The following is a 72,089-nucleotide window of genomic DNA, read 5'->3' on the forward strand; positions in this document are numbered from 1 at the left end:
ACATCCCAAGGAAGGTTGTCAGACAGGAGGTCTGCACCCAGGAGTTCCCCTTAGAGGCTCAGATTTAGAAACAGTGACTGAACGCTTCCCAGACCCTGCTGGTTTGAAGGCATTTGGGATCCAAAGGTTAGCTCCAATAACAATAGACTGGTGACCTTCCCCTAGTGGGACTCAGTCTGTAATAAGGTTCTTCTCTAATAAAGAAATGTAGGATACAACAATTTTCAGTATTGTGAATTCATAAGAACTTATTCAATTCTGCAGTAAGACACTAATAAAATCTAAACACCACTTAAAAAGTCAGTGCTGTTTGTCATATCACATGAAACCGAGGAACCCATTATATACGTGTTAGATGGTACAATACCATGCCTTGAAGTACCAATAGCAGTACATCATCTAAAAAGGTACAAACTGAAGAAATAAAAAAGTTCAAGTATAACAGTCACATTCTGGCAACCCATTAAATAATATAATGCTATAGACTGGTCTGGCAGACAAGTGGACAGGTCTCCCATTTCCTAGATCACTAGGAACTGGAAATCTTGTGGAGGCAGCATGCTTGGTCCGGGGGGTTGGTGAAAGGCAAAAGAAAGAAATAGTGACCTAATTTTTAAAGTGCTCTAATATCTACTGATGAAAAGCACTATATTTGACTAGATATTACATTATTATTTTGCTTTACATAGCACACATGAGATTGGATCTGATGGGATTCCAAAAGATCTGAATCGAACTTTCCTACAATTTTGGCAGTTGGCTTGACGTCAGGCTTTAAGTGAAGGGAGAAATTAAGGGGAAATGGAAGATCACGTAGAATTCTCATGGATCCTGATGTGTTCCCTCCCAAAATTCAAAGATATGACATCTATCATGAATTTTCCCTGCATTATCTTTCCCACTATTGCTGGTTATGAAAGCATTTATGCAGAAAGAGAATATTTTAGCCTTCTCCTCCTGTTATCCCATTCAGGGAGACCACAGTCTAGTGTTAGTGACTATCGTGCTGGCAGACCAAGTGCCAGCTCATGCCAAGGCCCTGGGCCTCACTGAACACTTATGAATGCATAGCTGGAAACCAGATGTAAGAATGTGTATAGACCTTATGAATGGCTTGTAGGATGCTGCATGTATTAGTCTCACTTATCTGTTCACTAACTCACCAAACGGAAAAGAAGCATCAATTAAAGTAAAGAGTTGGTCCTGCACAAAGTAGGCCCACTGAGAGCAAATGAGCCATTGTGAAGCAAGACAAGGACAGAGACCTTGTTCATTGCATTCCTCAACCCCTACAGAGACTGGCGCATGACTTCATCCCATCAGCTCGGACTCTGGGGTGAAGGGATAAAAATCCCTGACAAGGAGAAACTCAGTTTTGTTTTGCTGCTTGTACTTTAAAGGAGCAAGAATCACTAAGCATAAGCTAAAGTCCCCCATGTGTTTTGCCTGGGTTAGCCCCAAAGGAAGTGTAGTGTCTGTGTGTGAAAGAAGTTTCTATTATCTTTTGAAACTCAAGACCAATACTCATTTGTGTGTGTATGTTTACCTTCTTTAATCTTGTATATGACTTATTTCTTTTTTTCTAGTTAATAAACTAGTTTGTTACAGGATTGTCTACAACCATTGTCTTTGGTTATAGATCTGAGTACAATTTGACCTGGGGTAAGTAATTGGTCCTTTGGGACGGGGAGTAACCTGAATATTGTTGTGATTTTTGGTGTTAAGTGACCATCTGTCACGAAGTCAAGCTTGCCGGGGTGGCAAGATGAACTGGAGTGCCCAAGGGGACTGTTTGTGACTCCATGTCAAGACTTCTGTAGTGCTTCAGAAGTTCACACTTGATAGTTGGTTGATGAAATGTAAATATAGAACATACAACCAGTTTGGAGATTTTTTGCCCTGGTTCTTGACAGTCTACCCTAAGGTTGGCACTATGGCTTGTGAGCCACTCCAGACACTGTGACAGTGACATCAAAATCAATTCCATGGTAATAAACTTGAAGTCATAAACTACAAACAGCCGTAACTGAATGGACTGAGCAAAGAATCTTGCCCAATTCATTCAGTCATCTTGAAAGGAGGAGGGAGAAAAACTGTTTTTCTTAACCTCTGAGGATAGGACAAGAAGCAATGGGCTTAAATTGCAGCAATGGAGGTTTGGGTTGAACATTAGGAAAAACTTCCTGTCGGGTGCTAAGCACTGGAACAAATTACCTGGGGAGGTTGTGGGAATCTCTATCATTGGAGATTTTTAAGACAGGTTAGACAAACATCTATCAAGGATCATCTAGATAATACTCAGTCCTGCCTTGAGTGCAGGGGATTGGACTAGAAGACCTCTCAAGGTCCCTTCTAGTCATATGATTCTATAATGAGTTCTCTTTCTCTATGCAATGCCAAGCACACTCATGCTGCTAAACAAGTAAAACAAGCTGGTTAGAACAGAGTTCTCTTCAGACACTTAAGGAATCACCAGCAATGATGGGAAAGGTAGTACAGAAAAAAAACCTGTTCTTTAAATGAGTGTTAAGCAAAATATTTTAGGTTTTAAGCTTACTTGGCATGCTCCTTTTTATGTGTTTTCAGTTGCATCATCAGACTGCATCTCCTATTCAGTGGCCTAATGTGCCCTCTGCTGTTTGAATTCTAAATTATTATAATTCCTAAAGCATAAAAACCTGGTTGCATTTAAAACAGATACAATAAAATATTTTTTAATTGTGAAAATATTAAGTTACAAAAGTAATGGCATAAAAACACAAAAATGCATCATTGTTAAAACTGTTCAGCTATTTACAATAATTTTCATGATTAATGCATAGACTGCTGTTCTTTCAACAGTGACTAAAATATGATCTGTTAGCTCCATCTGGTGGTTTATATTATTTCACTTTTTTCTAATTCAAGCAAGTTGCTTTTTCTTTGACAGTTTTATCAAATAATAGAAATCATTTATCATGATGAAAATGTTCAGTGACTAACTTCTGAATAACCATTAATTCCAGGAACTGAAAAGTACAAGTTTATTTCAGCTTTGTAAAATTACCCTCATGGAACTATCACAGCGCTTTTGATTTAGAGAAAATGTGATTGACTTAAGCCCTAATCCACCAAAAATTTATACACACACTTTGTCATGGGTGGTCTAATTGAATTCAGTGGGACTACTCATATGCACAAAGTTAAGTACATGTGTAAACATTTGCAGGACTGGGGAGCCTAGTGTATAGCAATGTTACAGAGAGATTATGAACTGCTATACAAGTTATTTTCTAAACTTTTCACTTGTTTTGATGTTTGCTAGTTTAATTGACTAATTAGCACTTTTTTGTTATTCACATAGTACATCATTTATATACAGAATTTTACATTTGAAGAAGCACATAATGCAAAAAGAGGAAAAAGAAACTGTCATTGAATTGGTGCCATTTATTAAAAGTTTCTTGGATGTTATATAAAAGGCAGGAACACTTTAAACTACTTGTCCGAATCATAAAAGTTTTGAGAACAGTAATAAAATATAAGCGTTTTCACCATAACATAGTTTGAAAACCCAAGAGACAAGCTGTGAAAGAAATACATTCAGAAGATTTTTTTAATAGCAGAGTGCCATCTGGTGGAAAAAGAGAGTCCTTTCATATAGAAACATTTAAGGTGGTCAGTATCTCTTCAAATCGTGAAACCAATGAGAATGTAGAAATATTAAATGAGTTGCACACCAACAGAGGGACTTCCTTGCTGATCAGTGGTATGATGTAAGGTTAATTCCTGATAAATGCTGTAAATATGTATTTTATCAAGTATTTTCAGGTGTTATTGTGAAAAGCGTGAGTGAAATTATTGATTGGTACATAACTGATTGGAAGAGGCCCTGAAGGTTTTTCGCCCTCCTCTGTAGCATGGGGCATGGGTCACTTGCTGGAGGATTCTCTGCTCCTTGAAGTCTTTAAACCACGATTTGAGGACTTCAATAGCTCAGACATAGGAGAGAGGTTTCTCGTAGGAGTGGGTGGGTGAGATTCTGTGGCCTGCGTTGTGCAGGAGGTCGGACTAGATGATCATAATGGTCCCTTCTGACCTTAATATCTATGAATCTGTATCACCAAATCTCTGAGGTAAGGCTACAGCCTTTATGAGCATAGCTAGACTGAAGTTATAATACTTGAGTATCAACAAAAATATAGACCTTAAAATACCCACTGTATACTAAAATTTCAGTCCTGAAGGGATAACAACTTTGTCTGTCTTTCAGGACTAAAAATGCTTGATACGGTTGAGGGAAATTTGCTGAAGTATATCAACTAAAATCCCTTACAAATAAGTTCTAATTGTGACATGTTTTGACACACTAGGCCTGACTCTGAACTCACAACCATTTTATACTGGACTAACTGCAGATTGATTTAATGTTGAATTAGTCCAAATGTACATTCGTAAAAGTGAGGGAGAGTGATACATTGTCTTACAAGATGTTACATTCCTCTGCCAAATATATTTCTTAAAGACTATAGCTTATCATCCTGCATTGGCAATAAATGTGTTGTTATAACAACACAGTAAAGATACATGTACCCAAGTTCATGTAATATTCCTCAAAGTATGAAGAAAAATAAGGGAAAGACATATCTTGCTGCAGTGTAGGACTGGCACTGCATATACAGAGAGTACAAATTAAATGAAATTGCTGAAGTGTTCACTATACATAAAGGCCACATCATGGAGAATAATTGTTTTGGCCTCTGAATTTTACCTTCCTATTCAAGTAACACTAAGGAATTATTTAAATCCCAAAGTCCTGGTATGGATCACTAATAAGTATAGTATTTCTGTTAATACTCAGACATTTGTTTATTGATTCTTTGCCCTCTTTCTTAAAGAAGGGCCTTAATTGGAGGAAAAGTAGAATATTAAGTCAAACTGTAAACACCTAAAATGAGTTCCATTTAAAGAATTAAGTGGATTAGCTTTACCACTATGGTTGGTTATGGTTTTAAAGGAAGTTATTGACTGCACCTACATAAATGTCTCTGTTTAAGTGATTTAAAAGGAGTAGGGTCCCAGAACTACAGGTGCACAACAGATTGTAAGCGTTATGAGGACTGTGAAAAAGCAGGAAGCTGGATAGACTTAAAGAAAAAAGTCCAGTTGTTAGATGTCAGATCACCTTAAGATTTGCTTTGTCTTTTACCTGTACTTCCATAATATTTAAACCTGTTAACCAATAGTTCCAGCTTCCGGCAGAGGCAGGATCACTATGAAGAAGTCTGAAAATGAGTAACTGGAAGGGAAAATAAATTTCTTTTAATTTTGCAACTATCGTTTAGTGCAAAGAGTGAAACAGTAATGGATTGGCCCACAATGATCAAGTTAAGGAGGGCACTGGATTAATCACCTGGACTGTAAAACTTTAGAAATGCTACCAGCTGAAATCTCAGTACAACTGGCCCGTTTGTCTTGAAAATTCAACTGCGGCATTTGCCACTTCTAGCCTAGTTCACCCGCCCTACCTCTGACTCGGTGAGGGTGGCCTAGGTCGTCGCTGCCCTTGTGGAAAGGGAGCTCTGCGTGGGGGACCTGGCCAGGCCTCCCTCCCTTCTGCGTCTGTCGAGGGTAGGTGACAAAAGCAACGTTCCCCTCTCGTGCTTGCATTTTAAGTAGTGGTTCGCCACAATGGGGCTGGGCCCCCCGGGGAGTGTGTGTGTGTGGGGGAGAATCAGGGCTCCCCGAGAGCGCCAAAACCCAGGCGGGGAATTTGGAGGGGGGCGAAGGGATGGGGGGGCAGGGGGCTGCGCTACCTGTCACCTCCCTCCCCCCTGCTGCAGCCCTGAGCAGCTCCAGCCTTCTCCGTCCGACGTGGAAAACCCGGGCAGCGGGCAGAGCCCAGGCTGGGGGCGGGGAGCAGGCGGCGGCGGCGGCGGCTTGGCTCACCCCGCTCTGTGTGGGGCAGCCCCAGCTCGGCCCGAGGCCCCGGCGGGAGCGGGGGGGGGGGGGGCCAGCCGCCGCACGGTTGCGCAGGCAGAGTGAGCTCAGCGCTCCAGCCGCTCGGAACTAGGGGCGGTGCCTGGCGGGGGCAGCTGTGGGGGGGCTGGGGGTGGGGGCTGCCCGGGCAAATCCCATAAAGGGCGGCCCCGGCGGCCCCGGCTCCTGCACTCACGCCGCACCGCGGAGGCGCTCGGAGCCCAGGGAGTTTGCAAAGACGGGACGCCCCCCTCCTCTCCAGCAACAAGCCCGAGCGCAGGGCAGGGCTGCGGACGTGCAAGCGGCTGCGCCCCGACTCGGAGAGGAGACGCGCCGAGCCCGGCAGCCGGAGCCTCCCCTGCCACCAACTCTCTCGGCAGCGCCAGGAGCCGGGGGGAGCCAAGCCAGCTCCTGCGCCCCGCAGCACCCTCCCCACCCTGCAGCTGCGCTCCGGCCATGGCAGGGGCAGCGCCTCCTCTGTAGGGACTCCGAGACCGCGCCGCGCTCCTGCTGCAGCGCCCTGACTGCGCGCCTGCCCCCGAGCCTCTTCCCGGCCGCCTGCGGCTCGCCCCCGAGCCGGCTGCTCCCTGCGCTCCCCCTGCGCCTCCCCGCCCGAGCCCCGGCGCGCAGCATGGGGCCCGCCCCCCTGCTGCTGGCGGCGCTGCTCTGCCTCTGCCCGCGGGGCGCTCGCGGCAGCCCCGCGCCGCGGGAGGAGCAGGCGCTGATCGTGCCCGTGCGGCTGGACTCCGCGGCCGAGCCGGCCGGCAAGAGGCTCTATCGCCTGGACGCCTTCGGGAAGCGGCTGAGCTTGGAGCTGGAGCCAGACAGCAGCTTCCTGGCTCCGGACTTCAGGCTGCAGTCCTTGGGCAGCCGGCCCCGGCAGGAGGAGGAGGAGGAGGCGGTGCCGGAGCAGGGAGCCTCGCTCGGGATCCCACCCGCCGCCGACCTGGCGCGCTGCTTCTACTCCGGCACCGTCAACCGGGACCCGAGCTCTGCCGCCGCCCTCAGCCTCTGCGCGGGGCTCCGCGGGGCTTTCTACTTGCAGGGGGAAGAGTACTTTATCCAGCCGGCCAACGCCTCCCAGCCGCAGCTCCACCTCCTGCGCCGGCGGCCCCAGAGCAGCGTCCGCCCGAGCGGCGGCTCCAAGTGCGGCGTGACCGACCAGAGCTTCCCCCGGGCCGCAGAGGGACAGCAGGCGCCCGTGGGCCAGACAGGTACTGGGACCCTGGTTGACTCCCGTGCAGCTTCTCTCCCATTTACTCTCGTAGAAGCCTCAGGCTGATGACCTGAAATCGACACGTCCTCAGGGGCGTGAATGTCCCGTGCGCGTTGGAGAGAGACAGACCCTGGGGAGGGATTCTCAAAAGAACCTCTGGCTCTTTTGGCAATTCCACCCTCCACTTCCGAGCACATCCCTGCAGGCGGGGATGGAGAACTCTTTGTTGTACTCCCTTCCAGCACATTAAGCATTTCTCCCTCGGTAACCTCTAGCTGTACTGCGGGTTGGATTGGAAAAGGACAGAAGTTTAGTGCAATGAAAAACCATACCTCCTACAAATACAGAGTGTGTGCATGGATGAACTGAGCTGTAGCTCACGAAAGCTTATGCTCAAATAAATTGGTTAGTCTCTAAGGTGCCACAAGTACTCCTGTTCTTTTTGCGAATACAGACTAACATGGCTGTTACTCTGTAGCCAAGACTGTCATCTCAATTGCATGTGCGTAAAATCACAAATAACTCCTTTAAAGTCATTTGAGTTACGCTGGTGTAAATGAAGAGAGACTCTGGCTCACCAAATCGGGGGTAAACAAAATACAGATACAAGCAGAGGCACATTTGTTGTAAATGTTGATACAAAGAATCCCACCCCCTAGTAATTAGTGTACAGTATGTTCATTCAGAAAAAGGACTGGTGTCTCTGACACAGGTGTGTAGCAAAGAGAGGGAAAGTTACAGTGCCTGACAGCCCAGAAAGGGCCTACGAATGGGGGAGTTTAATCATCTGACTGGAACAGCACATGGGAAGGGGGAGGAGAGAGGAATGGAACTGAAAGTCAGACGAGGGCACAGTGTCCTACTAGAGTAAGAGGCGGTGCTGTTGCAGGGTCCTGGTAGCAATCGGGTTGCTTGGCAGGAGCCTCGAGTACTGCACTGTGCTTTCCACGTGGAGCCCAATGATCTCATTCAGACTTCTGAGTCACCCTTTCGTTTGCAAGGTCTCACATCATACGCTTTTGGCCAAGGTTGCTCTTTACTGCATCAGCAAAAGTGACTTAGTGGGTGAGATTATGTTAACACTGCTCAGGTTTCAGAGGTCAAAAACTGGCTATTTTAAGTAGGTGTGCCCTCACAAGCCTCCTGTTCCATTTTAAGGTCTTTCTGCCTTTAGTAATAAAGTAATGTGGTAAAATATTTCCTGCCTTAGATGCAAATTTTGTTTGTTACTGTATTTTGTTCTAGTTCCTTATTATAATAATTTACAGTAATGTTTCTGGCCAGGCTATTCATATGCAATTTCCCCCTTTTTCTTTTTTAATATAGAAACTGGAAGCACACGGAAAAAAAGATTTGTGTCCAGCCCTCGCTATGTGGAAACCATGCTTGTAGCAGACCAGTCCATGGCAGAGTTCCATGGCAGTGGATTGAAGCACTATCTCTTGACTCTGTTGTCTGTGGCAGCCAAATTATACAAGCATCCCAGTATCCGAAACTCTATTAGTCTGGTGTTGGTAAAAATTCTGGTTATCTATGATGAGCAGAAGGGACCTGATGTTTCTTCTAATGCTGCCCTTACCTTAAGGAACTTCTGCAGTTGGCAAAAGCAACACAATCCACCCAGTGACCGACATGCAGAGCACTATGACACAGCAATCCTCTTTACCAGACAGGTAAGGGAAAGGAGAGGGAAAGTTTGGTCATCTTTTTACAAACAAAGCAAGCCTAATCTTTTTAATTACAGTCTTCAGAAAAATCACATTTAGATTCAGTCGTCTGAGATTATTGACTCAAACAAGTGGGATAATAATTAACCACCTTTTTTGTAATGTTATCTTATTTCAGATGAAAGGCACTTTATATGCAGCATACTGCCGTTTTAATATATGGATTGTTTAGCAAGATTTAGCACTGAAATTATGGAATAAGTACAAGCATTTTTGCATGTTGCAAAGGAGAATTTTGCCATAGTATCTTGAAATTCTGAATCTATGCTTTTTCCATAAGTAAAGGCAAACTGCCAAGGTTGAATGATTCTTGCCAAGGTTAAGTCTCTGACCAGGTTAAATGAAACTGCCTTCTTTTTTAAAGGACCTTTGTGGTGCCAAGACATGTGATACCCTTGGGATGGCTGATGTGGGAACAATTTGTGATCCAAACCGCAGTTGCTCTATCATAGAAGACGACGGATTGCAAGCTGCCTTCACAACAGCCCATGAACTAGGTAATTCACCTTTGACATGAGTTTGAATTAATTTAAACTAGTCTGATACCATAAAGTAAATATCTCATTATGTAATAGGGCCCAATTCTGTGAGGTGTTGAATGCCCTCAACTCCTTCTAAAGTCAGTCAGTAGGAGACAATGGCACATGGCAGATTGTCAGGCAGGATTGGCCAGATAACTGTATGTGGGAGCTGTAGATTTGACTGCAATTGCAGAAACACCATCTTTCTTAGATTTGCAAATGAGACAAGCAAAAAGAAGGTGGCATCTGTTTAAAATGTTGGAACTATTCAGATAATTCTTTTAAGTATCTAAAATGCATTCAATGATCAGTTCAAGACTAACACTTAAATATTTGCTAATGCATAAAACAAACTTCCTAAAAATCCTTTTTTTTTCCTTTTTTTTTTTTTTTTTAAGGCCATGTGTTTAACATGCCCCATGATGACGCAAAGCAGTGTGCCAATATTAATGGTCTAAGCCGGGATTCCCACATGATGGCGTCTATGCTTTCCAATCTGGATCGAAGCCAACCTTGGTCTCCGTGCAGTGCCTACATGATTACAACATTTTTGGACAATGGATATGGTACGTTTTTATTAATCTTTCTATTCAAGTTTGTACTCTTAGCGTTTAAGTGGCAGCTAAAAGTATCTTTGTTTTCTTCCTACTTTAAAAAAAAAACTAAAAATGAAGCAGTCCCCTCCTTACAACACTTTCTGTTAGAGAACTCCAGTACAAGGTTATGTTTTTACTTGGCTGCCAGTAACATTAAAGAAGTCTTTAACTGGTTCACATAATTGTTGGTGTAATGAAAGCTGAACAATTATTTGAACAAAAAAGCTAAGTGCAATCGAACAAATAAAATACATTTTTCCCATTCAAACCAGCTAATTGATTACTATTTTTTCCAGGTGAGTGTTTACTGGACAAGCCCCACAAACCTATACAGCTTCCCTCTGATCTCCCTGGAACTTTATATGATGCCAATAGGCAGTGCCAATTTACATTTGGAGATGAGTCCAAACATTGTCCGGACACAGCCAGCACGTGTACAACTTTGTGGTGTACAGGCATCTCTGGAGAATTGCTTGTGTGCCAAACTAAACACTTTCCTTGGGCAGATGGCACCAGTTGTGGAGAGGGGAAATGGTGTGTGAATGGCAAATGTGTAAACAAGACTGAGAAGAAGCATTATGATGTAAGTATTTTTTTAAAAATCTAGAATATGCAATAATATTTCAATAAGATACATAGTTTTAATTTCTGATAATGAGTAAATTGAGGGCGGTAGCTAATAAAACATAGAAGGAATCTTGTGCAAGGGGCTCAACTTAATTGAGAGTTTTAGTGTGGTGGTTGTTATATATTTGCTGTTTATCATTTTAGACCCCTGTCCATGGAGGCTGGGGATCATGGGGACCCTGGGGAGACTGCTCAAGGACATGTGGTGGTGGAGTGCAGTACTCCTTTAGAGAGTGTGATAACCCAGTTCCAAAGAATGGAGGAAAGTACTGTGAAGGCAAACGGGTGCAATACCGATCGTGTAATATTGAGGACTGTCCAGATAATAATGGTAAGTTGGGAGTTGATCTTTGACATGGAGGAAGGGGATGTTGGGGGCAGGAGAGATGATTGCGGGGGGGGAGCAGGACAATTAAAGACAAATATCTAAAGTCTAACTAATTTTTCTCCTATGTATAGGCAAAACCTTCAGAGAAGAGCAGTGTGAAATACACAATGACATTTCCAAATCCCCTTTTGGAAGTGGACCTGCAGTGGAATGGACACCCAAGTTTGCTGGAGTCTCTCCAAAGGATAGATGCAAACTTGTCTGCCGAGCAAAAGGCACCGGATATTTCTTTGTTCTGCAACCTAAGGTATTTTTTAAAATTATGTGTTGTACATTACATTTTAAGCAGGAATTCTTACCTTTTCTGATTATTTTTTTAAAGTGGAGTCAAAGGATATGCAAACTAAAATATTTTAATCATAAGCTTTTAAAACATCTTCGCCAGATTTTCCGTTCCTCTGTGCTACAAGTAGTCTAATCACATATTTAAATCTAGTTTGTATTGATGGGGACATGCTTCTTTCAAACTCAGTCACAGCTTTTTAAACTCACATACTTATCACATTTTATTAAACTGGAGTTTTTACAGAACATTGTGTTTCTATTATTTTATTCAACTTTTCATAGGTCCTTCAGCCTCAGGTTAAATATCTGCTCTTTGTCTCACATTCCTAAAAGGCTAACATCTTAAAACGGTCAAAAGGAAATACTTTTTAATGTAATATATTTAGGCAGTGGAACTGGGAACCAATGGCTTAGCAAGATTAAGGAATAAATACGCTTTTAAGACTAGCTTCTACAGCTGTTTGCTAGGTAGGATACTGTTGAAAGGGCTATCAGTCCTTATGCTTCATGGCCCAAGACTGACTCAACTGGCTTTAGGAAGCAATGTCCTTCCTTATATGGGCTTAAACAATTTAAAGTTGTCCCTTTGATAAACACTGATACTAAATCAATTTCTCATGTTACCATGGCATTTTAGTGTTGTAAGTGGAATGAAGTAGCACTGCATACTCTAAATGAATACTTTTACTTTCAACAGTCGCTGTCTTCAGAATATGAAGGGGTGGGGGACATGTTGCATCCATATTTTAATTTTATTATCCATGTCTGCAAATAAAATGTCCATGTTCTAATCAAAGGCACTATTACTTTTTTAAAGGTTGTGGATGGCACCGCATGTAGCCCAGATTCCACTTCTGTCTGTGTGCAGGGGCAATGTGTAAAGGCTGGCTGTGATCGTATGATAGGCTCCAGTAAGAAATATGACAAATGTGGTATCTGTGGAGGCAATGGATCTACCTGCAAGAAAGTGTCAGGCACTCTCATTAGTGCAAAGTGAGTTTACAAATACTGTTCCTCTTTTGAACTGCAATAGTTAATATCTTGCAAAATAACCTTTCTGTTTCAAAGACAGGTATTGGCTCAGTTTACTCTTAGAATTGAAAACTAATCTTTTAAAATCAGTTGATTTAGTTATAATTTTTTAAAGTAAAATCCCAATTAAATTAAGTGCATCATACAAGGATCTCCTGTATTGTAGCAGTAATTTAGGATGATTGAACAAAGCATTTTTGCACATGCTTGTGCCTATTGAAGTTAATTGGACTTAAGCATGTGCATAAGGTAAAGCTCAAAATTTAGTGTTTTGCTAAATTGAAGCCTTAATCAGTGGAAGACTAAGGACTCAACATTTGCATTTTGTTCCCTGTAGACCTGGTTATCATGATGTTGTCACCATTCCTGCTGGGGCAACCAATCTTGAAGTTAAGCAACGAAATAACAGGGGTTCACGACATGATGGCAGTTTCCTTGCTATTAAAGCTGCTGATGGCACATATATTCTTAATGGTGACTACACTCTATCGACATTGGAACAAGACATTACTCATAAAGGCAGTGTTTTAAGGTACAGTGGCTCATCTGCAGCTTTGGAAAGAATCCGCAGTTTCAGCCCACTGATGGAACCTTTAACTATCCAGGTTCTGACTGTGGGTGACTCACCTCAACCTAAAATCAAATATACCTATTTTGTGAAGAAACCACTACAGTCTGGGTCTGAGAAAGCTTCCAGCAAAAAGAAAGAATCTTTTAACGCCATCAAGGAGACGATCTTATCTGAATGGGTTATTGAAGAATGGGGAGAATGTTCAAAGTCATGTGGGTCCGGTTGGCAAAGAAGATCTGTCAAATGCAGAGACCTTAATGGGCAGTCTGCCACAGACTGTGCGAAAGAACTCAAACCAAATGATCTCCGACCATGTGCAGACATGCCCTGCCCACAGTGGCAATTGGGAGACTGGTCACCATGTTCTAAGACATGTGGGAAAGGGTTCAAGAAGAGATTATTAAAATGTATGTCTTACGATGGCAGTATGTTGCCACAAGAAAGCTGTGACCCTTCAAAGAAACCTAAACATTTAATAGACTTTTGCAATGTTACAAAGTGCACTTAAACAGTATCCAGTTGGGAAAGCTAAAGATTTTTTTTTTTCTCCCAGAACAGTGCACTGAAAACAAGAGAGTTAGGGGTAGCATATGTGTCTTGCATATAAAGGGCATGGTGAGGATTCATTGAGAAGGGACAGTAAAAATAATTTTAGGGTGGTGTTGCATCATAAAAATATCCTGCAAAGTGCAGATTTGATAGCTTAGCAAGCCAATGTCACTAACTCTTTCATCTTCAGTAGATAAAGCCCTAAGGCATTATAATTTCCTTTTTAAGTCCGTTACAAGTTAAAGAAAATATAAGCAGGGGCCAAACTGAGTTTAAGTAAACATTTCAGACCCCCCCGCCCCCTTAAATTTGTGTTGTGGTACTGTTCAAGTCCCTAGGGTTTTTTTACGTGGGTAGCTTGGGGTGGGGGGTAGGAGGGAGAAAATAGCTTTCATCTAAGCTTAAAATAATTGGTCAAGGCTTACCTACCTCACAAAGGACAAAAAACCGGATTAGAAAAGGAGTTTCAACTACGTTGTTCATGGCTGCTATTGTTTCAGAGATTAGTTTTATATAAAAATAAAGCCATATTCTCCACAAGTAGAGTCAAAAATATCAAGAAAAATCACTCTAACTTAACCTAACTTAACCTGCAGACAACTAGAATGTTCTATTTTTAAGCATCTTTGTATCACCCAATGTTTCTATCCATTTTTCTCATCCATGCCGATGTAGTCATTGTGACATGTGTAACCTACAAAGCTGGAATAAGTGGCAATCTCCATGGAGCAGGTTCTGTCTAAAAGTTGTTGCTTTTAGTGCCTCCTGACCAAACCACTGGTTTCTTTGGTTCTACAATACTGTCAACCAAAGTTATGACAGTGAAGATTTGAGCGCTGTCTCAAGTTCTAACTTTTTACCATGTTGCAACCAATACTAGCTTACTTATTTGTGTTATGCTAGAGACAGATCAGAGGAAAAAGAAATTCCCAGTATGAATGGGAATCTCTAATATATGACATTTTTATAGTGCTCAAATCACTTTTATAAGGCGGGAAAGACAAAGCTGAAGGATAGCAGGTCCATCCACAGCAGTACACTAGCAGTTGCGTAATTAAAAGTTTGTGCCAGTCCATAGACTATGAGAGAATATGGCTTTCCATATGTATATAGTAAAATATATTACTATAGATTATATATACTTTATAAGTATTTTATATTTCTTTACCTTCTGGGAAGGGTTATAGTTTGTAATAAATGCGCATAATAAACCTATTTATTTTTATACTTCCTGTGATCTTTTAAGTTATCGCTTTTTTAAAAGGACATATAACAAGGATAGAGTATTTATACAGTATAATATGTTACTAGAGGTAATAAATGAACACTATGAATTTTTGAATTTGAGTGTTTTTATTTCTACTTTATATATAGATTTTTACTCCAGTGAAAGTACCTGAAATCTAGAGTAACCTTTTCAAAAGTGACTAAGGGATTTAGGAGCCTAAGTTTTATAGGTGCTTTTGAAAACTTTTCCCATAATGTCTTATGCCATGGTAAAAGAGTAATCTTGTGTTTTGTTCTTTAAACACCAACAAGGTGCACAGCAGTTATTTCATTTTTTTAGACGGAAAAAATGGAATATGAGTTAATTGATATTCTTGATTTTAATTGGGCTTATGGATGGGACAGAACTTGTTCTGTCAGCTTGTGTTTGTAACCAGCAAAATTTCTACAAAACTAGTTAATTTTCATGTAGTACTTAACATTTTAAAATGTATTACTGGGAAAGATGCATTTAAGTTTAATAATAATAATTAACCAAAAGTCAGAGGTTCCCTTAAGCAAACTTCTTGAGGGTATGATAAGCACTCTTTTAATTAGAAATACATTTTTAATGAACTGCTCTAACATTTTTTGTAACATGCTCAATAATGTTGACATTTTAAATCAGAGTTTAAACATCCAGAAACTGAATTTTATTCCCTTAACTCTGACTCAATGCCCACTGAGCTCAAGAGGAAAAACTACTATTGACATCAATGGGAATTTTTGTCTTTTGGCTTTTAAAGGAGCAGGAGTATGCCCAGTGTGAAAATTGAAGGCCTCTCACTGCTCTCTGAAATCCAGTTGAAGTTACATCTGTTAAGGGAAAGTAAAATTTGGCACAGTATCCTATTAAAGGTGCCCTGACAAATGTTTGGCCTTCTGTGTTGTGAAGCAGTAATTCTCTGTTACTCCACGGGTGATATCCTGACCCTGTTAAAGTCAGTGGTGCCAGGATTTCACCCCTTGTGCAACATAGTACCTTTTCCTTGCTATGCTGGCCAGTTTGCACTAAATGTGATGGTTAGAAATAAACACTACAAAATATTTTAACTTTTATTTGTGGTTTTAATTCCATGGTCTTTCCATGAGAACGGTAGGAGTAAATATTGTTTTAGTGTATCTTATTTCTACTAACATTAAATCATAGCTTTTTTTAAAAAAAACACGACAGTTGATGGGTGAGAAATCAAATGTACAGCAGTTTGCAAAAAAGACAGTCTGTTTTAATTTTACACTGCACCTCTCCTCCCTGTCAAATTTATTTTCTAACAAATACCAACTGCACATAGCCTAAGTGCTTAGTTATACTGGCACAGTTCATGCTATCAACTTGTGAACCCAGTGAGTTATAGTAATAAAATTCCAGCAATGTGCTGTAGCTAAGGAATGGGCTTGGGCCCAAGATCTCTGGTTGGTAATCAGTGCCTTACCCAATACTACATACATCAACCAAGAATAAGTGAGCTGTGTAGGGCTAACAAAACCGAGGAAACTGTTTCTCACAAGCATACCTATGTCGATTAAAGGCATTCCATGGTGCTGACATCCTCTCCCCACTCCCAATAAAAGGCTGAAAAGACATTTTTAGAGAGGGAAATTATATTTTATGCACACTCTTTCATGTCGAAGTGCGCTCAAGAAAATTGAATGCAGCAGATCCCTATTGTTGCAAAAAGTTTCATAAGACCTTTTATTTCTCTCTATACATTTCTAAAGTGCTTACACTCCTATTATGTGGGCACTCTAATGATTAGAATGGTCAGTATCTTTAGCTAAGATGTAAATGAGGTGTGGGGGGATTCTAAACATTTGTTCTATATTAGAATTAAAGATATACATGGCAATGATGATTATATTTGCATTCATAAAAACAAAATGAAATAATAAAATGTTATGATAGGCTATTTGCTATATTGGTGTTTGTGGCACAATGAACACAAACACAGCAGTGCAAAGGTCAGGTCATTACCAAAATTTGTAGCTCAGTGGACCACGATTACATTTTTAAATTGTAGTTTTCTAGCTAGAAAACCACAGCTGTAATATTTTTCTTTCACCAATTTATGAACTCTTATCAGTTGTGCTATAACATTAGAATAGGGCTTGTAAAATCATTCTTTTTTAAAAAAGTGGGATTTGGTTACTGAAAGAGCATGTACCAAATACTACATGATTTTAAAAAACTTAGTTAAAAGAAAGTCTAGCCCCATGAAAGGATACTCTCTTATGTGACACAGCAAAGGAAAAATAAGCAAAATAAACTGGATGTGATTTATCTGTGTGGCAGTTGAGATCGCAAAGCAATTAAATATATCCTCTGTAATAAGAGTCCGCCAATTTATAGCGCTTATGGCAAAGGATTGGCCTGCGCACTATTCTTTGTGAATGCATCTTTTTTGCGTAAGAGCCTCTAAACATTATTACTGACTTATTTAATACAAAATTAGGTCCAGAAAGAGAGAGGTAGAAAGTCAGGTTGTGTGTTTATTTAGAGGACATTTTAACATAGGAAATAATCCTTAAAGGTATCAAAAGCACTTTGTTATTTAAACTGTTATTTAAATCAATGCAAAGTGTCCTATTGTCTTCAGTGGGCTTTGGAGCAGGCCTTTGGCAAACTCTAGATGGACTATTTTAGCCCAGTTTTACTAGTTTCCTCACCCAACAGATTCAGAGTTCATCACCATAAACACTGTAACCTGCATACCGTTTCCCTCTAGGGTCATACCTGGCATTGTTCATTGGGTGTATAAGTGTCTGGCAGCCTCTCCAGTCAGGCAGATAATGAGCAGGCACTTTTTTCTCTTCTCCTCTTTTACCTGCACCTCTCCTCCACCCCCTTTTCAACTGAGGTTTAATTCCATGTCAAAAATGTGTGCTTTTAGTCCTTTAGAAATTGGGTACAGACGAAGGGGAAGTCTAGTTACAAGGATATTTCTTCCTCAGACCCCATTTTTTCAGTTTAACCCTTTGACAGTTGCGTGGACATTTATCCAGATTTTAACTGAGCTAAACTTGCCTGTCTCAGCAATACCACCAGCTTGGATTTATTGCCAGAAAATGTACAGGTGTATCTGAGTTGTGTGGACGCAGAAGATGAACCATGAGTCATAAAATATTTTATGCAGAATAGCTGCCTGGAAGTGCCAAAATGAATTAAATCTGTTTATCTTAATTATCCTCCAGTTCAATGCTCTCTGCTATACTGTGCCAATCCATCCGAAGACTGTACTATCTTTCAGTTACTGATAAGAGCTTATCTGTTGCTAGAGCAGAAGATAAGTGACAGTAACAGCAATTACAAGAATATTTCTTGAAGTAGTGAACTTCTTCCACTATGGGGTTTCCAGGTACTGAGGTTCTGTGATCCAAAGTCTTTGTGACTCTTTTGGTGGAGTTCAATGAGCTTTGAATCAGGCCTTAAATCTTGTAAGATTACTAGACGCAAAGAACCCTATTTTCAAATTTGGGTATCTAAAGTAGGGAGCAGATGGGCGTTTGGGTAGGAATGTGGATATGTAACATTCCCTCTCCAGCTAATTAGAATGTCAAACTGTGGCATTTGGGAAACCAGTTAAGGCTCCCCTATCTGGGAAATGGACCTACAGTCTGATATAGGGACAGATGTCCTATATAGTATTTCAGTGGCAAGACTAGGAAATCTGGAGCTGAAATTTTGGTTTACATGATTGCCATATTACTAAAAGCAGAATTGGAAAGGGCCTAATTTGATCCTAGAGATAGAGAGTCAGGACCTAATTCACCATTATTTCAAATGTGTTAATGATTGATGGAAGAAGCCGCATGCAATGCATTCTGCTATATTCCCATCCCTGTGGTCTAAGCATAGCTGTGAAAGTAAGAAAGTACGTTCTTACCTGAATCACAATTTTGCTGCTGTTCTGCTGTTTGTAATTATGTATGGTTTCAGACTGTAGACGTCATAGATGATTTTGAATGTCATTTTGAAACAAAATCATTTAATAAATGTAACTTCTAACTTTGTATTAGATAGTTGTTGAGCGGAAAGCAAGTGGTACTATTAATCATAAACTTCTACTTGTTTATCCATCTGTAATGTGGGTATAACAAAGAGGCACAGTGAGGTTAACTGATTTTCCCCAGATCACACAATGAATTAGTGGTATACTCTGTGTGTGTGTGCAAGGGAGACCTTTGGAGTCTTCCTGGACTTTTAATCACAAATTTATACCATATTAACAGCACAACACGTCTCAACACAGTAGTTCAGGAAAGGAAATAGAGAAAAATACTCTCTCCAGTTGAAACTGAAAGGGAAATTTAAGAGGGCAATTACCAAATCTGATATGTAGCAGGACACCAATGCTAACAATCCCCCCTTAATATCTAACTTCTGCACTTCAGCAACCTGTGAGATTTCTGATGATACATTGTCTCTACATACAAAAAAGAACAGAAATGAAAAATGGAACTCTACTATTAAATGAGAAAACCCTGTAGGCCTGGCACAACACCCACTCAGTGAAATCAGCAGGAAGACGCCCATTGACTTGAGGTGCGTTACAGAACAGCACTTTCTATAACTAAAAAATAGTAGATCATTCATTTTCATTTTTTTAAAATGAACCAATTAGGTTTACACCAGTCAGTGAGGCACTAATTCAATTGCATTGCCATGTGGATAAGGGTCAAATATTAACAAAGTTAGACACGTGAAAACGTTGTTGATCACATGCAACTGCAAACATGTCTGAGGCTGTGTCTACACTACGCAACTGTTAGCAACGCCGCTGTGCCACTACAGCTGTGTCGCTAAAAGGCGCAAAGCGTAGCCGTTGTTTGTCATCAGGACAGCGCTCTCTTGCCAACAAAAAACGTCCACCCCCAACGAGCGGCGTTAGCGTTGTCGGCAGGAGAGCGCTCCCGCCCACAAAGCGCTGTTCACGCCAGTGCTTTTCGTCAGCAAAACTTTTGTCTTTCAGTGGTGTGTGTTTTTTTAACACCTCTGAACGACAAAATCTTTCTTCATACGGGAGCTATTCCATACACCTAATCATTTTTGTTGCCTTTCTTTGTACTTTTTCCAATTCTAACGTATCTTTTTTGAGAGGGGGGGCAACCAGAATGGCAGCCAGTATTCAAGCTGCGGGCGTATCATGGGTTTATATAGTGGCATTATCGTATTTTCCGTCTTATTATTCATCCCTTTCCTCATGGTTCCTAACATTCCGCTAGCCCTTTTGGCTGCTGCTGCACACTGAGCAGATGTTTTCATAGAACTATGCAGAGTGACGCCAATGAGTCCCTGAGAACAGAGAAGTGACCTTATCCTGGGTTTTGTGACTGGCCCTAGGCTGCTAAAAGTGAAGATCAAGAGTGTGTAGTGGGGGGAAGGGATGCAAAGAGTGGCACAAAGTTCAAGAAAGTCTCAAACTCCATCTGGGGAGGGACTGGAAAGCTGTACTTTAGAGCATTTGGCAGGCAGCGACTGGGAAGTTATCAAGCAATACTTATTTTCTTCCAAATATTGGTTTATTTCCTTTCTTTACACAATCCAACTGACGTTTGTTTAATAATAAAAAGAAATTCATTTCTCCCTTACTGAGGAGATTTGGAATTTGTGGGGTGGGGGAGGGCAGCAGATTGGGAAAGATGAGCCTGAGGCCATATAAAAAGGGGATTATAAAGAAAATGTAAGTGTTCTATCTACATTGATCCAAAGAAAGAATAGGGGCTTTGAGGCTCTTGAAGGAATTTTCCTGTGAAATATTGCAGCTGAAAGAGGGGGAGTTTTGAGTAGCTCTAGAAGTTTGGCTGGGAGGAATGGGGGCTCAGAGAGCCAAGATATTCTTGGGTCCCATCAATTTTGATTTACGGAAATTCCAGTGGGTTTTTTGGAGATTTGACTGAGTCTGCTACCAATCTGCTAACCCTCTGTATCTCACAGCTGGACTGGAAAAAAATTCCCTTCCCTCTGAAACAGTCATTGGATTAGAAAATATTCCAACCTAAAGAGAGCTATATTCTGGCCCCAGAAAGCCATCGGATGGAGATGCTGAGTGGTCAGGGAGTATGTCTGGACTCTAAGAAAATCCAAGCCTAATCCAATCAAATCCCATATTTAGAAAAACAATTTGATAATATTCCAGCAGTGAGAGTAACATTTAACGTGAGCTCAAAACAAAATAATTATTCTTATTGGAATCACTGACTGTAAACCGCATTGTTTTCAGTCATGATACATATTCTCTCAAATATAATGCAAAGGAGATTGCAAATAAGAAAAATGGCTAAAATCTGTGGGATAACCACCACCACCTCACATTCCCTCTCAAGGTAACAGGTTTTCCTGAGGACTAGCTGCTTTTTGAAACTATACAGCAGGTTTCACCCTCTGGTGACTGTCCAATCTGTACCAGCAAGTTGACTGTAAGTGGAGAACAGGACATACCCCCATACGGAAGATAGATTGCAGTGCCTGGTCACTCAGAGTAAGTGGTTGGAGAGTGGCCACATTGTATACTACAATGGATCTAGTGGCCCAGTGATGTCTGGGTCACAATAACAGGAGTGGAGGAGAAGCTAGCTTTTTGTCTCTAGGGGTGCCTTGGCTGAATGGAGTGAATTGGGACGGGATTCCTGCCTTGGGGTCAGAGCCAGATTAACACAGGGGCTTTAGGGGCTGCAGCCCAGTGTGCTGGGCTAAAGGGAGCCCCAGCGCAGCAGGGGTCAGGCAGGCTACCTGCCTGCATGCTGTGGCCCCAAGCCACTCCTGGAAGTGGCCAGCTCCTGGCATGTCTCTGCACATCCCTGGGGGGCGGGGCGAGGCAGCTCCACGCACTGCTCCCGCCCCCTGCACAGTCCCCCCAGGAACCAGCCAATGGGAGCTGCGGGGGCGGCACTTGCGGGAGCAGGCAGTGCATGGAGACACACTGCGGGAACATAGATCTTCCTAGTTTTACAGATCATCCTGGTTTAATCTCCTCTCTTGGGGAGATCGGGAATAAATTGTCCAGGTTTGAAATGCAGAGATTCAGAGTATCCATAGCTTCTGAGGCTATGAAGATTTGTCCCATTGCAGAATGCTGGGAACGAAGTAGTGGATACTCAGAGGATTCCAGGAGTTTCCAGTGCCAGGGAAGTGGATTCTGAGATTTTTATTCAATTTCATTTGGAGGTCAGGAAAGAGATTCTGGGACTGGAGATGATTTGCTACCCAAGACCTGGACTACTAAGAGATAATGGTTGGATTTGGCTGCCTTTGCAGTGGAGGAGTGACATTTAACCTACAGAGGTACCTATCAAACTAACTAATAACTTGCTTGTCCACCTGTCTTTCTGCCTACCTAGATGTCTGCCATTCGATTTCTCAGGGTGCCTTTGCCTTTGCTTGGCTTTGTACTTCAGTGGCTCCCTGCCTATTTGCTTTACCTATTTGCTTTGTTGCCTGGCAATTTCCTTCCTGCTTTGGTTCTGCCTAGGGCTATGTCTACACTGCAGCAGCTACAGCGGCGCAGCTGCACCGATGCAGCTGCGCCGCAGTTGTGCTTCTGATGAAGACACTTTAAGCAGACAGGAGAGCGTGCTCCCTTAATAATTCCTGCCTCTGTGAGAGGCGGTAGCCATGTTGGTGGAAAAAGCCCGACATAGTGCTGTCTACACTGGTGCTTAGGTGGTATAATTTACGTCGCTTAGGAGTGGGATTATTCACACTCCTGAGTGATGTAAGTCAGTGGTTCTCAAAGCTGGTCTGCCGCTTGTTCAGGGAAAGCCCCGGCGGGCTGGACTGGTTTGTTTACCTGCCGTGTCTGCAGGTTCGGCCTATCGTGGCTCCCACTGTCCGTGGTTTGCCGCTCCAGGCCAAGGGGGGCTGCGGGAAGCGGCACGGGCCAAGGGACAGTGGGAGCCGCGATCGGCCGAACCTGCAGACATGGCAGGTAAACAAACCGGTCCGGCCCGCCAGGGGCTTTCGCTGAACAAGCGGCGGGCCGGCTTTGAGAACCACTGATATAAGTTATACTGAAGTAATTTGTAGTGTAGACATAGCCACAGTGTCTGACTAGTGAGCTCCTCTTTGCTTTTTGTTTGGATGTTTGAATGAACCCCTAGAGACCAGCCCTGATTCCGTGGCTGTCTCTGTCTGTGCATACCAAGACACCAATCCACCTCCCCCTTCTTCAGTTTCATATTGAGGGGAGGACACATTCAATGGCTCCACCCACTGCTCCACCCACCTGTTGATGGGCTGAGGGTGGGGTACCAGGTACAGAGTCCGTGCTTTCCCATACATACTCAGGCCAAAATGTGGAGAGGCCATGCAGGAGGTACATATTTCCTTTTAACTCTCTGTGTGGCCACCTAAGGCATGAGCTGGCCCTAAATAACTAAATAAAATCTTGCTTTTTCAAAATATTTTAAACAATGGGCAGCATGTGAAACTCTTCCATTTGTTCGCTGATCTCTCAATTGAAAGCAAGTGAATTGATGTAGAGAGTTTTGTGTAAGTGCCAATAAATATACAATATAGAAAAAATAAAAAGTTTTGCCTTTTTACCTGAAGTAATTAATCCCCCCTCAGCAAGCTTTCTGATGGAAAAGCTGACAAAGCTTAAATAAGACCCAACGGAGTCAGTAACACCGTAATGTGAGAGGATGGCAGCATTATTTTTTGAAGACAATACATTGTTCTATGCTAATTTTAAATTATTTTAAATTAAGATCCTCTGAAACCCAGATGTGAAGAAAGACATTCCCATGTAGAAGCAACAGTTACTGCAGACTTGTTTTAAGCTTTTATGTAACATCTTATAGTCATTATGTACAGACATTGTTCCCTAGCAATAAACTGTCCATACTCTACAGAGTCACAACTTCTTCAAAGGGACAAAACTGCCAGCTTATGGAAAAATTCTAAGGGATATTTCATAACATTTGATTTCTTCCTCATGAAGTGATTTTCCACCATAGTTTGGTCTTTTAATATATTGGCAGTGAAAGAGAGAATGAGGCAGAAAAAAAATGTTTTGTTAATGATACATATGTTAATGGTAAACACAAATTCCATTGTATTTTACAGAGAGCACAATCCTTCAATTTTTCTCCCACGAGTAATGCCACTGAAGTCAATGGGACAACTCACATAAGTAAGGGCTATACGACTGGATCCATTATTCTTAGTGAAGAGAAGTCAAGGAGTGCCTGATGAAGCCCATAGCTGGTAATGGCATAGTCAGAATGTGAGATTGTTGTTGTTTTTTCTTTTGAATGACTTTAAATATTTCAGATTTCCTGGTCCAGCCAAACTACATTAGTGGGGCTGAAGCAAGGCAGAGGGCAAAGGTCATGTTAAGCCATCTTCATGCCGCCTGATCCTGAAGAGCAAGCCTCTGGGTTTTTCTAACTTACACCTGGCTGCTCATGGCCCCAGAGGGCTGTTCTGGAATTCATTGATTGATGGTGAGACATAAAGATTCACTGGAAATGCCTCCTACACCTGAAGGAGGTGAGGAAGGGTATAGTATAGGAGCCATTACAGCTGCTCTACACCACTTGGGGATTCTCCTATGTAAGAGAAGTCCTCCATAGGCCAGATATGCCAGCTTTACAACTTTTTTTGTCCCATCAGAGCAGTGGAAAGTAGCTGAAGAAGGGGTCAGGATTTGGCCCAGAATTGCATGTTTATTTTTAAAGTCACACCTACTGTCTAATCTTGCAGCCTGTACTTATGGGATTGCTCCTGTGAGTAAGGACTGCACATTGGGATTGAGCCTTTGATCTGGAAAATCAATTCTTGCTTGCATATTACAAGAACACACACACATAAAGATGAGGCATTTTCTCCAGAAGAATAGCTTTCATAAGCAACTCTTAGCAAATTTTGAGTACAGTCTAGAGTTATTTTCCACGTATCACAGAAACAGTAATGGTTTCCAAGGTATTACATTGCTTTGTGGTAATAAAATGTCTTCCTATGTCTAGCCAGTAGCATGGATGTGAAGCTGTATAGGTACACAAGGTTCAAGCTTCCTAGGCTGTTATTAAAACATTGTCTGCACCTATTATGCCCAGTACATTCTGATTAGCAGAATGCTATCCAGAAAGCTGATGCAAGAAGTTTACTTTCAGAAGAAAAGACTGGTCTTAGGTGGGTCCTGTGATCACTAGAATTAGTGGATGAACTAGAATTGGATGAACTCAGAGTTACCTGAATCCAGTAATAATCATCAAATGATACTGTACCAGTACTGAGGGGGCGGAAGAAAGGGGGAGATATTTCAGTAATTTCCGTTGGTGAGAAGGTTTTTGCAAGAACTACCTCAGCAAGCCAGGGGACAAAAATGCCAAGCCTATGTAGCTACTTGGAGTCTTGGAACATCTAAACATTCTACATCCGTTCCTGGGAACAGAAGGCTTTCACTTATACCCCAGCCATCCATATTGTCTCTTGTTACGTCCCTTTGTTTCCAGAGTACTTATTCCATGCTTTAAGTATTGTAACTGGTCACCTTGTAAATCCATGTAAGAGAACACTTTCAGAATATGGGGGTGTAGTGGATAGGACACTGGAGAGCTTCCCCTGCAATGCCTGCTCCTAGCTGCTGTGGTGCCAAACACAGAAATGAGGGCAGAGAAACTGTCCTTCCTGTGAATACAGGGCTCCCCATGCTGGCACCCAGGCTGTGATATAGAGTGGTGAAGTGCCTGATCTGGGGAGTGCAAGGAATAGACGTGGAGCTCTGGTGGGGGGAAGACTGAGATTGGATAAGGAGCCCGGTGAACAAGAGACACTGGGATTCGTCAAGGAGCCCCAGGGGAAAACTGAGAATGTGACTGGGACCTGGAGCAGGGTGAAGACTGGGACCTTGACTCAGAGTCCAAGGTGGAGGACTGGGATAGTTTGGACAAGGGAACTGGGATGGGAAGCTGGGGATGGATGGGAAGTCCAAAGGTGTGGGGAAACAGACTGACTGGACAAGGAGACTGTGACCAAGAGAAGAAGCTAAGGTGAGCTGTGAAGAGATTAGGAGTGGGAGATGGGGCAGGAGAACTTGGACTCAGAACAGAATGGGGGAGACAGGGGGTGCGTACAAGGAGGTCGGGACGAAGGTTATTTGGACAAGGAGCCTGGGAGTGGCCACTAGGGCTGGCTGGGCAGGGAGGAAGAGACAGGATGAGGACAGGGGACATGCTGAAGGGGTTAGGGGCAGAAGGATCAATGACCACTAAAGAACACTTCCCTCAAAACATGAAATAGAAGCCAGGATTCTTGAGTCTCACTGTTCTTCGACTGCAAGCAAATAGCTGTGAACCTGCAGGGAAAGGGTGTGTCTCGTCCCCTTCTACTGGCTGGGCCATAGAAGATGATAGCCCTTCATTATTGCCAGTTATTCTGTTCACTCAGGTGGCAGAGTTCTGAGTGGTGAATATAAAGTTTGTAACCCTGCTGATAAGCAACATGGGGGTCAGTATGGTTCCACATGATGGAATTATTGTTTTTTTGTTTGCTTTTTTTTATTTATTCACCCAAAGGTTCATAGCAAGCAAAAAAAGAATAAAACAATAGGAGGTCATATGTCTGGTACTATCTAAACTTTATTCTTTCCTTGCAAGTTTTAGGTACATTACACTCTGCCCAGACACCGCTACTCCTGGCCTGGATGAGACAAATAGCCCCTGCCATATTATCTCCATGTCTTTCTGTCAGTTTCAACTGGTGCTCATTCACCTCCCCTTCCTCTCTAGAATGGAATCTTTAATACTCACTTGATCCTAGTCTTGGGAAAATTAACCTATTAACCAGGGCGGAGCTGACAGTTTCATATTTCCCAATTAATAGCTTCCCCATTGCTTCCTTAAGGACCCTTGGTATTCTTGCTGGCAGTAACTTATCTGTCATTGTTTTATTTCCTGTTTGTTTCTTCCATAATTGCCTCCTTTGATTTAACTGCATGTAATCAGGCAGGTAAACTGAGGTGCACATTATATTCTTAAAAATAAACCAAATAACTCCCTTATTCTCCATATCAAATAAACTGTATTAGGTCAATACTGAAAGCACTTATGCATGTGCTTAACTTTATGCACAGGAGTAGTCCTAGTGAAATCAGTGAGTGTAATGTAAACCATGTGCATAAATGTTTGCAGTTTTGGGGCCTCAGTTAACTTGTGGAGTAGCTGTTGTTATGTGTCCAGATGTGGGTGTGGCTTCAGAGACTGAAGATAATTCTCCATTTTCGAACAGACTGCAACTGGCTGAAGCTTACCGCAGGCTTTCACTGCTGTGTAATATCACGTTTGCAGTGTAGCCAGCTCTCATGATAGTTGGTGGTTTTTTTAAGACCCAGCTGCTGGAATCAAAATGCATGAAAATCTCAGCTGTCATTTTTTTTAAAAAAAGCCAGTTTCTGGTCTGCATGTTTGATGAGAAAAACTTGAAAATGTGAAGTGAGTGCACCTATGAAGCTCAAAACCCACAAGGTAAATACAAAGAGCACAACACTTGTTAAATGCAAGCTATTCATGCCTTAATAAGGAGTCAGAGTAACAGCCGTGTTAGTCTGTATTCGCAAAAAGAAAAGGAGTACTTGTGGCACCTTAGAGACTAACCAATTTATTTGAGCATAAGCTGTAGTGAAGTGAGCTGTAGCTCACGAAAGCTTATGCTCAAATAAATTGGTTAGTCTCTAAGATGCCACAAATACTCCTTTTCTTTTTAATAAGGAGTAGAACACAGTTACCCTTATGTACAATTACTCTGTCTTATTATCTGTCAGCATCAGAGATCAGGGAGAGAGAAACAATGGTCATTTCCATCTTCACCTGATAGTTTCATTTCAGAGTTTCTGATAAGTCCCCCCCTCCCCCCGTCCCATTAACTGTCTTCTTCCAAAGTTTCTGTGCAAAGAACTGTACTTTCTTAACACTGTATATTGAAATATTTCAGGATGGTTTTAGAAGCAGAAGAAGGATTCCTCTTCTATGTAGGAAGAGAGACAGAGGTAGTGCCTGTGGGAAAGGGCTGCAAAAGTTTTTAAAAAAATGTCTGTTGGATGAAATTTTGCAAACACAATTTTGTAACAGGTTTCAGGGAACAATGCAGCTCCTGGTGAACAAAGGGTTAACTTCAGCTCATACTTTCCTCCCCTTGCAAAGGTGTTGAGGGAAGATCTAAAGAAATGGCTTCTGGGGAGGTAGAGAAGATAGGGCTACACATTTAGGGGTATTTGACTAGATTTAGCCCTAATTTGGGGAGTTTTCTGTTTAATTTCTGTTTTGCTTATTTTACTTTCTTGTTACAAACATTAGCTCTTAAGGAAAATATCTTGTTGACTGTAACTGTGTTTTTTCTTTTCATTCTCTGTTTCCAATATCCAGCAGGTGAGGGTTCACCATGTGTCAGATTTCTTACAAGTTCAGCTACGTGTTTCCAATTACCTGGTGAGTAGTTGCTGTGATATATACTAATTTATTAGTTCATTATAAACTTCTAACAAGATACTGCAATGGCTTGGGGTTCTCTGATCCAATATTTCCATTGTAGCACTGTTGCATTAGCTTCTCGTATTGAGTAATACGTCCATCATGACAAAAATTTATGTCATCACTGTATCATAAATAAAATGCTGCGATGGATCAGAAAATAAGGAGGCCTTGGTAATATGGTAACAGCATGATTCACTGCTATTAAGCAGATACAATTCGGGAAGTGAACTTTTTAATCATAGAGCTTATAGCTGATCCATGAACTATGAGTGCAGGGATCCTCTCTTTTGTTCTTACAGTACCTAACACAGTGGGGTCCTGGTCCATGACTGGAGCTGTGAGATCATACCACAATACAAATAATAATAATAAACAGTAACAATATCAGGATGATGGGCCAGATTCACCACTGTCCTACATGTTAAAGGGGTCTTTTATGTATATTGTTATGAAAAGTGCTACCATTCTGATTTGGTAGTATTTAACATCACCTTTACGTTGGTGCAAATGACTTGTACAAAGTGCAGAGTAATAGTGAGATGGGCTTAAATCTTATGGCATATGTGACAAACCTGATTTAATAGATGATTAACAGAGATTTAATGAGACTGAAAAGAGGAGCCCATGGAACACCTGAAAAAGTTCATCTGAGTATGAGGTTCTTGATATTCAAAGGGAGTACAGGAGAACTGAATGTTCTCAGGAGTGGTAGGATTGACTTTGCCCATGCTGCAGAAGGGGTACTACCAGCCATAACACAAAGAAATCCAGCAGAGCAAAACAGAGCTTAGGAACTGAGCCACTCACTAGGGTCTTCAGCACTTCTTCCCTACTTCTGCTTCCTCAATAAAAAGTTGAACAAAGCTAATCTATTCTGGAGGCTTCTTTTGAAAGAGAAATGTCACTCCCTAAAATCCCTGGGCCAGGTCCTCATCTGGTATAAAATTCCATTGATGACTGATGCCAATTATCAGAATTCTGGCTCAGAATTTACCTCCAAGTCAAACAAACCAAATGGAACCCTGCTAACTGTTTTAATGTTAAACTGTATACATGGCACTGTTTGTCACTATTTGGAAAGAGATGCTTCAGTTTGTAATGTTGATATATTTTTTAACCTAGAAAAATAGGATGAAAATTCATGCAAGAAAATATACTAATCTTTGTGAAAAGGAACATTTAAATGAAATAGGAATCTAGGTAAATAAATGAGACCTGATGAATAAAAATGAAAACTGTTCTTCAGACATTATATAATTTAATGTGTCTTGTGACATTCTGCCACATCAACCAGCTAAATGACTTATCTTAAATCAATACCTATGAATTAACCTCCCCTGATGTAATCTCTTAGATAGCTGGCTTATGATCCTGGAGAATATTGTTAGTTCATTGGCTCGATTTAAGGAGTTCTGTCTCCCTATTTTTAGATTTAGCTACACTGCATGAAATCTGAAGGAAACATTAAACAAATGAAGCAGATGTGGGGAAAGGGAGAGCCCTTTCTGGTTCTCATAAAATCTTTTGACTTGCAGTCCACGGTATTGTTTCCTTAATGGGTATCAAAATTTCCAATTACAAAGGTTTGCAAAGGGGATAGTTACATAATTTTTCCTTTGTTGGTGCCTGTAAGAAATTCTAGCCATTTTCTTCATCATGTCGTATTCCATAGTTTGCCAGTGAATTCAGTTTCAATTAAGCTTGTTTCCACACAGTATATCAAAGTACTTCTGAGACTCTGTAGGAAGGAATAGGAAAGTCCAGGGTCACAATGTTTATTTACTAAAATTTTACTCACTAGGATAAAACACGTGAATGGAAATGAATCATCTCAATTTCAAGCATGTCCTAAGGCTGCAGCTTGCAGAAAAATAAGTTAACCATGTAACTGGTTTTAATTTTAGATAACTGTGTACTTACTTCACAGCATTTGCTTCTTGGGGAAGAACTCTGTGGCTTGTACGTAGATGCACGTACGTAGGGGCCGGTTTTGTTCAATATCTTCATAAATGATCTGGAGGATGGTGTGGATTGCACTCTCAGCAAATTTGCGGACGATACTAAACTGGGAGGAGTGGTAGATACGCTGGAGGGGAGGGATAGGATACAGAAGGACCTAGACAAATTGGAGGATTGGGCCAAAAGAAATCTGATGAGGTTCAATAAGGATAAGTGCAGGGTCCTGCACTTAGGACGGAAGAATCCAATGCACCGCTACAGACTAGGGACCGAATGGCTAGGCAGCAGTTCTGCGGAAAAGGACCTAGGGGTGACAGTGGACGAGAAGCTGGATATGAGTCAGCAGTGTGCCCTTGTTGCCAAGAAGGCCAATGGCATTTTGGGATGTATACGTAGGGGCATAGCGAGCAGATCGAGGGACGTGATCGTCCCCCTCTATTCGACATTGGTGAGGCCTCATCTGGAGTACTGTGTCCAGTTTTGGGCCCCACACTACAAGAAGGATGTGGATAAATTGGAGAGAGTCCAGCGAAGGGCAACAAAAATGATTAGGGGTCTAGAACACATGACTTATGAGGAGAGGCTGAGGGAGCTGGGATTGTTTAGCCTGCAGAAGAGAAGAATGAGGGGGGATTTGATAGCTGCTTTCAACTACCTGAAAGGGGGTTCCAAAGAGGATGGCTCTAGACTGTTCTCAATGGTAGCAGATGACAGAACGAGGAGTAATGGCCTCAAGTTGCAGTGGGGGAGGTTTAGATTGGATATTAGGAAAAACTTTTTCACTAAGAGGGTGGTGAAACACTGGAATGCGTTGCCTAGGGAGGTGGTGGAATCTCCTTCCTTGGAAGTTTTTAAGGTCAGGCTTGACAAAGCCCTGGCTGGGATGATTTAACTGGGAATTGGTCCTGCTTCGAGCAGGGGGTTGGACTAGATGACCTTCAGGGGTCCCTTCCAACCCTGATATTCTATGATTCTATGATTCTATGATTCTATGCAGGTATTGCTTATAACTTCTTATTCTGAATCTGAATCCCTCCCATGCTGTCAGATGTTGCTTAGGGCACGAACAAAGCTCTGATACCCCTGTCTATCCTGGACCATTTTTTGAATGTTCTCTGGTAAGTCAAGTCCAGAAGTGTTCCGTCTCTAAGTATCGTTAAGGATTCTTTCCATCAGCCCCTTTTACATGTTCCTCCAGCTGCCCAACAGCTTGCCTGCTGGGGTAGACCCTCTGGCTTCAGTCTTAACACATCCCATGCATTTCCAGCTTCTTTTCTGGATAACCTTGCAGATAAGGGTTTCAGCATTTGTTATAAATTCATTCCATTTAATACCTAATATTTTTCCTGAGGCATTTGCCTTCAAAGGCATTTAGATGTCTGTCCGACTACCTTTGGTGGATTGCCAGTTTTCACATCCATGTGCTAAGGTAAATAACATTTGAATTGAAGAGTCGTAGTTTGGTCTTTCAGTTGTAGATGTTTGATGACCAATCTTGTTTAAGCAGCTTGGGACATTATTTCCTTCTGGATAAACCCATTGGTTTGCATGTTATTGCCGAGGTGTGTGAATTGGCACCTCTTGTATACCTTTGCCTTCTAATGTAATGCTTGAGTTGGGAGTTGCTGCAGCCTAAATGTCATTTGGAAGGGAGAAAATTCCTCAAGTCTTATTGTGGTGAAACAAATAGGAATAAATACAGTAATTAATGGGCTCGTGTGTATGTTTACCAACTACTGAATGGTATCAGAACTGCTCAACTTTGTGTCCTACACCCTATACTACCAAGGAGAGCCCTCTTTAGCACAAATATTAAGACCTGTGTTTTTTGGAACAGGAGGATCTGAGTTCTATCCTTGCTGTGGTGAGATGTTCCAGGTGCAGGGCCGACCTTAGGGGTGGGGGCCAGTGATGCTGGAACAATTTGTATAGCAGGGGTGCTGAGAGCCGTTGAACCAAACTGTAAACCCTGTATATGATGGAAACCACTTCAAGCCAGGGGGCGCGGCAGCACCCCCAACACCCCTGATGCCAGCACCTATGGTGAGGGCGCTGCCCAGGGCACTGTGCAGACTGGCAACCTGAGCTGCAGGGGGGAATGACTATCCTCCTGAGCAGTGGTGCCCTTCCTCACCTCCTTACTCCACTGCTGTCTGCAGCTGCCAATGCTACTGCCTCTTCCCCACACCCTGGAGCCACCTCTGGCCACGCTGCTCAGGATTGGAAGCCTGCCTCCAGTCTGCTGCACAGAGTGTGGGGTATGTGTGCTGTGTTGAGGTGTCTCCCCTGCACATGCACCCAGTCTCCGCTGAGCTGGGGTGGGGGGAGCCTGTTTTTGCTGCTGCCTCTGGGTCAAGAGTGGGTGCTGTTGGCAGCTGCTGCTGTCTGAACAAGCACTCAGGCAGGTAAGTGCTCTGCTTAAAGAGGCAGCGTGCTGTCATACACACACTCGCTCTGTCACGTGTACGCTTGTATTGCTGCTGGTACTTCTTAGTACTTCCTGTCAAAATGTGTAATGCACATATATTCTCTGTAATTTTATTCTTTAAGTTCAGTAAGGATTACAGTGCTGCTATTTCAGTTTTTTGACTGGGTCTGTGTACTTCATAATTTTGTTTCTCTCTTACGCTTAAATTAATTCTTTGAGTAGCAAGTTCTAAAATGCCTAACCTGTCCTGGCTGGAGTAATTATCATTCCTACTTTTATTACCATACTGTGCTTTGTCATTCATTATTTAATATGGTACAATTAAATAATAGTATCCTTCTAAAGTGGAAATTTAGCTTGTACTCACCATGACAGTGCCAATTTTAAAAAAAAAATTCGCTAAACACGTAACTTTAGCCACTGTGCCGATGAAGGTCGCTTATTTTCAAATTGTATTTTTAGTTATATCTGTAAAATAACTTAAAATTTGTATGAAAATAAATGTGATTCAAAGTCTGATAGTAATGAGGGAGTCAAATGTTAATGAGTCACATACATGATTGGTTTCAGAGTAACAGCCGTGTTAGTCTGTATTCTCAAAAAGAAAAGGAGTACTTGTGGCACCTTAGAGACTAACCAATTTATTTGAGCATAAGCTTTCGTGAGCTACAGCTCATTGCATCCGATGAAGTGAGCTGTTGCTCACGAAAGCTTATGCTCAAATAAATTGGTTAGTCTCTAAGGTACATACGTGATTGTGATCAGTAAACATAAATGCCAAAATAGTTGGAAAAATAAATTCTATATAAAAATAAATTCTTAATAAAAGAGAGAAAAAACCTTAATAGTGTATGTTAAAATTAAGTAAATACATTTTTAGTGGAGTGAAAAACAGTTGACTAAAATAGAGTAGATAATGGCAGTAACACGAAGTGTGTCTGTTAGAGAAAGTAAGCAGATTTTATTTATTTTTATCTTTACTGAAGACTGTGTGCAAGGTATCAAACTTGTTTTTCTGATATCTGTGTTAACTCCAGAACTGATACCTCAAGGTTTGGGATTGGGAATATCTTGCTGTATTATCTCCTGATTGTTCTAAACTTACATATAAATTTAAAATATGGCTTTAATTGGAGTTTGTATATAGTTTTTTTCTTTCTTTATATAGCAATTAGGTACAGTGCTCTTGTCAGCTAATTTCTAAGTTATTATCTGCCCCCCCCCCAAATAAAGTACAGTTTTCAGGTGCCTAAGTAGCCCCTGGAATCATAGTTAAAGTTGCCCCCTCCCCTCCAAAATTTGAAATGGCACCATTGGTGAGCCAGGAGTGGCCAGAGGGCTGCTGGATGGCTGTGAGTTCCAGCAAAATGCAGACCCCATGCAACAGCGCGGAGCCCACCTTGACCCACAGGCCGAGCGCCAGGCACCACGAGCCACCGCAGCAGCAAAGAAGTAAGGGTGGCAATACACCATATACCATGCCACCATATACTGTGATTCCAGGGGCTACTTCTGCTCTACTGCTGGGGGTGGTACTGCCTTCAGAGCTGGGCGCCTGGCCAGCAGCTTCCGCTCTCCAGCTGTCCAGTCAGTGCTTAATTTGTCTGGGGCTGAGTCCTGGCACCTCTTTCAATACAAATTTAGTACTGGAGGAGGGGAGGCAGCGGGGACCAAAGACTGTGCGGGGGGAGGGGGTAAAGAGCCCATGGGGCAGGGGTAATGGGTGTGGAAGTATAACGTTGTACAAGGGGACATACTGGATACATTGTATGTGAGAGGGCATGCCAAAACATGTTACGAAGTGTCTGAGGGAGCACACGTACGGACAGTTAGCTTTTGAATGGAGAAGCAATTAAGATTGAGCCAGCACATCTAAGAAGCAGGCATCAGAATGGAAGGTGTGAAGGGCAATTAGTTAAGTTAACTGGAAGCTGTTAAAGGAGATTGTTAAGGGTGGCAGGTAATTGAAGGTACGTGACTGGTCTCAGGGATCATAGAATCATAGAATATCAGGGTTGGAAGGGACCCCTGAAGGTCATCTAGTCCAACCCCCTGCTCGAAGCAGGACCAATCCCCAGTTAAATCATCCCAGCCAGGGCTTTGTCAAGCCTGACCTTAAAAACTTCCAAGGAAGGAGATTCCACCACCTCCCTAGGCAACGCATTCCAGTGTTTCACCACCCTCTTAGTGAAAAAGTTTTTCCTAATATCCAATCTAAACCTCCCCCACTGCAACTTGAGGCCATTACTCCTCGTTCTGTCATCTGCTACCATTGAGAACAGTCTAGAGCCATCCTCTTTGGAACCCCCTTTCAGGTAGTTGAAAGCAGCTATCAAATCCCCCCTCATTCTTCTCTTCTGCAGGCTAAACAATCCCAGCTCCCTCAGCCTCTCCTCATAAGTCATGTGTTCTAGACCCCTAATCATTTTTGTTGCCCTTCGCTGGACTCTCTCCAATTTATCCACATCCTTCTTGTAGTGTGGGGCCCAAAACTGGACACAGTACTCCAGATGAGGCCTCACCAATGTCGAATAGAGGGGGATGATCACGTCCCTCGATCTGCTCGCTATGCCCCTACTTATACATCCCAAAATGCCATTGGCCTTCCTGGCAACAAGGGCACACTGCTGACTCATATCCAGCTTCTCGTCCACTGTCACCCCTAGGTCCTTTTCCGCAGAACTGCTGCCTAGCCATTCGGTCCCTAGTCTGTAGCGGTGCATTGGATTCTTCCGTCCTAAGTGCAGGACCCTGCACTTATCCTTATTGAACCTCATCAGATTTCTTTTGGCCCAATCCTCCAATTTGTCTAGGTCCTTCTGTATCCTATCCCTCCCCTCCAGCGTATCTACCACTCCTCCCAGTTTAGTATCGTCCGCAAATTTGCTGAGAGTGCAATCCACACCATCCTCCAGATCATTTATGAAGATATTGAACAAAACCGGCCCCAGGACCGACCCCTGGGGCACTCCACTTGACACCGGCTGCCAACTAGACATGGAGCCATTGATCACTAAGGATCTCGAAGGGTGGTGACTAAAATCTTTTTCTTCTTTTGTCTGTAACTTCTCTGTAACTTATTCTCCAAAAAACTGTATAAATTAAAAGACACAAGCCCCACTTGGGGGGCTCACTTCTAGATGTATTAGCAGAGCAGCTTTGCTAATAAAACAGAGTGGTCTGATAAATTGTGAGTCTGAGTCAAACTTTGACATGGGAGAGTGCCTGTGGGTGCCAAGTTCACTCAGGGCACTATTTTCCCTAAGGCCGGCCCTGTCCAGGTGCCCATGGTGTGCAGCACAGAGACAACTGTGTCTGTGGATATGTTACAAGATTGTGAGCCTGGAGTTTTTGTTTTTCTGTAGCAGGTTCCAAGAATCCGTTTTCTACCAATCTCACAGTGGTGCTGTGGAGACTAATGTCTGTACAGGACCGTGAGCATTTAAATTGCTATAAAAATGTTAAGTATTATTATTTCTAGGTGGTAACAAACTGGATGAAACTGAATGGATTGTAGAATTTAGATTCTAGGTCTCCTGGTCCTGGTGGAATACGAACACCAGAGAGACCCTCTTAAAAGGGGAAAGTTGTCACAGCAACGCAGAGCACATATACTGTGGCAAGGGGGAGAGCATACAGAATCCTGCTTCTGTCCCAAATTCCACAATCCCACCGATTTTTGCCTTCACCAGAGAACAATTTATGTGCAGTTTATCACTCCTTAGAGAAATAGCAGACGTGTGAGGTCTGGGAGCACCGATGCTATTTAATGCTCAATTATTACATGCACAGACATTACCTCTTCTCGTCTCATCCTTCGTCTTACTTGAATCCACCACTTTATGCTCCCTTTTGCTAACAGAAGCCCAAGAGCATTGCCCCTTGTTCATCACTGACCTTCTGCACTCTGAATGGTACAAAGCAGAAAGAGTGGAAAATGGAACCCAAAATTTGGAATTTTGAATGTATCGTGCCTTCTAGAATTTGAAGTCCTGATTTTTTATTTATTTATTTATTTTTAAAGGTTAAACACCCTATGTCTACCAACCTCCCAGTTCACCGGTCCCTTGCTGTTCCACCTCCCTTGATTTTTGGAAGGACTACAGTCAAAGAGTATAACATTAAAATTACCTTTTTCCCTCCTCAAAAAAAACTATGTGAAAAGTTTTGGAGTAGCTCAAGCTCTTTCAGATTCTCTAGTTCCCAGGTTAGAGGGTAGACCTCAATTAGGAAACAGTTTCTTCTTAAACATATCATTTCATAAATAGCATAGCAAATTCTGGTTGTCTGAAGTGTTTTGTTACCATTTTGTAGGGAATAATGATTGGTTGTCTGGAACTCTGGTTAGTTGGCAAAAATTCCATTTATTTAGTATCACAGGGAACAGATCTTTCTTATTGTCTATGGAGAAAGAAATTCCTTGGCACTCTTCCCGTTACCTTTCTGTAACCTCACCACTTCCCTTTAATGTCCAGGCTTACTTCTGAACATATGTTTGTATTTTCTGATATAATGTGAGAATTGTTGTAGTCATTACTCAGCCTGTGTGAATTTCACGGTAATTGCCTTCGAAAACAAATGAACAAATAAAAAAAAAGAACTGTGGCTCAAAGGGCTGTAACTATTTGTGCTTTATTTTCAGAAAGGTTTCCAAATGATTTTTAACATCTAACATTTTTCTGTGCAACACTCATTGCACTACTCTATTCATATCGAACTCTGTCGTCTTTTGAATTAATTACTTAAATACAGAAGAAAGTGCGTGTGCTGTTTTGAAGGCATAATGCAGGGGTTCTCAAACTGGGAGTCAGGACCCCTCAGGGGGTCGCGAGGTTATTACATGAGGGGTCGCGAGCTGTCAGCCTCCACTCCAAACCCCGCTTTGCCTCCAGCATTTATAATGGTGTTAAATCTATAAACAAGTGCTTTTAATTTATAAGGGGGGTCACACTCAGAGGCTTGCTATGTGAAAGGGGTCACCAGTACAATAGTTTGAGAACCACTAATTAAAAAAATTCTTAACATGAATTATCCCTGGAAGTACTGATCCATGGATTTATAAGGAGCAGAACAATTTTTTTCTACCATGAGGTAAATGTGCTCAAATCAGGCACTCATTGGGGTCATCCTTGAAAGCCAGTGGTGCACTAAACTATCAACTTCAAAAGGTGTCCCATTTATGGAGGGCTTGCAGGACTGGGCTCACCTTGGATCTTTCAGCCAAATTCATCTGCAGAATAACTCCATGGAAATCAAGGGAGTTACCAAGGGGATGAATTTGGCCCAATAAAACTACATATTTGAATCAGGCAAGCAGGATTTGGCTCACTGAATCCAACTGCTTTTTAGCCCAGCAGCGTTTTGATATTGTGACTGCACCAATTCAGCTGCTAACAGCATAATTGAGATTTGAAGTCCCAGGTGAAACAAAATGCATAAGAAAATAAGAACTAATTGCTATATTTTGGAAGCTGATGGATGAGACATCAATAACAAGGTGTTTTTTACTAGATATGGAAATATATTGCTCAGATTTGGAAAGATTTGCTTCTTGCAATATCACTAAGGGTCAAGGTGTTTCAGCCAGTCAAAAGTAAGAGGGTAATAATTCTAAAACTGTTCAGTATAATCGACTTAATCTGTGCCAGCTATCAGGAGAGTCATATGTTTCATCTAATGATGCTCTGTCTTGATCACTGCAAGGCTGGTGGCATCACTGTCAAAATGCTAGTGATTACTACACTATGGATGTTAGGTTACCTTATGATAAAAAGCTGACTTAAAGGGCAAATTCTAATTGTAACTGAAAACTTTCAAAACTTGCTCATTTTTCACCCTGGAAGCAGGTAGGGTTTGGGGGAGGGAAGGATGACAAAAGTTTCAAGGGCACACATTTAAAAGGTAAATGGCATGCAGCTACATTTCCTGCATAATAAGAGCCAGAGAATATGCCAAGCCACCCTTCAAATAACATAACTGCTCACAAAAGAGCCGACAAATTCCAAATAAGCTAAAGCAAAAGTGTCTGTACAGCGGTAGCACTGGCATCTAAATTCACTCTGTCTAGAGAGCCATACATATTTCTTAAGGACCCCATCTCATTCACTTAATTATTTCAGTAATAAAAGGTGCATCTGATATGTAATTTTATTGTTTCATTCATTATGGCATTGTTGATAGACTAATCTGTTATGTTGCATTCAGATTAACTTTATTTTCAGAATACAGAAAATGGTAAAAAATGTGCAGGGAAGGAGGGGAAGTCTTCCATAGAAATAAACATTTTGCAAACAACAGTGGATTATCCAAGCATGCTGTCTGCTGTGGATCAGGAAAACAAAAGTCATTTACCAGATGTTTCAAATTGTGAGGGAAATGTAAAAAAGCATTTTGGGGGTGGGGGCAGGAGAGGGGAAGTGTATTAATGCTAGAAAGTTGTCTGTCTATTGTCAGAGTACTAAATCTGAAACATGAACGATCTTAAAAATATTGAACTCTATCCTATTTTATCTTTGAAATATATAGATCTATTTTTGTCAAATTATCCACTTTTAGTTTCAGAATCTGAGGAGAACTTTAGGCCTGAATCATTCCTGTCTGTCTAAGAATGAACTGAACAAAATCCTCTTGTTCTTCCCCTACCCCCCGCCATTTTCTGTAATTACCATGCTTACCCTATAGAGGTGCTTTTTCAAATAGAGTCGAGGAAATGGACACCAACAATACTCAGGATGAAGTTGAAAGAATATAAATCAGTAAGCATGCTTATTTGTCAAGGTATTTTATTTGATATTTGTGTGCACTGAAATTTTGCTTTGGACTTTTTTTGTGACATGATTATCTACGGAAGCCCACTGGTTTAATATAAGCCATTAATTTAGGGACAGATTCTTATACCCTTACTGTTCAAGATAAGTATCTTACTCTTTGACTTTGGTGGGACAACTCATGGCATGCCAAATCCTGTTTATTTTACACAAGTAATCCAATTGCCTTTGGTGGAACTCTTCATGTAAATAAAGTGAGCAGGATTTAGCCTAGAGTAAGCATCCAGCTCTTGGTGCTTTGCTATATATACCTATCACTAAAGGAAAAGCAATGGTGTAAAATTAAGCAATAGAAAACTATTTTTCTAAGTAATTTTCTCATGGAAGCATCTTCATCTGGTCACCACTTACCAATCCTTGTATTATTTACTATGTGAATAATTTTGAAATCCTTATAGTTGTTATATACAAACAGGAAAAATATTTGATTAGACTTTTTAATCCCTTTGGGTTTGGCCTCAATTCTGCATAAGGATCCACCCTTTCAAGATCAAGGTCTTAGATTATATTATTACCTTGTTAGGTTCCTCTCCCTTTACCAGAGATTTTGAAGACTGTTTCTAATTAACCATTTCATTGTACCTTCTATGTGGCCATTATCCACTATCTAGGAATAAACAGACAAACACTTACAGTTTGTCAAAACCACTACTGCTACTTTTAGATGAGTTCAGCACTTTGGAGCCCCCATGATTGGTGCAAAATGTAACATTTACAATTTTACCTACTCATACTTACATTGTGTTCTGCACAAATGCTCAGCCTGGAAGATCTAACATAAGGTATTGTACAAAAATTAGTGGTCCCCTGGGTAATCTTAACATTCCAACTCATGTCAGTAGGCATACACTCCATATGTCATAGCTAAAGCTATGATTCTGTCATGGAGATCACGGATGTCACAGAATCCATGACTTCCAAAGACCTCTGTGACTTCAGCACCGGTGGCTGGGAGCTGCAGGGTCCTGCCGCCTCCCTCAGTGGCAGGGAGCTGTGAGGTACCCCCACCACATGAGGCAGGCTTGAGGCCCCCAAGCTCCCAGCTGCCATGGGCAGCGGGAGTCCCCTGCAGCTCCTAGCCGCTGCAGGCAGGGCATGTACCCCGCAGCTCCTGGCCTCTGCGGGGGGTGGGGGGGGCTCCCCGGCAGCTCCTCCAGCCACTGCCGCAGGGCAGGAAGACCCCAGCAGCTCCCCTCCGCCTCTGGGGGCAGAGGGACCCTGGGGCTCTGAGTCCCCATGGGTGGTGGGGCCCCCAGCAAGTGCATGTGTTGGTGAAATTTTGGTCCTATTGAAGTCAATTGCAACTTCCACAGATTTTCGTGGGCCCAGAATTTCACCTTTTGTTTGTACGATAATAGTTATTATGAGAATGCAAATATGAAGAGATGGGTTTTGCAATTAATTATGAATGGGTAGCGAATGACAGTGGATCCTTCCTTATAATTTATGGAAGTGAGTTCCATAGCCTAAGTCTGGCTCCCATAAATGTTCTCTTCTGTACTTGAAAGAAGCTCCCCGCCCCCGTGGTTGTCAGTTTCCTTGTTCTGATAGGACTCATTCCCAATCTTCTCTATCCATCAATGAGATAAGTAAGAAGGGCAGCATGTGATGTGGAAATAGAAATGGCAACACGCTACAAATTTCAGTGATAACAAGAGACAACCATATAACAATTCAGAATATCACACTGAGAAAAATCTTTCTAATCTGTCACCCAAGTTACACTTGTTCTAAATTTTGAACTATAAAGCAAATCATATTTAGCTTCTAATAGACTGTGTCTGAAGCACTCTGGTACAAAGTTAATTAGTCCAAATCAATAGTGAGTTTCCTAGATTAGGCAAGAATCTACATTACATTTCATAAGAATCTACTTATTGAAGATTCAATAAAACAAAGATTATTAATCAAACTAGGGAGACTCACACAGAGCCTTAAATGTTTTTTGTTTTTTTGTTTGCTATTTTCAAAAGACAAATAGGCAAAAGGAGTAACTAATTGAATCCACCCCTAGCTAAACATTAACAGCTCATGAGGCTGTTGCGGAAATTCATGAGATGTTTTCTTTAAGCACATATATTAGAAATGTAAAATTAGGGAGGGAAAGATCATAGTTAAGCACCCTGAAAAATCCAAGTTCATAGTTCATTAAGGCCCTGACTCTGTTCCCATTAAACAAAACTCCCATTGACTTCAGTGGAGCAGGGCTAGTACTAAGTGCATTACAATGAAAATTGTGTAAATTGAACAGTCAGCTTTTGTTTGCTGAATTTTCAGTAACTGAGGTTTTAATGAGTTTTCATAATAATTTGCCAGTTTGATCAAGGGTGAAGTATCCTGCAGGAACAGATCTTTTTGGGCAGGGGGATAATATAATGGAACTGCACCCCTCAGATCAAATCCATGCATTTGTCACAAGTGAATAGTCCTTATCAGAAGGAAATGAAACATTTATGACTATTTCTTTCCATGTGGGATAGGGCAATAAGTGTAAAATACACCGTACAGGTGGTTCATCCTTTCCCTGTGGGAAGAAGGAGATATGCATGTGGGGAGACTTAGCGGTATGATCTAACCCACAGTTTTCACTCAATCTTTCCTAAGTAATCCTGCATTGACTTGAGTAGGCATCTGCTGAAATAAGGAACTAGTAAAATATGACAGGTTTCAGAGTAGCAGCCGTGTTAGTCTGTATCCGCAAAAAGAAAAGGAGTACTTGTGGCACCTTAGAGACTAACCAATTTATCTGAGCATAAGCTTTCGTGTGCTACAGCTCACTTCATCGGATGCATTCAGTGGAAAATACAGTGGGGACCAAGATGTTAGGGGGCTTATTCCTTCACCCACTTACTTCCCTGTCCTTCTAACATGAACTTCCAGCAAGCATGATTCCAGTTTCCTTCCTTAGTGTCCCCCTTTCCAGCTCTGACACCACATAGCCTTACCTGTGTCCCTGTTCCCATTCCTGCCCTTAGCAAAACATAATTCCAATCTCCCCACTGTATTTTCCACTGAATGCATCCGATGAAGTGAGCTGTCGCTCATGAAAGCTTAGGCTCAAATAAATTTGTTAGTCTCTAAGGTGCCACAAGTCCTCCTTTTCTTTTTTTAGTAAAATATGGTTCAGAGTTGGGTGGAAATACATTTTTAAAAGGATACAACATATAATCTGTGTGACTTCAAGAGGTCATTACGTGGGCATTTTTGAAATGTTTCCTTTTATAAAGAAATAAACGCTTTGTGAAGTGATCTATTTGAACTGCACCAAACATCTCTATTAATTATGGACTTTATTTTTGGCATATGATTGGGGCGTAGAACTTGGAGTTCAATACATTTTCATGAACTGGTTATTTTGTATAGACATGTTTTTCTTATAGATGGAGCCGATAGTGCTGCCTACCAACATTTCCCATTATAAGGCCTTGTTTTCAGTTGCATATAACCTGTTCAAGCAAAAATTTTCCATACTAGGTGTCTGCCACAAGCGGAATACAGGATGTTTGTGGCAGGGGAGGGAGAGGGAGGGTTATTTTATTTTAGTCTTGGTAGAAATGATTCAGCTGTTTTCTTAGAATGAGATTAGGGGAAAATATATTGCTTTGCCCATGCTATAATATTCTTACAATTGATTTGAGAAGCAGTAGCACCCCCATGCTTTCAAACAGGGTCTTGAAATTTGGTGACGGGTGATCTTTGTGTCAAGGATGTGCCTTTTGCTGTTCCAGTGGAAAAACTGTCCAATATTGACCAAGTTATAAACCTTTGAACAATCCCAGTTTACACATGCTCAGTAGAGACTGGTTAGAGTTTGGCAGCTAAATTCTGCAAAAATTCTGTCTTCACTGAGTCAGCTCCATTTTTGGGCTCCAGGCACTGACTAGGACTTTCCCTGCAATTGATGCTCATAGCCACTGTGGCACTGGGCGCTAGACCTGAGAGCAGGGAGACTGTCTTCTGTGCTCTCTGTGCTCCCTGCTGGTGGAGGAACAAGAGCTGACAGGGTTTGGGTAGCAGAAGAAGTAGATTGGGAGAAGAAGCTTTGGGAAGGAAACTAGGAATTGGAGTTGTGGGGTAGAGCGAAGATCTGGGGCAAGGGACTGAAATCAGATGAGGACGTAAGATGCCGGCGGGAAGAGTGGGACTCGAAGACAAGAAGACTGAGATTTTACTCAAACTGGGAAGTGCAAGCAGACAGGAACATTGGGAGGGAAGAGAGAGAAATCTTAACTGAACATATTGACTTAAAAATGGTTTGGGTTAAAGGTCAGGTCATTTTGGATATTATTAAAAGGTCCTTCTCATCCTTATTCCTCATTCTTAACACCATGCATTTCTTATCTGTCTGCATCCACCATGGTACATAGTTCATTGAACTGCCAGTTTCTCACTCCCAGCATCCTCCACAATTGCAAGTACTGACACTTTTGCTCACAGGGAACAGCAACAAAAGCTAAGGCTTCTTGCTAAGGACAACTCTGTTCACTACTGCAAAACCAGATAGAAATCCTGTCCAATGAGAGGAATATGACTGCTGCTGCATCGATCTGCTCATAGCAATGTTGATTACACTGCAAGGATCTGAAGTGATACAAGGTGCTTGCAGAATTCCACCTTCTCTTTAAGAGGTTCTATCTTTATGGTCCAAAACAAAGCCACCTGTCAGAGCATATTCAACCTTGAGGAAGCTGGGCTGCCCAGAAAACAATTCTGTTTCATGAAAAATGTTGACGATTCACAATTTGTTTGTATCCCACATAGGAATGAAACTGAGCCCTTTCAAAATTTTTGAAAGCATAAGCCTGACCAAGTTAATCACCTGATGGCTGAGACATTCACCTGTGATGTGGGAGACTCAGGTGCAAGGCCCCACTGGGCCTAGGTTTTTTGTTTGTTTGTTTGTCTGTCTGTTTTTTGGAGGGGAATCTAAAAATCCCCAAGTTTAGCATGGTTTATTTATTGATCCAACTTTGAAGTTAGCTGTTTAGTCTACTTTGTACTTCATTATTTTGTCAGGGAAGAAATTTTTTACATGTTGGGAGGGTTTATTTCAAGTGCTTTCATTTGTAATTAAGTACTGTCTTAAATCTGGCATTAATTAGCAAGACTGGAAGGCAGGCTTTACAAGAAAAGTTTTTCTGCTCTATGGGGCTGTAAGGGTGAGACAGTTAAAGGCCCCCATGCTGCTCTGGAGCCAGGGAGAGAGAAGATTGAAGCATTTCCTTGGTTCTTGAGTCAACAATGTAATGGTGCTAATTGACTATGTAATTGGCAATGTAATGGTGCCAATTTACTACGCAGAATGGAGACTACAGAACAATCCCTGGGAGAAGTGGAGGCTGTGGAACATTCAGGGGAGAGGAGGAAGTTGACCTTACGAGGTAGACATGGGCAATTTGGGGGAGAGTAGGCTGAGTCAAAATACCTGCCAGTGCCCTTCAAAGGGATACACTTAAGATTAGGCGCCTATTATCATTATTCGTATGACTGTAGCACCTAGGAACCCTAGTCCAGGACTTCATTGTGTAAGGCACTGTATAAACACAGAACAAACATGCCTAACGGAGATAGTTTAGTCACAAAGAAATCAATCCTGCTACAATACAGAAGGATTTACTAGATTATGACACACTTCTCAGTAGCCTTCCAACCCAAATGACTCTAACCGGCTTTCCCACTGATGGATTGCTGATCCTTAGGGTGACCAGGCATCCCATTTTGGCCAGGACAATCCCTTTTTTAAGCCCTGTCCCAGCTGTCCTGAATTTTTTTTTTTTTTTTTTTTTTGCAAAAGTGGGCATTTGTCCTGTTTGCTCTTGCCAAGTGATCAAGTTGGCAAGGGCAAATGGGACAAATGCTGACTTTTTTGACAAAAAAGTGGGGTACAGAGAGGAGGAAAGTGCAGGGGGTGAGCTGAGATGTAGGGGCATGGTGTGTGGGGGAGGAAGGGTTCCAGTGAAGGAGGGTCGGGCAGGCAGGGTTCCATGACCCGCAATAGCCTTAAGCATGGGGGGCTGGCATGGTTCGAGTGACAGTCTGGGGGGAGCGCCTAGGGCGAGCGGCTGGGAGCAGCGCTGCAGGGGTGGGGATGGGGCCTCAGGCGACCAAATGGGGGGAGGTGGGAGCTCAGCTAGCCCTGCGCTGTGTCCTGTTTTCCCTTTTGAAAATATGGTCACCCCAGTGATCCTGCAAGAATTGAGTGAATTGTGAACAAATGTTTTTGGTGCTCTGGAATAAGGACACCAGGTACCGCTCTGACCAAAAGGCAATATACAAGAGGAAAGGAGTATAATGGCTCTGGGGGCTCAGAATGGTTAATGGCAGTTGGTAGAACACACCTGAGAACGAGGCAATGCAGATCACTGTGTGGCAAGGCCTGGGCTGAGGAAAGACACCTGCCAGTAAGGGGGAATTGCTGGATTGCCTAGTGATAGGGTTTGGGCAGGAGAAGAACTAAAGGTGTAATGGCAAGTCAGTCAAGTGTAACCAGTGCTTGCCTGAGAATCCTGCAGTGGGTCACCTCTGACAGTGCCACCCTTTGCAGTCTGTCACTTGGAATCGCACCAGACACTGTGAATCCCAGATAAGATATGAGTGCGCAGCAGTATCAGGTGGAAGATTGAAACCCAAGAATGTAAGCTCTGGGCATACAAATATTTTAAGTTTTGCTATTAGAATCCAGTGCTTTAGTTAAACAACAACTGTGTTATACACTGAAAAAACAAATCTATTCTGATCACAATCTGAATATATAACTCCCTCCCGCCCCCGGTAAATAGCTCCTTTTCTACTCAACATCTGTGGGAAAGACTGCTTCCCATGCTGGCTGAGTGCCTGCCAAACGAAACCCAGAGGAAATTGGCCAGGCAATTCTGCATGCCATTGTGAGGGAGGTCAAGACCCAGGGATGACCTCTGATCTCTCACTCCTTGAACTGGTGGGGTTTGGGTACACTGTCAGGATGACTCGCTGAGCCCCTTGCAAACAGGCTATTCTTGGATGGCATATCATCACAGCTTTGAAGAAGCAGAGAGAATATAAAAGCTTCTTCTTTTCTCTTCCCCTGCAAAAACGGCAGTAAATTAAACCCTGGTATAAAAGCCTCCAAAACTAAAACACTATCAAAAATACCAAACCTGAGATGGTTGAATACCAGAATCAAAAATGTTTGTATAAATCAGTGTATTAATAGTGTATGAACAGTGGTAGAATTGGTTGAAAACTGAAAAAAAGTACCTGTACAATTATTTGGCCAATAATGTATTTAGCTTTGCTAGCTTAATGCATATTATCTACTAAAGTCCTCTGTAATGCAAAATTAAACTCTTACCTATGGACAGATTTCTGTGGTGGATGCTCTAACTAGCCGCAGTGTGAAGGACGTTCAGCCCAGAAATAAGTTTAAAGTGGTTATTTAAAACACATTTTTGCTCTATGAAATTCTCTTGGTATTTGTTTGACAGAATGTGACATGACACATGCCAGAAGTCACATTACACTCCACTGTATTTGATGTCCAAAAACAATGCATACTTGGGTACCTCACGTGAACCAGGAAGTACACAGAGAATTTCATAGAGGGAAGAGAATTTAAAAAAAATAAATAGTTGCAACTTAGGCCTCTGATACCACCAACACTCCTGCAAATGCCTAACTTTACACACATGAGTAAACCCACTGAAGTCACCAGGACTTCTCACATTCTTAAAGTTAGCCAGGTGCAAAAATGTTGCAGGATCAGGCTTTGTCTTCATGTCTCCCACAGCCAGGTTAAGTGGAAGAACTGAGCAAAAAAAATCTGTGTTTCACTTAAATTTAGTTTCCACTTCTAAATTTAAGGGATTGAAACCCTTAAAACAAGGAAAGCCAGAATTAACAATGGGATTAACTTTTATCACAGTGGCCATAAAAGGAGACTATCTTAATTACAGCAGGTTGAATACCACACATTTTCTACCAATGTTTGCTTGAATAATAAAAAATATGGATTTCATGCCCCTTTGGCAGTCCTTTTCTATTTCAGCAAATAACTTTACCTGCAGGGATGTTCATCATCCCTTGAAATTTGTTGTTTCTATTACCAAATATTCATGGAAAGTAAACTTTGAAATCATAAACTAAAGTACTTCCACCAAAAACCAGATTCTGTTAGTCATCTACTAAGTGAACAGAAACAATGCCTTGTGATCTCTGTGTCCAATCAAACTAATTACAGCATAGCTGAGATTTCAGTTATTAAATACTAGTAATTAATTTTCTTAATCTACAGACCACAAACTATTTCATAAATAACTTTGACTAACAAATAAGTTCAATTTAATCATAAACTGCTTCAGAAGGAGGTTACGTTTAATCATTTGCTATTAATTATTTGTTCAGATCCAATCTTAATGCTCACCCAGTGTGAGTCAGCTCATATGATATCAATGGCTGCCCCTAATGGAGAGACCTGCATGTGGAAGGACTGTCCTGCCCTTACTCTATCCTTGCTTGTGTGGATTTCAGTCAGACTTTTCACATCGGTGTTTTTCACTATAGATAAGGGCTCATGCAAACGGGAACTATCAGAGCTGAGAAAGTTCTTGCTACCTCACTGCTGACTCATTGTCATCCCTTCGTTCTAACAAACCATGCCTAGACCAAATAGCAGACTGTTAGGCAAATCTACCAGGCAGACAGACAGGTTGTTTTATTATTTGAGATTGTCCGAGGCTCAAGTTGCCACATGTATGCTTAATATGAAGAAAAAAGCATAAATCACAAGCTAAAGTGCATCAGTGAAAAGGCACTGGCCAGAATGCTGAAAGATAGTACTACTGACTGAATATATCTCCAGTGAATGCATAGATGGTTTATCACATATCACTGGAAAGGAACTCTTGGGTTATCTATTCCATTTCCTTTACATAATTCTGGATATTCTTCTACTCCAACCTAACTGTTACCACGTGTGATCGGGTCCTGAACTCTAATAATAGTACCTCCTGGGCATTCCTTCCGCAAGTTACCCACTTGCTCATTATTTAATTGGTTGATTTTTATGGCTGATGTTTCCTTGCATCTAATTTAAACTATCCCCATTTCTGCCTGCTATGTAATAGTGTATGTATGTAATATGTAATAGCAGGCAGGATCCTCTTCTTGGGGCACCCTGCAGGGAGCTGCACGTTAGTTATGGCCGACTCATTGGGGTAGGCTCCTTAGATTACACCTTGAAAATAAGGGAAGTGAGAATAGTGCTGTAGCAGAGGTAACTAGGACCTGGGATAAATGAATCCTGAGTGGAAGGAACTGTAGGTGCTGCCAAGTTTGGGCAGAAGCTGAAGAGTGGTGCCCTGGGAGCAGCCATGCTCCTAGAGGAAGCTTAGGCCGTGGTTCAGGCAGTGTTATTTTGGAATTACTTTTTTGTTAATAAAACCAGTCCCTAGGAGGGAGTTAAGTGGGGGCATGTAACAGAGGGCTAGCTGTAGCACCCTGCTCACTGAGGTTGCTGCAGCAGGCAAAAGAATGCAGGCTTACTTGGAAGCAATCAGCCTGTTACTGATGGCGATTACTGACACTTGGCAACTGTTGGGCTAAAGAGGTCATTGGTTTTGTAATGTGGGGGGTGAGAGTGTGAGCTGGGGAGGAAAGAAAGCTGTGTGGAAGATCCTTCTGCTGTATACCTGTACTACATCTGGTCATCTTTGGAAACTGTGGATTAAAGGTACGGGTGGTAGAAAAGAAACACACTGTGTGTGGTTGTGACTAAGAGACCATGAAAACAGTGTAGGCAGTGCTGCTCAGAGGGTGGCTTGAGAAGGACTCTGTGACCGTGCTCCTGGAGTTGTACCCTGAATAGGGTGACCAGACAGCAAGTGTGAAAAATTCAGACAGGGCTTGGGGGGTAATAGGTGCCTATATAAGACACAGCCCCAAATATCGGGACTGTCCCTGTCAAATCGGGACATCTGGTCACCCTAACTCTGAACCCCTTCAGTAACCCCCCTCTCCTTTGTCCTGCTATTTTATTTTAGCTGGTCTTGTAAGCATTCTATTTAGTGCCACGGTCCCATTAGATCTATTCGGTGTTTGGCAGGGTCAGTTCCTGGATGGGGGACCTGCTGCAGGAAGCGGTGTTGGTGCTTCAGAAGGTGGTGGTGTTGTATGGTTTTTGTTCATTTCATGCTCACTCTAGTCCTTATGATGTTTATCACAAAGTTTCATGCACTTTTAATTGTTTATTACATTTTCTGTTATTAGTACATGTTAGACAGGTTATCCCATTTTCCAAAATGGAGTTCAGGTGTCCATCATGGTGTCTGAGACAAAGGATAACTCAGACTCCATATTGGGGAAGCTTCTTTATGAAACTTTGGCAGGAAGGAAGCCAGTGGATATTTGGAATTGGTTCCAACTGGCTCCTGTAGAGCTACTTACCTCAGAACTTTGGCGTGTGGATCTTTAAAAAATTAAATTAGTCTGACCACCCATTGCTCGGGGGCTGTCCATTATAGAGACAGTTAAGGTGCAGTCTTTTTCCGCAGCATCAGATCTTCGGATCAAGACCACCGGACCAGGCAATAGGATCAAGATCACCAGCAGCTGTAAAGACACTAAAGACTGTTAATATCTAGTCACTTACCTGAAATATTGTGGTGTTCCTGGGTTCCAACATCTTACCTTTGGGACCAGTCACCAGGATACTGAGGACTCTCACCTTTGGGTCCCACTACTTCAGCTTCCAGATCCTGTGAGCCCATGCATTACTTGTGAAGACAAATGCATCTTAACCTCATTCCTGCCGGTTAAGAAAACCTAGGGACAGTAAAGTATCTTGGGGTATTCTTTTGTTCTTGTTTGTTTAGTTGTTGCCAAGGTTCAGGTTAGTTGGGGCCTGAGTTTTATACTCACCTCCATTAAACCACAACTCACTTGTTGTTTGGTTATAGTTCATGATTTTTCCCTGTTCCCGTTGTTACTTCCCTTAAATAAATCCTCTCTTTTGTCTACTACACCACACGAGGGAAGTGGGAAGCACACCAAATTCTATCTAACCCCAGGGGATAGATCCTAAGGGGTGAAAAGATCCTGCTACTGAAACCAGAATTGTAGGCCTATTTTTTCTGTTTCAGGTTAACAGTGTGCTTCCCACTAACTCTGTATCATACCAACATGCCAGGATGCTGCTGCAGGGCACTCTGCTGCCAGGGATACTGATTTTTGGATGAACCTTAAGACAAAGGCTATGATTGCTATTGGTATTAAATGATCCAATAATGCTTTTCATAATCAGAGAGCGGCTAAACATGGTCAAATTCCACATGCCTGATCCTGAACCATTGAAGTCAGATGGATCTGCACAACTGACCTGAATGGGTGCAAGATCAAGCTGCAGACTGGGAAATTCAGTTATTCCTCCCAGTTGTCCCTTTGCAGCTCCAATGTATACTGATATGTGGTGTTAAACACCTGCTGCTTACCATTCTAGAGGCAGTTGCATTTCACTGATTGATAAGATGATCCTTCTATGTCAGGTAACTTAATTAAATTCGTAAGGGATTTTAGCATCCCTTGGGATTAAAGATGCTATTTAAATGTAAATGATTATTTTACCATCACTTTTAGTCATCTTTCTCTAAATTCCACACCTTAAAGTCCCTTAGTCTCTTTTCATAAATTATGTCATCTAATCATTTCAATAATTTTTCTTGCCCTTCCTTAGATTCTTTTTAATCTGCCAATGTCTTTTCATAATAAGATGCCCAAAATTACGTACAGTATTGAAAATATGTCCTTCTCAAGACTGGATAAGAGACATCAGTATTTTCTTTGGTCCAACTAGTGATACTTCTATGCGCATATCAGAATAATGCATTAAAATGGGATTTTCAAAAATGCCTCAGAGTTCGGTGCCCTGTTCCCGTAGATGCTTTTGAAAATCTCACCCTTGGTCCTCCTCCCTGTGGAGATGAAGGAAGAAGGGGACACTCATCAGGGCCCTAATTGTACCCTGGGTGATCACTACTTCCCACCACAGATGTAACGAGGTTGAGTAGTGCCCGTATAAGAAAAATTAAAACTACTAACTATTCCTCAAAAAAGGTTTTTAATGACTTCCGGCTATAAAGGCAACACAGACAAAATAAGAAAAGAAAGATTAAAGACCAGTATAACTTATTCAGTGCTGAAGACAAGCACAAGTACATGTATTAACTACTTATTACTATTCTTAATGCTATAGTATCGATACAAACTTAAAATCAACTCAGCTCAAGCAACCAGACTTCTTCACTCCATAATCTTACCCTGCATTCGTCTGAAAATACATTACCCTTCACTCGGCTGTTTTCCGCACTACCCAGGTACAGACAGTCGAGAACTGCATGTCCCTTTGGTTCATGGGGGTGTGGGTCAGGTTTCCCGATCAAAGAGGGGTCCCCTTATGACCAAAACACACACCTTTAGTCCTGTGCCTTCGTACATTTTATCTTATCTGTCGGCCATTTTTTAAAACAGACCAACCAATCAGGGTGGGACAAATTCTTAGTGTGGTTGCTTTGATTTTATAAGTTATGCGCGGGTGCATAGCTTATCTCCATGTCACCAATTATTTCAAATGTGGTCAATGTGTGTCGATAATCCATGTACGAGCAAATAGATTATCTCAATACATATGAGTCAGCCTAAAGTGTTATCTGGTTGCAGCGCATCCTGACCATAAGTTTCAGTTTAATTCTGCAAAGCTTGCTTTCTGAAGCTTCCAGGTGGGTGGGTGGGTGGGGATGGGGGTCTAATCCTGTCTCTGCCACTAGCCTTTTAGGTGACCCTGGACAAATTCACTGAATCTTCCTATGCCTTAGTCTCCCTGGCTATAAAATGGAAAATATAATGCTTACCTTTTTGTAAAGAATTTTGAGATCTACAGAGGAAAAGTGTCACCGTGCCTCAGTGGGTCACAGGTGAGAATACCAGATTCAGAACAAACTGCTGCAAAATAGGGAACAATCACCCCAAACTGGTGGTTATTCTATCATTATACACACCAAGTCAGTAACAAAAGTAAACTTCAGTCTCATCACATTGATTAACAAAAAGTCAAAAATGCAGGCTCCTTAGGCTTCACCACCCAGACACTGGACTCTATGATTAGTGGTTACTGAAAACCAATTTCATCAAATAAAGGGCTATTCTGATCTCAAGAGATTAGCCACATAGTCAGGTCAATAGATAACTCTGATCTTACCTGATAATCACGCTGTTGCCGGTCCTTTAGTAACTAAACTGTAAAGGGTTGTTTATAAAGAAGAGAGTTAAAATGGCTAATAGACCATATAAACACAATCATTGCAAAGTTCTTATATCAGGTTTGTAGCAGTAATGGAATAAATTGTTGGCTTGTAAAGTCTCTAGTAACTTCCAAAAGATTGGAAGGTCCTCAGTCCAGAGTTCAAATATGCTCCTTTTAGTTGTAAGTCCATAGTCCAGAGAATCAGAGCAGGAAAGAGACAAAGCTCACAGTCTCAGTTTGTGGAAGTTACTGGCACAAGATGGAGTCCAGGGTCACATGAGCATATCACATGTCCTTACATAGCTTGCTGACTCACAAGAGCAGCATTGGCCATATCCATGCTACAAAGTCCACAGGAAGATTTACTGGGCGGGATGAGATTTCTTCTATGACCCATTGTGAGAGTTAAAGTCTTTAATGGGCCATCAACACATAGTTGTCTGGCTTCAATGTAGATTTTACCTGGTGGATGGTTACCCCAGGAATACAATCACATGTATAAGATACAAAGATGATACATGCATATAAACTCGATAGTCATACTTGGCAAATCGTAATTTTCCATTGACACCTTAAGTGACATACTTAGTACAAGATTTGTTGCAATTATAGAACAGAGGTAGCAACAATGATACAAATCGTCTCTTTTAATCCTACAGCATCACAAAGACCTAAGTATTGTTCTATTTTAATAAATGATAAAACAGAAATCTTCACATATCTGGAAGCCATCTTGAAGCAAAACATATTGAGCTACAAACATCAGGAACTTGTATGCTACTGAGAATGTTTCATAGTATCAACACGTTATAGAAACTCAGACTTTGTGAATGCTACCAGTGCACATTGACCAGTTCCATTTGAACATATTATAAAGAGACAAAAGGAGGATACAAGGGAACATAATGCTACAACACTTCTTTTTCTTTTAATCGTCACCATTATGCTCTTGCCGAGATGCAATCTGAGACACTACTGCAGGGGTGGCCAACCTGAGCCTGAGAAGGTGCCAGAATTTACCAATGTACATTGCCAAAGAGCCATAGTAATACGGCAGCAGCCCCCCCATCAGCTCCCCCAACCCGGTCCCAGTGCCTCCCACCCACCAGCAGCCACATCGATCAGCACCTCCCCCTCCCTCCCCACACCTCCCAATCAGCTGTTTCGTGGTGTGCAGGAGGCTTGGGGGAGGAGTGAGGGCACGGCAGGCTCAGGGGAGGGGGGTGAGACAGGGTGGGTGGGGGCAGGGCCTGTGGCAGAGCCAGGGGTTGAGCAGTGAGCACCCACCAGCACATTGGAAAGTTGGCACCTGTAGCTCTAGCCCCGGAGTTGATGCCTATACAAGGAGCCGCATATTAACTTCTGAAGAGCTGCATGTGGCTCTGGAGCCACAGGTTGGCCACCTCTGGTTTACTGGATTTAAAGTAAAGTATCAAGGTGATAGTAAAGAAATGCCACAAAGATCTGTTTTAGTGTCAGGAACACTTTTTTAAATAATATAAAAAAAACTTAACATATAAGAAACTTTAATAAACCTTTTCAGCAAAAAGTTTTTTGCTGACCCCAGTTTTGCTCTGAACCTGTACAGAGAATTGATCTTTTCCAGTGGTTTTCTACATTTCTCATTGTGTAAGCCTTTGGTTAAAAGATCTTTTCATAGATTACCTCATCTTGCAACTCCCTTCTAATAATTTCCTGCTTGGTTCTCAGATTATTTCATTCCGCAGACCATCAGGAAGAGCTCCATGGTCCACAGTGTGAGAATTACTGTGCTAGTATATGACAATTAGAATATGAAACTGACTAGAAATTGATGGGGGTGAAAATTCATTGCCACTGGGCCTGGAACTGCAAAGAGCTAACCAGTCCTGTGAGGTGCTAATTGCCCTCTGCTCCCAATGATTTCTAAGGGGGGTAGAGAGTTTTCAGCACTTTGAAGTACTGAGCACACTGCAGTATCAGGACTTTACCGTATTCAGAAAGACTCATGATGCATATAATTAACTGTACACACTGTAAGTGGTCCCACTGACTTCAACTATGACCTGTGTGGAAGTCGTTGCAGGATTGGAGTCTACATGATTAGTCAAATCCAAGCTGAGTGAAATGCAGATAGAAAAACAACACAAAGGGTGAAAAATAAATGAGATTTGTTTTTAATGTTCTGTTTTAACAATCTGAAGTATTTCTCAAAATACAGGAAAGGACTTCTTTTTTAAGTACATGATGTTTTTTCTTGGCAGCATTCATTTTAAGCTCTATGCTATTACAAAGAAGAATTAAGAATAACCAGAAACAATTTGGGATACAGCGGGAGTGGGGAAATTAAAGGATAAAAGCAAAACCATGACAACTAATGTCAGATGATAAATGTAGAACTTTTATTTATGCCATATGACTTAAATACTTTTTACATACTTTGTCTTCATAACTGTTCTTTAGGAGAGGAGTAAAAAAAGATGGAATTCATTAAAAGGAATAAAGTGAATGACAGTTATTTACCAATACTAATAGATTATAGAAAGAAAGTGTCTGTTAAAACCATTCTTTTGGCTCCAGCATTCACTTAAAGTTGTCTCCATCCCTCAAGTAATGTACAAGTTATTCTCCATTGCTTGCAAAGTCAGAATAGGACAATTTGCTCAACACATGTTCAGATGTGCTACTCTAGGAATCAAATTCAGCAGGCAGGGATGCAAGGCCAAAGAAATTAGAAGTTCTGTATTGTTGCTAGTTTTTTCCGAGAGTTTTTCTTTCTCCACATTCTGGATGTCTCCATCTTTTAAAGGGCAGTGCACCATCAGCTTCTACTCTCATTGGCTTGATGGTGTGGAATGCATAGGGCACCTTGCTGGATTTGGCCTTCAGATAGAAGACCTTGTGATTATGCTAAGCTAATGAACCTATTAGGAAACTCCTTTCCTCTCTTTAAAGAAGAAGACCCAGAGACTCCAAGAAGTCCCCCAGGGACTTGCTATTGCCAATCCATTGAACGTGAAAGGCATTGGAATGTGACAGTGATGGGTGGTAGTATAGTATCTAAGACTGATTTCCCACTCGCAGGAAAAAAACCTCAGTGGAGTTCCAAGGACATGTACTGAACTATGATTCTCACTTTTAATTATTACTTAACTACATTATTGATCATCCATACTATAACCTGAAAGCCAGCTCTGGTTTATATAAACACTGGTGCACATTTTTCAAAAGACTGCTCAAGAATTACAAGTCTGTTCATGAAGTGAATTAACAGGACAATGGGATACTGTGAGAAAGTAACTATGCTGAAAAGCTGACCCTATGGTATGATTTGAGAAGTGGTCATACATATATCATTTTAATCACAAATTACATAGACCGTGACTCAACAGGCTTCTATCACAGCAGCAGAATTGCTGAGATTATATTTTAAAGGTCTCTTCTGCTGTTGGCTAAGGAAGCTACTCCTACCAGTACAAAACCCTAAACTAAGAAGCATCAGCTATGGATCCTTAGAAACACAAATTATAAATCTGGTAACCCAATATTAAGCATGAGAGAAGATTCTAAATCATGTGTGTCCTTGACAAGTGTGTATTATTGGGGTGGGGGGGGCATGTTGAAATCCTTACCAAGTTGTCAGATTTCTCTATAGAAGCTGGAGTCAACAATGGCAATACAAATATTTATTAAGTCCTCTTAGAGGCCTGGCTGTGACAATGAGACTGTACTGATGTTGTTGGTTGAAGATCTCCTCCTGGTGATAGTTGAAAATCAGGTGTCTGAGCTGATACTTTCAGATCTGTCGGCTGCCTTTCATACTTTGAAGACCACTTCAGATACATCAAGAATAGGTAAAGTCACCCCCATTTTCCTTCTGAGAGAAGGTCTATTGGGCAATTGTTCCTCCACCCCAAGAGATCACTTCTGTAAGATTTTGGAGGTTTCCATCCTGTCAGCTCTCTTGTTCACCATGTTTATGGGCCATTTGGAAGGTTAGTGAGAGAGAATGGGGTTACGGTGTCTCAAATATGAAAAGACTGTGCTCATGCAAAGCAATTTATCCTGTGATTCACAGAGACTGGGGCATGGACAGTTAAATGAGGCTCACCATGGGTCACACTGATATAATGCTTTGTGGATTTTAATCTAAGTAGAAGGATTGCTGAGATTCTATATATTTAAATAGCACCTTTCCCTACATGCACTGAAAACATCCCACTTCTCCGAATTCTTTATGGTATCAAAACACTACCCAGAAAGAAAGTGTAAACAATAATAGTTGATGTGATTTAAGCACTGGGATTCAGGTGGTCTTGGATCACTCTCCAGCTCTGCCATAGACCGTCTGTGTCACCTTGGACAAGCCACTTGTAAGTAGATTTTCAAAAGCCCTTAAGGGTATATCTACATTGCAATTAGACACCCACGGCTGGCCCATGTCTGCTGATTCGGGCTTAGGGCCTTGGGCTATGGGGCTGCGGTGTAGATACTCGGGCTGCAGCTCAAGCTCTGGGACCGTCCCAACTCTCTTAGCCTGAGCCCCACAAGCCTGAGTCAGCTGGCACAAGCTAGTCACAGGTTTTTAATTGCATTGTAGACATACCCTAAGTGACTTGACCTCCTAAGTTCCATTTCAAAAGTGACTTGGGCACCAGATTTAACCCTCAGTCTCACTGCTTCTCAGTTCCTTATCTGTCAAATGGGGAAACTGTTTCTTTGTCTGTCTTGCCTGGTTAAGGGGCAGGGACTGTCCATAACTGTGTACGCATGGTACCTAGATCTCCAGAGCTATTATAATACTGCAAAGAAGAATAATGTTGTTGTAAAGAAAGGGCTTTGCAGACCGTTAGTCTGTGAAGGCCTCATAAATTTCTCACTTGCCAGCCACCCTCACTGGTAGATACCCAAACTCTGTGACTTTTACATAACATTGAAAGGGGCAGAGGACACATGGTGAATGTTGACACTTTTCAGCTACTGTCATCAAGATAAAGACTCCTGAATGAGCTGTAAAACTGAGCTGAATGAAGAAAGAGGTTCCCCTTCTTTGGTTTTCTACTCATTATTTGCTTGAATGACTACAAGAGTAATAAACAAAACAAAATACAACTGTGCATGAATATGAAGCATATGATAAGTACAGCAGATGTTCTATTCACTTATATTCCTTGACGCCTAATTGTTCAGCTGATTGCTCTTCACTATCTATTTGAGATAATCATTTGGAAAGTCCAGGACTGGGAAGCACGTTTTAAATCAAATTCAGAGATGCTCCACCTGTCAAACATCGAGATTTGGTGGACACCCCTCAAATTACTTCTGATTCAGGGATACTTTGACCAGCATTATTTAGTGTAATTACAAAAAGTACAAGCTCATAGTCTCTTTCTGATATTGTAACAGTGCCACTAAAGAATTTCAGTATATAGCTGTATATTCAAGAAGAGCAGTAAAATACATGGCAGTGCTCATGATAGGTCAAAAGTGACACAGGTAACAAACTTTATCCTGGGTCTCCAGAGGTGATGCCCAAAGTTTGCCAGAACTGGTTCAACTGTCGTCTTGTCAGTTACTACCAGACATAGGGTTTCTGCATATTCTGCCCAGAAAAATGCACAAATAAAAGAATTCTAAGGTTGATGCAATCTGTCACTTAAGCCCTCCATAAATTGTGGAATAAATAAAGTGTTACAGAAATATGGGCTAACCTGGTGACTGAACTTTGTGACTTTGTCCTCACCCATAACTATTTCACATTTGGGGACAATGTATACCTTCAAATCAGTGGCACTGCTATGGGTACCCACATGGCCCCACAGTATGCCAACATTTTTATGGCTGACTGAGAACAACGCTTCCTCAGCTCTCATCCCCTAATGCCCCTACTCTACTTGCGCTACATTGATGACATCTTCATCATCTGGACCCATGGAAAAGAAGCCCTTGAGGAATTCCACCATGTTTTCAACAATTTCCATCCCACCATCAACCTCAGCCTGGACCAGTCCACACAAGAGATCCACTTCCTGGACACTACGGTGCTAATAAGCGATGGTCACATAAACACCATCCTATACTGGAAACCTACTGACCGCTATGCTTACCTACATGCCTCCAGCTTTCATCCAGAGCACACCACAAGATCCATTGTCTACAGCCAAGCTCTATGATACAACCTCATTTGCTCCAACCCCTCAGACAGAGACAAACACCTACAAGATCTCTATCAAGCGTTCTTACAACTACAATACCCACCTGCTGAAGTGAAGAAACAGACTGACAGAGCCAGAAGAGTACCCAGAAGTTACTTACTACAGGACAGGCCCAACAAAGAAAATAACAGAACGCCACTAGCCATCACCTTCAGCCCCCAACTAAAACCCCTCCAACGCATCATCAAGGATCTACAACCTATCCTGAAGGATAACCCATCACTCTCACAGATCTTGGGAGAAAGGCCAGTCCTGGCTTACAGACAGCCCCCCAACCTGAAGCAAATATTCACCAGCAACCACACACCACACAACAAAAACACTAACCCAGGAACCTATCCTTGCAACAAAGCTCGTTGCCAACTGTGTCCACATATCTATTAGGGGACATCATTGTAGGGCCTAATCGCATCCACACTATCAGAGGCTCATTCACCTGCACATCTACCAATGTGATATATGCCATCATGTGCCAGCAATGCTCCTCTGCCATGTACATTGGCCAAACTGGACACTCTCTACGTAAAAGAATAAATGGACACAAATCAGATGTCAAGAATTATAACGTTCAAAAACCAGTCGGAGAACATTTCAATCTCTCTGGTCACTCGCTTACAGACCTAAAAGTGGCAATTCTTCAACAAAATAACTTCAAAAACAGACTCCAACAAGAGACTGCTGAATTGGAATTAATTTGCAAACTGGATACAATTAACTTAGGCTTGAATAAAGACTGGGAGTGGATGTGTCATTACACAAAGTAAAACTATTTCCCTTTGTTTATTTCCCCTCCTACTGTTCATGTAAAGTGCTGGAAATGGCCCACTCTGATTATCAGTACAAAAGGTGGTCCCCGTCCCCCCCCAGCTCTCCTGCTGGTAATAGCTCCTGATCACTCTTTTTACAGTCTGTGTGGTAACACCCATTGTTTCATGTTCTCTGTGTATATAAAATCTCCCCACTGTATTTTCTACTGTATGCATCCGATGAAGTGAGCTGTAGCTCATGAAAGGTTATGCTCAAATAAATTTGTTAGTCTCTAAGGTGCCACAAGTCCTCCTTTTCTTTTCATGGGCAAACTGAAAACATCCTTATTTCAGTTTCTAGGTAGATAATTTGACACCAGTTTAATCATGATGAGATTGTAATGTACAAGTTTTCCGTGCTCAAAGCCCATTTCTATCAGAGTTCCAGATTCACACCTTGAGTGCTGATAATAGGAGGAAATGGGCATTTACATTATTTGATTTACATAAATATTTTGCAAGTAAAACATTTTCCTTTTCCAGGTAGGCTCTTAGATCTGTTTGTTTTTCAAAAAAGAAAAAAACCGTTGAATATTGGCTCTGCTTGGCTCCAGACTGCTGTCTTGAAAATATGTATAAAATTATTGTTTGCACTAATTTATACTTTTAACTTTTTATAAAGAAACCAAATACTGATTTTAAAAAAGCTAGTTTAGACAAACCATGAAGTAGTGGTTTCAGAGTAGCAGCTGTGCTGGTCTGTATTCACAAAAAGAAAAGGAGGACTTGTGGCACCTTAGAGACTAAGCAATTTATTTGAGCATAAGCTTTCGTGAGCTACAGTTCACTTCATCGGATGCATGAAGTAGTGGGGTAATAAAATCCTAAATTTCTGGCAGACACAATACAAATAAGGTCTGTTTGTCAGTCATAATATATCAATTAACTATCCACCCCATGGAGGCTGCATATTGTTTGAGACGGGAAATGGAATCTTTTCAAATATAATACCAATTTATAATTCTAATAAATGGTCTTTCTGTAACTAAATTCATACCGGTAGTACATGCTGCCCTGCCACTCATGACCACTAGGTGGTATGCAATACTCAGTTTCAAATGACAGGTTTCAGAGTAGCAGCCGTGTTAGTCTGTATTCGCAAAAATGAAGTGAGCTGTAGCTCACGAAAGCTTATGCTCAAATAAATTGGTTAGTCTCTAAGGTGCCACAAGTACTCCTTTTCAGTTTCAAATGTCACTAAATTAGTTACTGGCAATGATTAATCTCACTGTTGGCATCTTTATTGTACGAGGTGAAAAAATCAGAGTGGCTTTGAAAGGGAATGTCATGTTCTAAAATCTCAATTTTAAATAAAATCCTGTGTGAGCTGTAATGGTCTGTAATTTGCCAAGAATGATCTGCATTTCAAAACCCCTTGAAATATAAAGTACAAGTAATTCTGGACTGCTTGATGTAGAAAATGATAGACTTACATAAACCTAAATTTAATGTGTGTGTGTGTGTGTGTGTGTGTGTTTTAAAGCTATAGGTTTGTAACGAATAAAAAAAATAAGTTCAGGCTTTCTGTTGCATAAACACAGTTCTTTTACTGATGATAGATAAATCTATATGTCCTGTTCATTTGTAAGTTTTACCATGAAGCTCTTTCACTACAAAGCTGAACTTCCATTTTCCTTTTAGTGACTGATATTTGTTGCATGTGAGCTATGATAAAGAAATTCAGCCTTTACAATACTGAATATATTTAGGAAAGAGAAAAGTAAATTCAAAGCTAAAATTCATGAGAGAAGTTGAGAAGTTAGTTTCGGAGAGTTTTCAAAGCAATCAGCTTCAGTCTCAAGGGCCGCCAATCTGGAACATTTTACTAGCCCTAAATTAATTTTAAACTGCTTCAGACCAGTGCATTTATGGTGGGATATCTATCTATCTATCTATCTATCTATGTCAACTTTTCTTTTTGGTGTCGCTTGGTGACTGCTTTTTGGATGATGAATAATTACTCTTTGGGGCACTGACTGTTGCTAATTATGGAATCCCATTGACTTCAATGGGTCCAGGATTTCATTCTATATAGCTTTATATAGTACCTAGCACAATAGGGCCCACCCAGGTTGTAGTTTTTAGTGGCTACTGCAATATAAATATTAAATAATAACAGCATTAAGGTATATTGATTTATATTAGATTCATAGATTTTTGAGGCCAGAAGGGACCATTGTGATCATCTAGCCTGACCTGAACAATGCAGGCCACAGGTCTTTCGTGAATTTATTCCTGCTTCAAGTCCAAAATAAAGTCTGGCCTGTGATATATAAGACTACCCCCTATCAGACTGGCCATTACTGTCTCATTGTTTTGTCTTCTCCCCCACATCTGTGTCCATCTGGTGTCTCTGGTCTTACACTTGGATTGTATGGGACTGACTTTTTGTTCTGTGTTTGTACAGCACCTAGCACAATGGGGTCCCCAATCCATGAGTAGGGCTGCTAGGTGCTTCAGTAATACACATAATAAATCATTTTCAGGTGTGCTGTTTCCTCCCAGAGAAGCCAGTCATAACCCACCTAAACCTGGTTGAATTAATATATTGACCTAACTAAAGAAAATAATTAACCTAATGACACAAGCAGCATGCATAATTTTGGGGTTGCATTTTTCTTACTTTCTGTAATTGCTGTGTGCATTAAAAACTCAGCTGTTCTATATCATTTTCACTATTTCTATTTCAAAATACAATTCTATACTTGAAAAAATGAAAGCAAAAGATTTGCTAAATAATGGCCCCTCTGGGTGATCAGAGCCCACAAGTACCATGCTGAAGGGGAAACCTGTAGTGTTCTCCTGAGCAGCTAATTGCTTTCTGTAACATGGAGCCTTGAGGGAATGCTTAAGAATAAAGGATCCTCAGAGCTCAAAGATAGCCCATATTCAAATAAAATAGCTTATGAAAAGGGCTTTAGTGTAATTGTGCTATAAAATAACACCTGAAGCAATAGCCTAAACTGATCATAGAATAGAATAATAGAATATTAGGGTTGGAAGAGACCTCAGAAGGTCATCTAGTGCAACCCCCTGCTCAAAGCAGGACCAACACCAACTAAATCATCCCAGCCAGGGCTTTGTCAAAGCAGGCCTTAAAAACCTCTAAGGATGGAGATTCCACCACCTCCCTAGGTAACCCATTCAAGTGCTTTACCACCCTTCTAGTGAAATAATGTTTCCTAATATCCAACCTAAACCTCCCCAACTTGAGACCATTGCTTCTTGTTCTGTCATCTGCCACCGCTGAGAACAGTCTAGCTCCATCCTCTTTGGAACCCCCCTTCAGGTAGTTGAAGGCTGCTATCAAATCCCCCCTTCACTCTTCTCTTCTTCAGCCTAAATAACCCCGAATAGAGGGGAATAATCACTTCCCTCAATCTGCTGACAATGCTCCTACTAATACAGCTCTATATGCGATTGGCCTTCTTGGCAACAAGGGCACACTGCTGACTCATATCCAGCTTCTCATCCACTGTAATCCCCAGGTCCTTTTCTGCGGAACTGCTGCTTAGCCAGTCGGTCACCAGCCTGTAGAGGTGCATGGGATTCTTCCTTCCTAAGTGCAAGACTCTGCACTTATCCTTGTTGAACCTCATCAGATTTCTTTTGGCCCAATCCTCCAATTTGTATAGGTCACTCTGCACCCTATCCCTACCCTCCAGTGTATCTACCCCTCCCCCCAGCTTAGCGTCATCTGTGAATTTGCTGATGGTACAATTAATCCCATTGTTCAAATCATCAAGAAAGATATTGAACAAAACCGGCCCCAGGATCAACCCTTTGGACACTCAACTTGATACCGACTGCCAACTAGACATCAAGCCGTTGATCACTACCCGTTGAGCCCGACAATCTAGCCAGCTTTCTATCCACCTTATAGTCCATTCATCCAATCCATACTTTTTTAACTTGCTGGCAAGAATACTATGGGAGACCATATCAAAAGCTTTGCTAAAGTCAAGATATATCACATCCACCGCTTTCCCCGTATCCACAGAGCCAGTTATCTCATCATAGAAGGCAATCAGGTTGGTCAGGCATGACTTGCCCTTGGTGAATCCATGTTGTCTGTTCCTGATCAGCTTCCTCTCCTCCAAGTGCTTCAAAATGGACTCCTTGAGAAACTGCTCCGTGATTTTGCCGGGGACTGAAGTGAGGCTGTAGTTCCTCTGATTCTCTTTCTTCCCTTTTTTTAAATATGGGCACTATATTTGCCTTTTTCCAATCATCTGGGATCTCTACCGGTCACCACAAATTTTCAAAGATAATGGCCAATGGCTCTGCAATCACATCAGCCAACTCCCTCAGCACCCTTGGATGCATTAGATCCATTCCCATGGAGTTATGCATGTTCAGCTTTTGTAAATAGTCCTTAACCTGTTCTTTCACCACTGAGGGCTGCTCACCTTGCCCCCATACTGTGTTGCCCAGTGATGTTAGTAGGTGCCTCTCTCTTCACATCTGTGGCTCCACACCAGTTTACACCAATGGGGAATATGACTCTGGGTGTGAATTATTTAAAATCTACAGTTTTTTTTTCTGCAAAATGACCCTTTATAAATGAATTTTAACAGTTTTTTTATTATTAAACAATGTAGTAGTTTTGGTTCCACGATATTGGAGAGAGAAGATGGGTCTCTGTTATATAACAAAAGGAAATAAACCTTCAATTAAAACAGGAGTGAAAGAAAAACTCAAAGTAACACACTGCAGAGGAGGGCAGAACACAACAAAGGGAGAGAGGATTCATGTCACACCTGGCCTCTGCCTCTTCTTGTGCTTTGCCATTCTGAAGATGAGTGGCAAGGTTTGACGTTATTAGGAGTGTTAGATGGCTCAAAAGAGTTGGGCTCCCAGGTGTAGCTGTTCTCACCACACTGAGCTTGAGTCTGTGAAGGGAATGGCCTCTGGGAGCACTACTGCAGGAGTGCAGTGAGGAGGAGTTGCTGGTGTTCCTAGTACCCCGTATTTGTCCAGGGGCCGCAGAACGTGGCTGGGTCCTGGTTTACAGACCTGCAGTACGTTCTGCAGCTGAGCATTCCAGCTCTGTATTGCTTCAGAGGATTATCTCTGTCTCTCTCTATCTTTTTCAACGTTTTTTGCCATGGCAGTGCTGTTCCAGGGCACTGCGACACTGTCTTTGGCCACGCCAACAATCTCTACAGGGTTCTATTTCCTTTTCTCTCTTTATTCTCAGGTACATCGTCCACCTCTCCGGTACTTTGTTTTTTCTTTGGGTCTCTGAAATGAGGACTGCAAACATTTCATCCTGAGATTTCCTTTCTCTCCCCTTTAGGGTGACCAGATGTCCTGATTTTATAGGAACAGTTCCCATATTCAGGGCTTTGTCTTATATAGACGCCTAGTACTCCCCACCCCAACCCTGTCCCGATTTTTCACACTTCCTATCTCATCATCCTACTCCTCTTCCTCAGTTTAGCCAGCCACTCAGCTGCTTATAAAGACCCTGTCCTTGAGGGTCTGGCCAGTGCAGCTGCTATGGCTATGGGAGCAGGAAAACAACACAAGCAGGTCTTGGTTCATAGAATCATAGAATATCAGGGTTGGAAGGGACCTCAGGAGGTCATATAGTCCAACCCCCTGCTCAAAGCAGGACCAATCCCCAACTAATTCATCCCAGCCAGGGGGATCTCATATCTATCATATTCCAAAGAGGCTATGATAGTATTATTTAAAAATGCATTTTTGATATTACCTCCCTGAGATTCTTCACAGTCTTTTTAATTGGGCCGTGGGTTGATAGCCACCGATCTACACTATACGTGACCCCATGCTACTAGACACACCCCATAAAACTAACTCATGACTTTATCAGTCATATAACCCTACAGACAAAGACCAAATCTGCTCACAGTCTTCTGACTTCCTGCTTGAGGAGTGTACCTCCTCCAGGTTCACTGCTGCAGTACCATTGTGCAATATTCAGTGCATTACACACATTGATTCATCTGTATATTCACACATTAAGGCCAAAATGTTCAAACTTGAACGAATGCTGTGAAATACAATCATTCTCTTAAAACTAGACTGGTTACTGCCCCAATCCATTACAGCATTTAAACACCACTTCTTATTACAATGAATGCTGAATACCAAAAGCCTAGGGTAATCCAGTAAACAATTTGACTTGTAAATAATGCTGGCTGAATGATTTTGAACTAAAAGACAATGATTTCAGAAAAGAAAGGCTTAAAGGTCAGTGTGGAAATGGCAACTGTATAAACACCGACGCAAATCAGAAATTAACAAAATAGTGGGGATTTTACTAAACACTGATAAGAGTAAATATTGTCCTGCATTGTGTGTTTGAGCACATACCATAGTGTGCGCATGTACCGATATGAGGTTTGTGCTGTGTCCAGGTAAATTTTACATTCTCAACAAATCTTTGATGAGTACTGCAATGGGAGCTGAAGGTGCTCCACCTCTTCTGAAGATCAGGGGTAGTCTATGAGAATGTAAGTATAAATTTAGGTGCCTGTTAGAAGGGAAGGCCAACATTGTCAGGGGTATGTTGAATAAAAGAAGCTGTGTCTCCATAGACATAAGGGTGATCATTCGCAAAGGGTGCCTGACACAGCTGTGCCCTCCTAACAGTACATGCCCAAACTAGCATTACGTATACAGCCAGTGCATGTAATACAGATAAGATACAAACTTCACCACCTCTCTTAAGTTTTGCTCATCTCTTTCCTTAGAGGTATATGTGTGCATTTATGTAGTTGTCTTTTCCACATTTAGCTACAGCTGTCTTCTGCCAGTTTTAAAAGGGAAGTCAAAAAAAGATGCTCTTTTGAAGTCATTGTAATTTCACTTTAGATAACTCAGCAGACATAGACCAGATTGCCAAATGAATACCAAGATCCTAGTGCAATCTTTGTATTAAGAGATGATGTTTAATGTTCTACTGATTGTTGCTGCAGTAACAGGTCTCATTAAATGAGTGATTGCATTTCATTGCATTCACCTCATATGCATATTTTATGCTAAACAATATTCTGTAGGCACACACGTGACAATTGGGCAATAAGGACCAAAACCACTATGCAATGCTGTAAAATGCTGGTAGATAGCAAAGACTCTGGCTACATGAACAATGAAAAAAATTTCTTGCAGTTATAAAATGAGGTAACTGGAAAAACTTTAAATTGTAAGCACTGATGTATGGTGGGATTTTCAATAGCCTTCAGCATTCTCCTAACTCTGTTCCCGTTAACGTCTATGGCAATTCTCCCATTAACTTCAATGAGGCCAGAGTTAGGTCAAATAGTGAGTACTATTGAAAATCCCACTGATGATAAAAATATTGTACAAGTTTGTTTATAAGCTGGTTGAGTGGCTCAGGGTAATTGCTCAGAGACAGCCTGAACCAAAACCCTGCATCCCAGTATGGGTTTGGATTCAACTGCACTTTGTACCTATCTTTGTAATGGGCTGAACCTAAACATCCCAACAAGTATCAAACTTTAGCTTGAGATTTTGAACCCCCATATTTGTCAGTGGTCATCTGCAGGGCTTTGATCTGTCCCATTGTAGAATTACAAATGTCTAGTTTGGATCCAGAGTTAGACGTAGAGTTTAAGGCCAGAAGGGATCCTCAGATCATCTCATCTGGCCTAAGGGCTACACCACCGGCCACCACCACTCAGCAGCCAGGCAGGACACCCAACAACCAAAATTAGATTATGGCCCTCAGGAGTTCAGACCTGGGATTTTGCTTCCCGTCCTTCATTCCATGATCATTCCTATTTGTTTTTATTTTATTTTATTACTATAGCATTGTTAGTACTTTCCTGTCACTACAGGGGGAAAAAAAACAGAAAACTCCTAAAAGTAAATGAATTTGGTGCCCTACATTTAGATAGTCCCTTTAATAATAAGTTTACTTTGCATGAGTCTTATAGTCATAAAATTATGGTAAATTAATACTGTTCAAAAAATCTTTCTAACACGAACTGAAGCTCTAACAGTTATTTTGTGGACTTATGCAAATACACTAGGTAAATTGGATCCTAAATCATAAAGCTCAGCAGACTATAAGGTAGCATATGACAATTTAATGTTCTTCAGCATAGTGTAAGTAGGGAATTATTTTACAGGTCTTCTTAACAATATAAGATTACAACAAATGTATCTTGAAAGAGGAATGGATGATATGGTTAATTGAAATGAGGACTAACAGGGTGTATCTCTGAAAGAAGATAATGGAAGCAGGAGTGAATTTGTTCTGACAAGTACTAAGCTTTAGGCACCAAAGATTTAGAAAACATATCTTTAATAATCTTTCAGAGCCAGAGGGTCCATAGTAAATGTGTATCCTAGCCCTTACCTTAGAATGAAATGTTTGTTTTTCTTATTAAAACAACTGATAGGGCTAAAACCCCATTCCCCCAGAGATCTAAACACACCTGCACTGTTATGATAGGAACTTTGTGGTTAGAGCCCATCTCCAGTTAAACAATTATGTCTCCCTGTCACATATAAAACAAATAGGCAACACATACATAGAATTTCCACGTGTGACTACCAGTCCATTTGGGGTGTTTTAGTTTGTTCAATTGTAAATTAAGAGTACAGGGCAGAAACATAAGAATGGCCATACTGGGTCAGACCAAAGGTCCATCCAGCCCAATATCCTGTCTGCCGACAGTGGCCAATGCCAGGTGCCCTAGAGGGAGTGAACCTAACAGGTAATGATCAAGTGATCTCTTTCCTGCCATCCATCTCCACCCTCTGACAAACAGAGGCTAGGGACACCATTCCTTACCCATCCTGGCTAATAGCCATTAATGGACTTAACCTCCATGAATTTATCCAGTTCTCTTTTAAACCCTGTTATAGTCCTAGCCTTCACAACCTGCTCAGGCAAGGAGTTCCACAGGTTGACTGTGTGCTGTGTGAAGAAGAACTTCCTTTTATTTGTTTTAAACCTGCTGCCCATTAATTTCATTTGGTGGCCCCTAGTTCTTATATTATGGGAACAAGTAAATAACTTTTCCTTATTCACTTTCTCCACACCACTCATAATTTTATATACCTCTATCATATCCGCCCTTCGTCTCCTCTTTTCCAAACTGAAAAGTCCTAGCCTCTTTAATCTCCCCTCATATTGGACCCGTTTCAAACCCCTAATCACTTTAGTTGCCCTTCTCTGAACCTTTTCTAATGCCAGTATATCTTTTTTGAGATGAGGAGACCACATCTGTACACAGTATTCAAGATGTGGGCGTATCATGGATTTATATGAGGGCAATAAGATATTCTTCGTCTTATTCTCTATCCCTTTTTTTTCCAATGATCTGTGTCCATTGTCGTGGGCATACATGTCTTAGTGTCCTTGTAGAGTCTGCCAGATGCTATTACCATGCTTTGTCGACAATAAACCTGGCCTGACGCCTTCGTACCTTAACAGATCTTGTGGTCATTGGGCAGTTCACTGGAGGTCTGCTGTGCCAGCTGTCTGCGCAGAGCTGGGGCAGCACATAGGGAGAACACACACGCAGCCAAACATCTGACCACACCAAGGTCCAGGTGGCACATGTAGGAGTGTTAGGAAGTGGGGATTCATGCTCCCCAGGCAGATGTATAATCCAAGTAACAGTGTAGCCCAAGGGACCAAATTCTGCAACCCTTATGCATGTACTCAGCATGAGTAAGGGTCACAGAATCTGGCTCAGAATTGATGAAAACAACACAAGCAATGGAGATGGAAACCTCTGGACAGACATGGTTGTACAATGATCAGCTCAATATGGGCATTTTTTTTAATTGTGAAAGTCATTTCCATGCAATTGACTAGTTTTACATAGTGTTAGCTGGCACTATGGGGCCGGACTGGGTTCAATATAATAACAAATATTGTTTACCCACTGGTGTCACAAAATACCCCCACAGGAAATCATGTATCCTGAGCTGCCTGGTGTCACAGAATAATCAATAGCAAATAAAAATTCACTCTTAATATGCAGGAGGAATAGAGAATGTCATTTACATAAGAAAAACATAATTAATATTAACACAATAGCTAAGGCGATTATGTACCATCCTGCTGACTTTGTGCTTAGTACTGCTATTTGGTGGATTATTGGCATGGGAACCTGAAGGCTAAGTAAAAGAGTAGTTACAGTAATAATTACCTATCTAGTTATTCATATTAACCTTATCTCTGTAATATTTGAGCATCCGCAAAATGAGACTAGGCCCCAGCTGGCAAAACATGTCTTCTAAAGGTGACAGGCTAATATCTGTTTGTGGGGCTATAATGCTTATAATATTTGGTAAAAAGGAAGATGGGGTTTGGGAGTTGATATTGCTTCTTAACTTGTGGGAAGCTTAGAAGTTTATTTTCTGTAAGTATATCCCCTATGCAAGCAATCATGCAGTGCTACCAACTCTCACAATTTTATTGCTTCACAGTATTTGTTGTTTGTTAATATCCCAGCTCCGGGTGTCATGTGAATATTTTCATTTAAAAAATAAAAAGTGAGTCTCTAGCTTTTGTGGTTGTGGAGAAAATCTGGAAATCATGAATCCTAAGGGCTCAAACACCTGAAGGCCCCAAAGACCCAAAAATTATTAATGGCTTAAAAATAATGAGAGTTTTTTTTTTAATCTCTTGATTTTTGGTGCGGAGGCCTGACTTATAATTTTTGAATACTTGAGGTTGGCAATACTTGTATTATGAGTTTCCCAAGGTTTGTTAGTTAGGTTTTATTTGCCATTTTGGAAGACAAATATGTGATATTAGGCAATGTGAGGTTTTTGCTATGATATGTAACATATTCTTGTGAAGGTAGCCCAAGAAAAATCAAAGATAGGATTTTTTATTTAGTGAGACAGGTACCTTAGACTAAAAGATTATAGACAGGGAGCAATGAGGTCTTTTTTCAATCAATAGCCAGCCTAGGAAATAATTGCACTGAACACTCAAATCATTCAAAACCTTACTCAGGTGGGAGAAGAGACAATGATGCTTAATACCTGGTAGTCCCAGACCTCTGCAGTATTTTATGTGAAAGTCTTTCCTGTTGCTAGCCCAGATTAAATTGAAGATCTTGTTTAAACTGTGCAAGCGATTACTGGGGTTTTTTTTAAAGGAAAAATTGTCCTTATTGTCTGAAAGGCTTTTTAAGTGACTTTCTTAGGGGTCATTAGGAAAAAATGTATGTAAAAGAAATACACGTGACTATCTCACCAGAATACAAAATTAAATCTAAACAGTTGATTGGGAAGAGAGAGAAGTTTTGATCTGATAAGTTAGCAGTCAAAATTTCTCTGTAATAACTGTTCTATCAAATCATATTCAGTCCTTGCTTTTTTTTTTTTTTTTTTTTTACAAGCAGTGTGACATGGAAGTTTTATTCATAATTATGTACAAAATTCATCAAAAATGTTCACACACGGGCATGTGGCATGTAATCAAGTGCAGAAATGTGTGGATTATTATAGGCTCCTATAATGCTGGTGAACTTTCTGAGAGAGAGTCAGTGGTGTAACTATGTCAATAATATGCACTTTAATAGAGAATAAGAAAATCCAGGCAGTCCATTTCTAGTATCTTATTGCATGTCATAGGTGGCTAAAGTCACTTGGCCTTGTACTGGGACAGCATCTGAGGCCTAGACATGCCTGTCATTCCTTACTGTCTAAACCTAATATAGACATCCATCATGTCATCTTTTTTTCTATAAAATGATTTAGTGAAAGATGCAGTCGATCATTGTCTCAGAAATTAATATCTTTTGAGGTGTTCCTGTAAGTGACTCAAATAATGGGAAGATGCAATATCTTTCACCCCTTTTTTGGTTAAGAGAATTTCATTTTTGAAATAAGGAGGAAAAACGAAGAAAGAAGAAAAAGAAACAAAACAGTGTGGGTGGATGTAACCTAGATACAGTGTGTATCAGCTCTAGGGATCAAGTTAATGGAAAGATTCTCATTATCTTCAATGGGCTTAGAGCAGGTTTTAAATTCCTATATTCTATAAGGTGGCTTGGGGCAACCTCTATAAAGATGAGTGAAACAAGAGTTGTTTTAAAACATTGCAAATCGAAAGTGAAGAGGAAGGTTAAGTTTTGTAATTAATTTGAAGTCTGGTCCATCTGGTTGTAAGTATACGTACTGAAAAGCTATAGGCATCTGCCACTATCTGTTGTTCTAGCACTAAACTACAAGAGAGTGCATTATTAGGCTAATAATGCACACCATGGTTATAAAGACTGGGGCCAGGATTTTCAAAGACTGGTGCCTAACATTAGACTCTGCAGCACATAACTAGGAACCTAAATAAGTGGCCTGATTTTCAAGGTTGCTGGACACCCAGCACCTCCACTGAAGTTAATGGGAACTGTGAGTCCCATTGAAAGTCTGGTCACGTAT

General features: G+C 41.5%; 1 protein-coding gene across 1 annotated transcript; it reads left to right on the forward strand.

Moving 5' to 3' along the window:
* Positions 1 to 6,589: 6,589 nt before the first annotated feature.
* Positions 6,590 to 13,429, forward strand: ADAMTS1 (ADAM metallopeptidase with thrombospondin type 1 motif 1). Its single transcript, XM_077807272.1, has 9 exons — positions 6,590 to 7,172; positions 8,501 to 8,847; positions 9,266 to 9,398; positions 9,821 to 9,988; positions 10,315 to 10,601; positions 10,790 to 10,976; positions 11,105 to 11,280; positions 12,136 to 12,311; positions 12,688 to 13,429. Exons 1-9 carry the CDS (start codon positions 6,590 to 6,592, stop codon positions 13,427 to 13,429), a joined length of 2,799 nt encoding a protein of 932 aa, XP_077663398.1.
* Positions 13,430 to 72,089: the final 58,660 nt, after the last annotated feature.

This window comes from Eretmochelys imbricata, chromosome 1 (assembly GCF_965152235.1).
Source record: "Eretmochelys imbricata isolate rEreImb1 chromosome 1, rEreImb1.hap1, whole genome shotgun sequence".
NCBI lineage: Eukaryota > Metazoa > Chordata > Testudines > Cheloniidae > Eretmochelys > Eretmochelys imbricata.

Excerpts from the sequence above, each read along its gene's own strand:
- ADAMTS1 (XM_077807272.1), top strand. The coding sequence starts at position 6,590 with ATGGGGCCCGCCCCCCTGCTGCTGGCGGCGCTGCTCTGCCTCTGCCCG. Across the intron at positions 8,848-9,265 it reads CAATCCTCTTTACCAGACAG|GACCTTTGTGGTGCCAAGAC; the intron begins GTAAGGGAAAGG and ends TCTTTTTTAAAG. Across the intron at positions 10,602-10,789 it reads CTGAGAAGAAGCATTATGAT|ACCCCTGTCCATGGAGGCTG; the intron begins GTAAGTATTTTT and ends TTATCATTTTAG.